The sequence below is a fragment of the Anopheles arabiensis genome, chromosome 2 (genome assembly GCF_016920715.1).
Source record: "Anopheles arabiensis isolate DONGOLA chromosome 2, AaraD3, whole genome shotgun sequence".
Lineage (NCBI taxonomy): Eukaryota > Metazoa > Arthropoda > Insecta > Diptera > Culicidae > Anopheles > Anopheles arabiensis.
In genome coordinates, this window is record NC_053517.1 from 43,973,965 (window position 1) to 44,028,124 (window position 54,160).

Sequence of the window (54,160 nt, forward strand, 5' to 3'; positions counted from 1 at the left end):
TTCAATTTACTCAACATCACAAAACTGCCCAAACCTGACGCTACCAAAGTCAACTCCGATCCAAGCTGATGCAATGGTAAGAACTCGATTCTATTACCCCAGCACACCAAAATAGCGGCTACCCGAAAGTGTCTGCTGAAAGTGACATCTAACACATAGGGCTGGTGTGCCGGAAGACACGGTTGCTGGTAAGTTTGAGCATTTGTACGTTAAACAAATGACTTTGTTCGTCTGGATCGATTACTACCTGGTTGGAAAATATGGAAGAACAAATTGTGCACCGAAAGGCTTTTAGACTGTCTCCAATTGATACGACCATTGAACAGGACACTGTTAGGACCAGGAAAGGTTTTTTTATACAGTTTGATATAGTATATTTATGCAGTTTGATATTGCAGTTTGCAGCAAATGAAAGGATTGTTGTTATCACCGAAAAAAATTTAATAAGCAATATTCTTTTACATCGTACAATAAAAGTAATGTGTTAGATAATTCTCAACCACCTGATGACCTGTTGAAATAATTATCTAAGCTTAATTTCTACTTCTTAAACCATGTATTGATTCAAGTAAAAAATTGCATTCAATTTATAGCTTCCCATTACGTTCAGTCGAATAAAGTTTCGTCAAACTGAATATTATCTTTCATGTCCTATTTTCACTAACAATTATGCAAAAACGCAATCAAATAATGTTTAGTTAACTATATTAAACCACTTTACTGCTTCAATTGCATTTGTCCTGTTGCGTTCGTTAAATCTTAATCCTGTGTCGAGTGACCATAACATCATCACCCACTCCTTACTCCTTACACCTGCTGATCATCCAAATATGTGACAACCATGACACCAGTAAACTTAACCAATTTTCGCGGAGCTTATATTTTTTTATTCCGAACTACATTGTAAACACAATGTAATTTGATAATGATGAAGTGTGGATGTCTTTCAGCAACTGTGTAAACAAACCTCTGGTTGTGCATCGGGCATGGGAGAGACAAACTTCATTTGCAGTGATCCTGGTGTGCGGTTCCGTAAATAATTGTACAGCTTTACGTAAGCCAGAATGAATGAGCGAACAGCATGTGCCGCAGCTTTCGTCTGCGTAAACGTAAAACAGCCACAAAAACAGAGGATGCTGCACGATAAATGTTCGCAAATAGGCCAGCTGCAGACCACCTCATGCAACAGTGCAACCAGAGTAAAGTTTTATTGCAGTGCATTTGGTGATTAAGCCGCGTAGAATTGTATTTATCCTGCACGGTTTGTGCCGCCTTTTGTCTCACCCATCTCATCTAACAGATGCAGTGAATTGCTGTCGAAATCAACGTCCCGTGCGGTTGGTACACCAAAAACAGAAAAACATGCCTAAATAGTTTACTCTTCCACCATACATTCAGTCTTAGTTTTGATGCTGTGCTGACGATAATGTTGAATGGGGATGAGACTAATACCTACTGCTTCGTTCAGCAGTGGTGTTTACCACAAAAAAGGACATACCAGCAAATCTACAAAGCAAAAGGGATGAAACTTTTGTTTTGTTTTAAAATAAATGATCTAGCAAAATCGCAGTCACTTCAAAAACTACTACGTGCTATTTCAGACAGAGATGTTGTTAAATAATAAGCATGTAGGGCTTTTTGGGCATGTGATAGTTGTTATATCTACTCTAATCAGAGGTAGCATTTTTTTAAAGTAGAAGCTTCTCATTTAGTTGAACATTGTTGTAAATGATTCGTTAATTTGAATATTAAAAAAAACTAGTATAAATTTAACGTTATTGGGATAATGCTTGTAAAGTTCGGAACGGAACGAACGGTACAGCACAAAAGCCATTGAAGTCTATTATTGCCTCAAATACTAGGACTTACGTTATATTCTTAAAGCACTGTGTAATTAAAGCTGCATCCAATACCTTGAGATTTCTCTGCAGAAGGATTTATCTTGTCAAGACATACGCATTTATTAAAGCAGTTATATTCGAATGCTTTTCGTTCATTAACTCTCTGTAGTTTCATCTTTATCATTGCATACCAACACAAATTCACACAAAAGCAGTATCTTTAGTAGATGCCTAGCTATATGCAATGATAATCAGACTACACAGACAAAAACCGACAGCGGATGTTGAGCAACAAATATTATAGCTTATTCGGATGTAACGGCTGGTTTTAATCCAGATTCGGCAAAACCAAATGATACGATAGGCACTATTTTTTCTACCTTTCATAAGTTTCAAACCGGTTGTCAATAAATAAGACGTAAAAAATGATTATTCAGGCAAAATACTATTCACCAGTATCCTTTTCAAACCACTAGAGAAGTAGAACCATTTGAGACAATGGCCAACCACACATCCATTCCTTCCGGGGACACATGCAATGCCTGTAATCAACCATGCTGCCCGTGTGGTTGTTCTGCTGATTGTGAATTTTACATTTGAAACATGCAAATCGAGCTGTGCCAGCACACGTACTGCCCGGAACCCAAAACTGACTGAACGAAGACGAATGCCAGCTGGTGGATGAAGGAAATTATTTGTAAGCTTTTATTTCATATTAAAACCGTATCTCATATCAGCTAACGGTTTTCTCCTCATAACTTACAAAGTGGTGGATGCCAGCTGGTAGACGAAGGAAATTATTTGTAAGCTTTTATAACATATTAAACCCGTTTCTCATAACAGCTTACGGAATTCTTCTCATAACTTACAAACTTATGTGATATGAAGAAACCAAAACTGTTGTTGCCCTACTTCATTTCTCCCACACACACAAATATACTGGACTGAGGATGACGACTGAAATGATGATGCAACGAACACTTCTATCTATCGATATAGCATCTTTTGCCTGTTGTGGACCGAAGTCCTTATTGAAAACGACAAAACCCGCTCGAATGAAAACTTACATCAGTATCAGCGATGGCATTGTGGCATCATATTGCTGGCAATAAGTTTTGGGGATAGCACTTTTTCTTTCAGTCATCACCAGCAAGCATTTTTATTGTTATTCATAAGTAAAGGCTTCAGTCGTATTGCTAACGAGCAAGTGAATGTGGCATATCAAATCAGATGACAAATTGTACTGTCGATGGCATATGCGTTAGAGCAATTTTACTATTATGCTATCTTTGCAATTTTGTTTCATTTCGCGTTTCTACGAATTTCGTAAGCTTATGAATGAGCTATACAAATATACTAAGAAAATCAATAATCATTAGCAACATAATATGAAGTAAATATGCATGTATTTTTACTTATCAGTACTATTATATTTATTTTTTATATTGTATACCACCTTAAGAGATTTTAATAGAGATCTGCCTATACTCATAAAATTACAAAAGAACTAACAATGACATATCAGAATAAATAAATTACGGGTTGTTCATAATGTTTGTTATGAGAACGCTAGAGAGGTATGGTCGCTACTGATGTTCTCTTCCTGCTCACTGTCACTGGAACGCATATAGGCTGCATGCACCAGCGACCTCTAACTGTTCGGTTAAGCTATAAGGCCTCAGTTTCATAAACAATAGCTAAGTTGCCTCTATCTTTTCAGGTCCAGGACGGCCAACGTAAGTGCTATTATAACGCACCGAGACGCATTTGACCGTACTACATATTAAAACGCCTTTATTGTTTGGGTATTGTATAGCGAACCACATTATCAAGCATTCTAGCATCAAGCGTAGAATCACCATGGCCATAGTCGAAACAGCATTGACTTTGTTAAATCGAGTGGATTGTTTAATTAGATTTTGACTACAGTATTCATATAACGTGTATAGCGCATATAATGTGACCGTGTTACGATAAAATTAGTTAAACTCATGTATATTCTAAATAACCAGCCTAAATGTCTACATCTAACTAATCATAACCCCTTATATTATGTGAAAATGCTAAATTATATGGGGTTACAAATACGCCAGGAGTAACAAAAACAAAACAGAAGAAGTCTATCCTTAACAAATTTACAAGAATATTAAAACCAATAAATAAGAAGAATAAAATAAATAAAAACAATAATGACGAGGTCTTCGATATGTCTAACGACAAGGCAGGGCTTTTGACACTCAATTAGAAATGTCTTTTGATGAAGAAAGAACAAGCATATGGCTCTTATCCTTCTTCAACACAACACGTTAAACAGATTCATCATTTGGATTAAATTTTCTATGTTCTCTGATGTGGAGAGTATGCATTCCTGAACCGATGCCGTTCGTATTTTATAGAATTCCAAACATTCCTACGTCATATTTTCATTCACAAGTAAATTCAATAGCGTCAAACAGCTATTGAACATTAATACAGATCTATTAAAAAAGATCCTTCTATAGAGAGAATAATAACACTGCCGTAACGGTGTGAGTTTCACAATAGATTGATTTATCTTTGGTAATTAGACAAATATTTACAACTGGTTGTGGAATACTGATCAGCAAGAACAAAAGCCGATCTCCTTTTGTGAGCGAGATTCATCGGTAACAATTCGTGAAAAATGAACCCATTTCGTGAAGATCTATCCTCATGGCAACATTGCGATGGTCTTGTGTCTATTGTTCTGCCAAAATGCCTATACCAATATAATCTACCATACATTTTCACAGGATTTGTCGCGTTTGTCGTTCACAGCAGATGGCGGTTACGCAGAATAATGTAAGCAATCAAATGAGCTAGGCAATTGAGAAAATTAAACCAGTGTCTATCGGTGTCTGATACTCGATATGTTTCTTCGTCGTCACTCGTCCGTGCGTCTATCAGTAAATTAATGTCACTTTGCCCCTAGGGAATGTAACACTCGTATAGCATTTAGTGTGAATGAAATTCCAAACACAACATAGACACAATCTGATGCTCATTATCTTACTCCTGATGGCTTTTATGATGGTATACGCACTGAACTTGATACTGCAAGGATCAACATGGTAATGCTGCTTTGTTCTATTCTGTGAGGGATATAAGTTGATTCTTAATCTAGGGAAAACGCCGACCTTCCATGCTTATCATATTTCATAAAACCATGCAACAATTACAACCAAAAAGTTATTATTGTTTTTAAGCATTTAAAAGAGCATCTATTGCACAAAAATCAGACACATACGATAAAGATTGTAACAAGCTATCTCGGAAAATTAATCCATGCGACTGTACCACTCATCAATCAAACGTTTTGCTCAAAGCCCAAATTTAAATTCCGCTCAGTTAAAAATCGATAATATCGAGTCCCTTCGACAGTACAGTTTGCTCACCTGCCGACCAGATGTGTACCGGATGTCAAATTTGTTTTCGCACTTCCGGCACAGCGAATGCGAGACCAACGTGTGTCGAATTAAAATTTAATGACTTTATTTCACGTTTTCAATGCTAATGCCGTTGCGCGTGATGCCGGTTGAATGTGTGAAAACGCTTTTCCTGTGTCCCAAAACCAGTGGCAATGCACCTTTGGGGCACATTTGAACGGGAGCATCGTTGTACAGCCAGCACACCGGTTCCGAACGGCACGAGGTCCGCCTGAATACCTGCAAAAGGTGGAGGGAAATATTTACATTCCTTTTCATTATGTGCCAACAAGGGAGCATATTTATTCCTTGCTCAGTCCAGAATCGCAAATCAGCCATTGGTTACTTACCAGTACTATGGTTGAACTGAATCCGGTGCCATTCGAACGCCGAACACGCATTCTCCAAAGGATAATCAAGTGATAAAAGTGGAATAAAATAATTGGATAAATCAATTATTGATAATTTCATGAAATCACATTTTATAAAATCTGCTGACCCATTTGGTGGGTGTGTGTGTGCGTGTACCGGCAAGCTGCCGTACGAGGCAAATGAGATGGAACTTTGCGGTGAAAATCCTTCCGGTTTCAGGATTATGGACCCGAGAATTGCTTCGCCAAATGTGGAACGTTATTTTTTTATCACTAAAATAAATTTCAGTGCATTACTTTTAGCTTGGCATTCGCGTAAAACCATAAGAATAAAAAAAACCCTTTCCACTCCCAAACACCGTAAATACTGATTACACTGCTGATAGATAATCAATAACGAAACGTGTTGATCATGTATCGCAGGGGTCAGCAAATTATTTGTCTGACCGGCGAAACCATTGTACGCGCTCTTGCACACAAAACGGTTGATGATTAAAAGCATATCTGAATAATTTGTTAAGCTAATGTTAAGCCTTAAATTTCAGGCATTTATTACTAACTACTAGTTTGTTCATTTGAATTTCAGTTCATTTCGGCCATCATTTCATTTTCATTTCATTTCGGCCTTCATTTCGGCCTTATCATTGCTCTTATAAACTATCTTAGGTGTCTAGGGTATCAATAAATAACATAAAACATCATGGTACAACATCAGCACAAAATAAATAACAAAGAGTATCACAGCAAGACATACAGGGTAACATTAAGAGTTCCAATCAAAAGAGTCATAGTGTCATAGTTTCTCATAAAAGTTATTTGCGCCGTTTCGCGACGAGTATTGAGTCAAAAGATTTCGACGAGAGACTCGAGTCGAAAGATTAAACACCGGGTGTGATGACTAGGTCTCACTGCCACGTTACGCCAGGGTGTGAACCGTAAGACTAAACAGGTTAATTTATTCTGCACTGACTCGATCTTACTCGACCATAACGAGGACGATGGGCTAATGCACGCAAAGAGATAGTTAAAAGATCATTCATCACGTTCAATTTTAAATTACACGTTTAATTTCAACACAAATGATACAGGGTTTTATAAGTTAGAATCGAATGTCAGCAAAACGCATAAAGTTGTTCATTATTTAGATAGAATAATTACTGCTTCGAATTGGTTGAACATTTTTGTTTGATGATCAATATTGTACCACTGACAGGCTGAAAAAAGGGTCATTTGACACTTTAACTGATGAGTGAACGTTAAAATCTCGTTTTTATAACAAAATACTAACGATACATGTACAGCTTCGTGTTACAAAAGCTTGATTTTTATCTAAGAAAAGTAAAAAATACAATTTTATTTGTAAAAGTCAAAATAACGTAATATTTATTAAAGTCATCGTGGGCCGCATTATAAGCTCTTGAGGGCCGCATACGGCCAGCGGGCCATAGTTTGGAGACCCCTGATCTAGAGAATTGTCCAGAACGCCACAAAGTCAGATAATAGGTTAAAATTAAAGGTATCCGGCTTTAGACAGCCGTCACTATATGGAGCAAAAAATATAATCCATCACGAGCTAACCTGATAGAGCCTGCCACGAATCGTCGTTTTTTTACATACTTTACACGTATTTTATTGAAGTTGCTTTTGTGTTGGTCCGTTTAGTGTTGGTTAAATTTGCGTTCGTGAGATTTGCATCAGAGATAATTATGTCCGTGAGATTTTGCGTCCAAACTACAGGGTTTTACAAATCAAACAGTAATACACCCTTGTGTACCCCGAAAAAAGGGAATACTTTTTGTCGAAAAACTGGAGCGCAGGATTGTACAAATTCTTCAAGCCAGCCCTTTAAACAAAAAGTTTGCCAACCCCTGGTGTATAGTATTAAATCCTGTCGTTCTATCATGATAGACCTATCGGCATTACTTTACTGTTCAAAGCTCAACATTCCATAAAGTGAAAATTCTTTTCAAGATTTTTCAGTCCGTTAGTCTGGAACTACATATTGTATTTGCAATTGATACATTTCTTTCTCCAACATCAACCGACAGGCAAACAATGCATCGCGTTAAATGATTAATGAATCGACACGAAATCGATAAAACAGTCGGAAACAACTGGCAGTTTGTTTTTCTTTCACCATGATTGTTCATGGTGCCCGTGAGTCGAATGCAACGGATCATGAATCAATCGCAGTGGTAAAATGTTTTTTATTCAAATCCCAAAAGTAACACATTTGCATCACACTCGTACTCCAAATACAATACAAAGCTTAATGATGTTCGTTCTGTATTTTTGTTATTTTGGATTTGTGCGTTCCTGCTTGCTGTAGTTTTATTCCCCAATTTCACTTCCGTAAGGGGCTGAAAGCCCATCTCTGGCAATTGTTTACACTGAATCAGTCATAAATGGAATAAAAGTATGCAGTATAAATGGATGCTTAATCGCTGCCGGGATGTTGTTTATACATATAATTCATTTCCTCTCTGCTTCCGCTGATATAATTTTGCCCAACTCGAACAGGTGATTGACGTCGTATGTTCTGTAAAGCAGTTACTGTTTTGTTGAAATGATGAAAAATGAATACCTCCCTAGTTCGATATTTTATAACAGAAAAAAAATTGCAATAATTTACAACATGACTGATTTATACAACCACAATTTCAAGAAATGCCAATTGCCGCACCAAATATTAGGAATAAAAATTAGTCTGCAGCCTTTTTTAATCGAGCTTTGAAGTTTTTTTTTGTAAACAATTGGTTACTGATCAACAAATTAAAATATTTTCTAACGTTTTACCAGACTTTTACAGAATTTGCGGGTAAAATTTCTAGTCTCTGTACAAATGCAAACTCATTGGTCAATTGCTCAAGGCTTGATCAATTGCTTGACCTAATCTATACCTAAAATTGTTTTTAGTATACTCATTGTATTGCTTTTACGTTTGTCCAGGAGTTTCATCTAGTATTTTTCCAGTACATCTTTATTTTTTTGTTTATATTTCTCGTATTGTTTCCTGATGAATCACACATGCAACACGGCGAGTGACGACACCAGTTGTCAAAACACCACGAACTTATTAGAGTTAACGTAAAACATATTACAGAATACATTTGACATAGGATAAATGTACCTATAGTGGTGGTAGTACCAATAGTGGTGCTATTGCTCTAAAATGCGGTTAATAGGCCAAATTAAAAGTAATCAAGTTATTTATGTTAGTGTGAAATGTTCTCTGGCCTTTAACAAAGGGTTTAAAAGTTAAATGGGGCCATTCCTTTTCTTAGTGTCCGAAAAATCCATTAGTTTGTGAAATGTGTCAACATTTTTCCAAAATCCTTAGGATTTCATAACGAAACTCATATTTCTGTTAACGTTCTAAACGACCACATAACCACGCAATTACTAGTTTTTCAACATAACTGTTATGAAATGTTATTGTTTTACTAAAATTATTTTCCTTTTGACCATATTTATGCATTTTTAAGTGTTTTTTGCCATATTGCCATTACAGGTACACAAAACAGGCATGTTCCTATAGCGGTTATAGTTATAAAGTCAATGAAAACAGGTCGTTTTAGATTTTTTCGAGGATATTTTTGACATGTCGTACTGTTTTCACTAAAATAAGCAATAGAAATGAGTTTTATATAGGTAATTTACCAAAAACAGGTCAAAATTCGCTTATATAGCTGAATGAAAAATTGACTTCAAATCAAGCACACTCCTCCGGGTGTTGGTTGACGACAGGTGGGATGCAGTACTTTAGTCAATAGTTTCATCAATCAAATTTATACATTTTTTACGAACAAATTACGAAGGAAACCAATATTATGGCAGTAATCCTTGCTATTCATACGAAAACAGCTTCTAAACTAAGTTTCATTGATATTATACACCATTTTTGATGCATCTTTGTTTACCACCACTATAGGAACACAATACGACGACTATAGGAACCATACCACCATTATAGGTACAACGAAACAGTCACAAAAATATGTATTTTTTAGTAAATTTGATATATTTCAGGGTAAAAATGGTTGTGATTGCGAAGATAAAATATTTTCCGAAGCATATGTCTTAAAATATTCAGAAATTGTCCTTCCTGACACTTTAAATCCATTAAAACACATCGGTACCACTACAAATTGCACCACTATTGGTACATTTACCCTACACCAAATGCTTTCTTCTGTGTCACGTTCAGCTACTACACATTTAACGAAAATTTGGTAAAATAACAATTTGGCTAGTGTAATCTAGAATATTATAGAATAATGAAAAAACCCTAAATTGTCATCATGTTAGCTTCTTTATGCATACTCTGCTGCAGCATTATCTAGAAATACTACTAGCTAACAGTACCGCCTTTAACCCTTTTCATTCGTCGTCACAATTTACGGCATAATTGCTTAACTAATGAACAGACTCCAACATCCCCGGTAAGAAATGTATTGTACGAATATAGACTATTCGCTACACGTATCATATTCCACAATATCCGCTGATCGCCGTTGCAAAGAACGAGCGTACAGCTTTTCCTTGTCATTTATCTTCAGACCCAATTTAACACCTAGTCCGAACATTCCGAAAGCTACAACGGTTTGCCGTATTCCGTGCTGTATAAGGTATCACATGATTCTCTATCACCATCGCATATGCAATTCTCGAAACTGAACGGGTCGTGCTTGAATGCATATATCCGGAAAGCAAGTCGTTTCGGTAGGTGGCTAATTTGAGACCGTTCGACCGTAGCCGTGTCGGACGATGGAAAACCGAATCACGGATTTCTGAGGCGAAAATGCGTCATTGTTTAAAACTGAAGCAGCTGTTTGAATAAGGCTACCGCTAATTTCACATGCTTCGCCTTTGGTGAATCCTTGAAGCCGTGATACAGTATCATTGTTTGCAGAACATGTTGGACCAAACATATCATGCAAGCGAATACAAAGCACAAAACATGCAGCTATGAAATAGACAAGTTTCAATTACAACTACGATGTGGTCACAAGAATCAACAGTATCACATGCAGCTCCATGGAGAGGATTTGCTTTATCTTAAAATAAAACAATATACTCACCGTGGTAGAAAAAGGCAATGTTTGTTCCCTTTTTAATCCCATTTTGATTCCATGTGGACTTATGTTGCCATGCTTCTGCATGAATAGATGAGCTTTCTGAGCTTTGTTCTACCGATATCATTATATGAGAGCAAGTTGTACTCAACAAATTGGAATATGTTCTTTATAAAAAAGGTTTTAAAACAAGAAAGTAAACCCTTGTACCATTTTTCAATGCGACAATTGTGGTGAACTGAATTGTTTGAATGTGCCTTCATCATTTTTATACACGAAGGAAAGTACCTCCAAAATTCACCAGACATATTTTCCATCTGAATTCTCCTCATGGTACATCACAAATGTTCATGATATGTGAAATGTATTTAATGTAAAAGCACTGCGCTGACAGGACTTGATGCGTAACTCGCACAACAGGGTTTCAATCTTCTTATCAGTCTCCCGCCAGTACGTCTAACCATTTCCCGAGCAAATTCCTTGTGATACCGGCAGCAACCTGTTTTTGCTACGTATATGGCTATGCAAACGCTGCTATGGCAGATGACGTGTAGTCTTAATATTCAACCGGCAAAGCCCTCTGGCAAAAGATGTCCTGTGAACTGATCGTACCGTTTGATGATAGCATGTGTTTAACGTCGTAGCGGATTTGATTCCTTGGAAGTTTGGCCCTTTGCTAAGGCATTGTCGATGGCAGATGGTGGGAACTTTGTTAAATTCTAATGCCGAGGAAAAAAAAACAATAAACAATCTGTTCTGATGTCGTTGTACGGTTTGCGACAATGCTGTCGATGGTAGTAAGAGTTTCATAATGTAAATCAAATCTGGAGGTTCACAGCAAATTAAGGTGGATTTATAGCGTTCTTCTTGTTCTTGTTCTCAATGCCATATCGAAGAACAGTTTTGCCGGTCGAGATACGGTTTCGCTCAATACTTTTTCATTAATACATCGACACAGAATCTGTGAGCGGCAACCGATCAAACGATCGTATATTGAAGTGCCCAAACGATTCTTTTGTTTTTTTTTTTGACTATTTGTAAAATCGTTCGCGTCAAGCCCTCCTATTCATCCTCTCACCATTGCTCTACAGAACCAAACACATTATACGGACGTCACACGATGCGTAAACTTTGGCGTAAACTGGATTTCAGCCATACAACCCTATAATCTTTTGACAGGAAGTTTACGCTCTCCCATACAAATCAAGCGTAAACTTTTTGAGTTTACGCCTCGTATGACGTCCGTATTAGAAACATCGTTTTCATACCCTATTGTATATACCGTAATCACTACTGGACTTGTTTAAAAACATATCAACAATTGGTACTGGTCCAGTATAACAAATACCTATAACTCTATCAAACGCCTATAAGTATGCAAATAGTGATGCATAGGTTTGGATACTCTAAATCAGAGATGTCAAACTGATGGCTCGCGAAGTCTTTCGGTTTGGCCCGCGACCGCTTGAGCCAATTTTTTTTTTTGTAGAAGCATTTTTGCTTCTTTAGTACATGTCACTCAATTCCGGACTCCTGAAATATGAAGAGATTTTCAACTTCGCAGGTTTCTCTATGAATTGTCAGGCCATGCCTCATAAAACCTTGTCATTTTTTTCTATCTTCTCTCTATGCATGTATGCATAAAAAAGATAAGAATTGCAAAAACTGTTGTAGTCAAAAACTGTTCAACTCCGCACAATTTTAGTAAAACGGTAAAAAAATAGATGAAAATTATGTTGTACGCTTTCCGCTGATTAAATTTGTTACCAACAAATATTTGATGAACAATTAATAAAAGAAACAACTCGCGGTTTAGTTTCAACCTCATACATAATCTGAAATGTCCTACTCATATGTATGTAGTTTAGGAACATTACTTTTTTTATTGTTAAGCCATCAATCAAGACACTTGGCAATCAATTAAGCATTTTCTATAAAAAAAAGACTTGTACAAATTAACAAAATCACTCAGCCAACAGGAATTAAAAACGCAAGCTCTTATACTTATTTGGCACATTGTTTTGGAAAAGCTCGAACCTCTCTTTAGGTATACTAAAGACAGAACATTATATTTCTGCAAAACTTTTAGAAATCAGATAAAATCAGATTTTAGCACAAACACGTGTTAGTTTTGATATAATGTTACAAACGATCTTAAGCTTTCCATCAGGCATCCTACCAAGACCAATGTGATTAGATAAACTACAGGTAGGGTTATGACTCTGATTTTGGTGGCCCTAATGAATGAAGATTTCTATGAAGATTGGCAGGAAGGGAATAGCGGATACTAAGGACTCGTATGACACCTTGCACTCCTCTGTAAATTGAATATCTGAAGTGAACTGAACGGTCTGTTGTAATTTATGAACTTTACACAGCATCAAAAGTAAGAATTCCCTACTTTAATTCCAGCTCCAAAATATTTACTGCTCTATATTGTAACCGACGCGTTAGTCATGGCCAGTTTTTGCACATTATTTTTGCGTACTGAATCTTGTTAGTTGCCATAAAAGTATACAAATGTTGGAAATATCAGAGGCATATGACCAATTGAAAATAATCTGCTACAGCTATTTTTTACTTTTTTTACATCAAAGTTTTAACTTTTGTGAGATAACTATCATCACAAAATTAAATAAAAAGAACTATTAATGATCTGATTTTTGTATCATATAATATCATGTAAAAATTAGGCTTCGGCCCGTGCTACTAGGGGAAGGTAGGTAAAGACGGACACTGCGGGTAAGATGGACACTTCTCATAAATGCATGAAAAAGGTAATTTTCGAGTAATTGAACAATGTAGAATCCAAACTGAAGGTAAAACAACACATTTGAGAACATTTTTGGTATAATATATATAAAATTGGTTAAATCCACGAACAAAATAAATTTTCAATCCTGTGCACCCTCGTGGATCTAATTTGACTACTGCCGATCTTAAGCTCTACAACTTGTATTGTTTATATTTCCGGAAGTTTTATTTCATGAATGGGTTGTCGTGATCATTAATGAAAAAACTGGCGAAAGAACGAGGATAAAAGCAATACAAAATATTGTTTTCTGGTGGTTTAAACATTCTGACACCAAAGCGGGAAAGACGGACACCTTGTTGTTGTAGGGAAAGATGGACACCGAATTTATTGATTTTTTACATATTATATCAATTGGTGATGAATATATTTCTTCAAATACGTTAAATAAGGGTATTCCGATGCTATAAATCAATCAGTAACTAGAGAAATTATTGAAATAAGCGAGAAATTAAACACCGGTCAAAATAGTAGCCATTCGTTATGCTATTACAGGCTCGACGCTGATGAGGCGCTTCACGAAATCCAATATCTTCTCACGACTTGGACAACTTTAAGCAATAAAAAGATGAGGTATTTATACAACATTGTTCAGGAATATATGAGAAATTCTATGGGATTACAAAAATCAAATGTTGAATTTTGACATGGTGGAAAATGGATTAAACTATTAACAAGTCCCTCATAAATACTGGGGTCATGGACTTTTTGCGAAGTAATTTCCTAAAAGGAAGTTCTAGACTGTTGTTCTGTAAGCTGGAGCAACGTCAGCTGTAAGTGCGCGATATGTCAATAATGCTTTAGATGCTGCATTCTACGATATATTACAAGCGCCGTTTACAGTTCTTAAATTCATGGCTGAATGAATCGCCGTTGCAATAGATCAAGAATTGGTTTATAAACGTACCAGGACGTGGAAAGCGATAGAATTTGTTAAAATACTGTAAAACTCTTCACTTTCTAACCTTTTCTACAGGTGTCCATCTTACCCTTCGTGGTGTCTATCTTTCCCATATAAGGTGTCCGTCTTACCCGAACATTTTAAAACTGCACGAAAAAAATCATGTTTTTCATTCATGAAAAAAACGCAAAAATCGATGGAAACTTGAAAGTTTTAACACATTTTCTGATAAAACATGAGTGTAACATAATGTATGCACATTTTCATGGTCGTTGCACTTATATATCCCTAGATTTTTACCATTTCCCTTAACGTGTCCGTCTTTACCTACCTTCCCCTATTTACAGTGGCATTTTGGCTCGTGAGGTCAAATGAGTTTGACATCGCTGCTCTAAACTTTTCGGTGTATAATTGATTATTAAGAAATTTCTACAATTTTCATTTACCCTAGTAAAGCATTTATCAGACTTATGACTATTATATAAATAATAAGTCTCGTTCGTTTTAAATTACCGGTTTAATACCGACTTTCTTCAACTATACTTACAACAATCCTGTACTGCCACGAGCTATTGAATGGAATATTTCAAATAGTATTATTAATATTATTATTTAATACCATACATCAACATGTCCTTCAAATAATTAATTATCGATATTTTCTTTTCTGAATTTTAAATATGCATCCAATACAATACATAAAAAATGAACATACAAGCTTTCCTATTCTACATTTCTCGGGTCAAATGTTACTCTTAGTAATCAGCCATATTCAAAATTAAATAAACAAACGTATAACATGTTATGTACAGTTTTATGTGCATACAACTTACTGATATTGTAAAAAAAAACTGTCAATTGCTTATTATGTTAAACACACAGCAAACATCGTTGTTAGAAAACGAAGCGGAAAATAATTTAATGTCGAAAACTTCGATAGTTTTAGTTTTAATAGTAACATGTTGCCAAAAAATTGGTTATTTGGTAATAATCCCGCGGTTTGTTTTTCTAGCCCTTTATGCTATTTTGTTGCATATTCTCTCTCTTTTTCTCCTCCGTTTTCCTCTTTTCTCTCTTCCTAACGATAATATTGACAGGTCGTTGGAACCATCCTAATCCGCTGTTATAAGGTTCCAACAATCGTAATTCATCAACTGAGCAACGACAAGATACGTAACCTTTTGACGCTTTCGCCGTTCTCAGCAAATACATCTTGCTTGACATGAAACTTACAAAGTAACAGCAGATGCTTGATACCTGCAAGATTTCATGCATCATCACCCTTAATGTATCCTTTCGAAAACAGCAGTCGAAGAATCATTAATGAAAAACAGTTGGAATAACAAAACAAGAAAAACAAAAATAAACTCTCCAAAAATCCGCATAAGCCCACACAAACCAACACTAAGTGACAGGATACGTACGGTTTGGCACGACAAGGACAAAAAATTCACAAAAACAAAACAAAACACAACCTCAATCCGTATCCATTTAAGTTCGTTACAGCCGTCCAAAGCGCCCAGAGACTCTTTCGCCTTCTGTCAGGGTTCAATGAAAATATGTACATTCGGGGCATGTTACAAGGTACATCCATGTATAATTTTATCAGATTCCCATTTCCATCCGAATCCTTGACATCACGTCAACCGGAACGTTATGGCTCGTTCCTTTACTTGTGCCATACCGTGAGTCTTTCCCATTCACTCGTTCATTTTGTATTTGATTTTACAAACCAAACTTCCGTTCAATCGTATACATTCGGCGAGTTCATGTGACGTTCATGTACAACAGGTCCAGGTGATGGCGTCCAATACAATACGTCCTATTCACTTTGTGTAGGAGAAGGATTTTGCTGTCTGTTTTTTTAAACTTCCGGGAAGATTTTGTTTTCTTTCCACGGAATTACAAATATGCGGGAGGAAGTTTTTGTGTCCCCTTCTATCATCCAACCTAGTATTCTTTTCTTTTTTAACTAAGCCGCATTATCGGATATAACGATCTAACCTGTACTCCAGATATCACAGACAATCACAGTGTGAGTATACAAACTAAAATATTTATAACCCAACAAAGCCTTGTGGGAGATTTTGGTTGAATTGGGATATTTTACAGCAAACACAAGCTGCGAAAACTGCCAAGTTGGACGTAAAACGAATCACCTCATTCCATCGCAAGCCTGCCCGGGAGCGTCATGCTGAAAAGATGTTCCCAAGCCCTACACTTGCAGTGCTCGATTGCAATCTGTTGCAATCCTTTTTTTTACTTCCTTTTTGTATTGTTTTCCACTTAAAAGCTTACGCAAGGTTTGGTGCTAGATGCAATTTTTATAACCATCCTGTGTGCACTCATATGGCTGCAAAAGTACAACTTCTGTCACTTTGGCATCGGTTGCCATTTTTATTTGCCTATCAAACGTTTCCATAATATCACTCAGTGTTCCATTAAAAGTGCCAGATAGATCTCGTTCCTAGATTCGCTCACTTGTTCGTTCATTCCGGAGGCTAGGAGAGAAATTGAAAGGAAAGGGATCGAGTTTTAAATAAAGCTGACTTAGCCTTTCGCTTTGCCACGTTCATCGCCCCGATACGTCCGCCGAGATAGATAAACTTTCTCAATAAAACTGCACTTAAACTGTGTGATCCGGTCGACCGATACTACACAATTCCCAGCGGTCTGGGGTAGGTCATCGTTCTCGTTCACTGAGTATACATAGGAAGTCTGTTTTTTTTTTTCATTTCAAGGATTAATAAATGTATTGCATCAGTCAGAATGTTTGAGCATGGTTTAAACTTGCTTTCAGAATTTTAATATATATATTTTGTTTTAATATCCAATAGTGCAAATTTTACAGTGCGTTTGAGATTTACCTATACAAAGATATTATTGAATTGTTTTTTGAAAAATAATTATTTTAAAATAAAATAATCTAGTATGTAAACATTCCATCGAAACCTCATTTTATCATATCATAAAGCTACCACGAAGTATAGAGTTTTTAACAACCGAAAAGCCAATTAACAAAGAAAAAAAATAGGGTCGGGAATAAAATATACTCTTCCGTTTTTGCCTTGGCTGCAAACTACAGGTCAACGAATACCATCCACCAAAAGGGACACTTATACAGACCAACCAAGCCAATAGTTTGTCACACTACCGGTGATGAATTTTAATTATTTCTCCCTTGAATAATAGTATTTCCTTTTACCGTCCCATCCATACCAGTGGTCGCTTTACAGGCTTCTGCTGCTAGTTGCATAAACGATCCACTGCACTACGAATTCAATTAACGAGATGCAACAAACACACCCGCATTTGAGTGAAGCCTTTTCCGCCAAAGAACTGGACGGAACCAGCGATAACAACAAAAACTACTGCAACTAATACATACATACCGGTACACACAGACAGTCACATGCTAAACACTCCTGCTTCGGAGACCACAAACTGCCTGGGTCGAGATGGATGCACGTAAAGCGAAAAGTTTTACTATCAAAACTTGTCCATTGACGATTGTTTCGATTTAGTTATTATGCAACGGTGCATTCTCTTGGTGTGGCCTTTAAATGGATCCCGCTCTTATATCATCTACCCACCGGTTGGATTGAAAACGCTAAACTTATGCATCACCGAAACATGGACAAGGGTAAGACAAGCACATTCTGAATCTGGATACAGGTCGGTGATGGCAAAATGGCTGTATCGTTCACCACAGAAATTACTAAGGTCAACTTTTTAACGAATACTCACTTAAAACCACACATACTTTTAAATATCTATCCTCCATAATTTTTCCTCGCTACTTTCATAGATATTGCAATAAATGAAAATGATAAAACTATTTGGAGTATTTGGCGGCTCTGGTGTACTTTATTCTGCTAAGCGTTTGCTTAGCAGAAAAGCGTCTGCTAAGGGTACTTCGATTGTCACAATGTCAGCACACAAAATTAGCAGTCATCATCATTCCTTTTAGTAAAAACCTAATCATAGACCACCGAACTACATTAGAATTTGCTATATGTGTTTGTGTTGGCGCTAAACAAATAAATGGTGAACGTTGAATCACTATTAATTGAAATTGGCTAGCAACAATTCTTTATTTAATCAAAACTGATTCGATGAATCAAACTAAACAACAGCAACTAAACAAGCGTAAACCATCAACCCTATGACATGTACCGTTCATCAACTCACGCACTTTACACTCACAGTACATATTGTTAATTAATGCTGCCATTTGTAGAAGTTGATAATATCCCTTAGAAATTGGTGGTCTAAAAAGGAGCTCGTCCGTTTATCATGCACTGGGCACAGTAATGTGCAAACTGTGCCCCCTTCAGAAGAATATCAGACACGCCCTATGAGGAAAACAATTTGTTACGTTATGTGGCGTTATCCTTTTTGTGCTGGTTACATAAACGATTTACTTACCGATAACTTCGGAATGCACACCGTTATCGGATAGATAACAGCATAAAAGAAGGCACAAACGCATGACACCTCGAAGCCAAATAAACACAGCACGATTAACCAAAAGATGCACCAAATTGGATTTCCCATTCTAGCTGGGGTGTTGTTAGAAAGATATTACGTGAATAGACAGAAAAATCAACTGAAAGAAATTAAAACGTACAGAGCCAAATACAGCGATTTATTATTTCAAACCGAATAGCTCTTACAATTGGTTTTTGTAAATAGCAAGAAATTAATCTTAATTGAACCTTTTGACTTTTGGATTGAAGTGACTTGAAACTGTACGGCGATGTTGATACTTTCGCGACAGACGCTAGGTTTGGATGGTTTAGAAATTGAACCGATATATATATACCGCACATGTGTACATACTCTTGTATATCAATACGGCTTGAACGTCGCTACTCAATCATACATTTAAAAAATAAACGTTAAGTTGTCGTTTTTTTACTGCACATACTTAACTTTCCAGACAAGCAGAGTGAAAAGGATAGACATATTTTGGTGGAGTATACACAAGAATTAACGGGTGCCGATTATGCTACAACCGATTCATCAGCGATTGATCTAGCGGTACGCGGAAGAGGCAGCTATCACGGCGCCCGTTGCAAAAGGTATACATATTACGAATAATTGGTAAGTGAGCGTTAGCACGCATATTTGTATAAGAGAGTGGACTACAATTCCGATGAAAATCATTCTAGTTCGACCTTGTACAGTGAAAACAAACAGATGGAATTTAATATGTTCCAGTGACTCACTCGTTATACGAAAAACGTTATTCGTTTTGTGCGAGGCTCTTTTATGTGTAATTTGTATGCAAAGTGAAATAATTCGTATCTTAAATGGCTGGTATAACGAGTATATACGCAGCTAAAAAAATGAACAATGTGTTGATAAAAGGGTAAATGTACCAATAGTGGTGCAGTGGTTGTAGTTTTGTAGTGGTACAGATTTATTTAAATGAATTTACAGTGTCACAAAGGTTAAGATATACATATTTTAACACATAGCCATTTAAAAAAGTTTTATCTTCTCTATTGCTACAATTTTTACCATCAAACAATACAAAATCAACGAAAACTACATGTTTTTGTGTCGGCTTTGTTGTACCTATAATGGTGATAACATGCACAACGAACGAGCACAACCTGGAGCTAACGCAGTAATTTTCTTTTGCAATAGCTCTCAAGCCGCAAAAACTCTTCTGCAACATGAAAAATTACGCTCCAGGGTTTCCACGAACGGACAGGACAAAACAAACAAGAGTTAGTAACAATTCTCCCCATTCAGAAATGGAGATCGCATGTTGGAATTTTTCCATTGACCAGCAGGAAAAGTGTCGAACGTTGAAGAGATGATAAATAAGGCTGGACAATTGACGTTTCTCCAGATCCTTCTCCAGCTGTGTTGTCGTGTCTCACGCTCTATCTTAGCGTCTGGTAATCTGTTCGTTACGCTCTATTCGGGAAGATGAAGATGAACCCATGACGGGCATGTTGTTACGTCGTACGAGTTGACGGCTGTACCACCAGACCGGCCTAATCACTCACCACTCACTTGTAAATCATACAATTATATGATGATCAAACGGTTGTTAGTATCGAAACTAGTATTTATCTGAGTGATCATACAAATTATAAAAATGCTCAATTTTTACCGATTGTGATTTAAGATCACACATCAGGAACACAAATTATATTGCTTGTAATGTGAGATTTTACTCCTTAGCGTGATTTTACTCCTTGTTGAGCATTAAGATTTGCTCGTTATACGAATAGGTCATGCTATATGCCGTCTTTCACCATGCTGTATTTTCCTATTTAAATCATTGTGAAAGATAATAAATTCGAGATATGATCCATATGTACTCTTTGGTTTTATCGTTTAAGAATTACCAACACAAGTGAATATCATGAATGCGCTTAGTAAGATTCAACTTAGTTGCGTTACGTGTTTGTGTAGGTGCTACTCAAATTGATCATTAATCAATTGGGTATAATCGATTATTTGGCGGAGTTTTACATTATTATGTCAAACCTTTTGAGAACCTTTAAATAAAATTAAATAATAGCAACTAAAGAAGCATTTACCGTGAACATTATTACATTATGAACATTATTCAAAACATAATGTTCATTAATAGTGTTATTGTGTAGTTTGAAAAAAATATTATTAACATAAACCTTGGTAATCCTTAGAACCAAGATAGACCTTTCTTCAGGCCCTTGGCTTTATCAAATTGGTATGATCATTAAGTTCTTCGTAACAAATTTAAATTGCTAAAGCGTTTGATATCATGCGGATAAAAAAGTATACATCTTCCTTCGGTTGGTCTGATTTGACACATGGCGATCATATGAACACTCATATGAACATATCATTTGATGCTTCAAAACACTCAATATATCCCAACCGTTGAATCGCACCGATCCAACCATTTATTAGTCACTCTTTGCTCCGCCATAGTCTGAATGTCTCCAATCAACGGCAAACATTGTATCGTCTCCAGGGGCAGGAAACCTATCTTGTCGCATACAGCAATAATGTTTTCAACAAATGTTTTGTGTTATTATATTAGCATAGCAATAACATGTCAATTTTTAACGGTTTTTTAAATATAAGTAAAAAAATCTAATTCATAATTTATTGTTCAATACCAAGGGACATGAATTTAGTCAAAATAAAATTGTTTAAAAAATATATATTTTTTCTTTCTGTCGCACCCTGTATTGTCGTATTACATACTTGAAAGGGTTGATAAATACAGCCAGATTTGCGTCGTCGCGATAATAGTCATAGTTATGCAGTGAGCTCGAGTGAAGCAGATCCGCGTTTTATATCAGGCCGCTAAGTATAGTTTTATAATGTTAATATGAGGTTCTTAGTGACTTGTTTGTGTGTTATGGCTGCAACATAGGTGACTTATATCATACATATATTGCATACATCAAATGCTTTAAAAAGTTTTTAAGATAATTAAACATACAGTCGAACGGCAAGTGATATGGAAAATTTAACGAAGATTCGACCAAGAAGAATTGATTTTTTACATTTCTATTCGTGTTGGACAGTTAAAAATCTTCAAAGAGTCAATCAAACGTTCGAATTGGTTGGCATGATTCCAATATTTGGCCGTTCGATTTGAAGTCCGCTGTTCCAATCGACTGCCGTTCGAGACTCGAGATCAGGCTGATAGTATTACAATTTTTACAACTCCAGCGTAGATTGTTACGATCAAATGTTTTATTTCATAAATAACAACGAGAGCTTTGGTATATGTTATATTCTCAACTTCATACTTAACGAGCTCGGAATCCTTGAGTCGTAGGATTGGGAAATAATTCGTGGTCGATCCACGCCTAGTCGATGGAATGTTCATTTATTTTATTTTAAAAGTTACTGTAACGTATGCAAAAATTGGCCAAAATAATTCTTAACATGGCAATATTCGCGACTGCCAATATAACGTTACCCGATCACGTCCCCCTCCGTCGACAATCAACGTAATGGATTTGTCTGTTTATGTAGGCGCTAATCAAATAGATTGCTAACGATATGTGTGTAGGCAATAATAATCAACGAACCCATAGTGACCTGTGGCAAACAAATACCTCAAACAACGATGAGTCAAATTAAAAAAAAAACAGCAACAATAGACGCGTTAACCGTCAACACAATTATATTTATTGCTCATCGACGCATAGACTTTACACTTACAAAACATAATGTTAATTAATGCTGCTATTGTAAAATTTAAAACATAACACCATGCGGTCTTCTGGTCGATTCCTCCCTGTTTAACCTCCCCTGTCTGTATGTTGCGTTTTACTTCAATACACACTTACACACAATTTGCGTGCACGTATGCATCGATGCGTTGATCATATGAACATAAACATCGGCGACCTTAGAACAGAGATTTTCCCTCCATCATACACTTGGCACAGTAATGCGCGAACTGTGCTCCCATCAGAAGGAAATCGGACACGACCTGGAAACGGAAGAATTTGTTACATTTTGTAAAACATGGTTTTTATTGATTCTTTTTCGTTACCGAACTACTTACCGATATATCCGGCACGCACACCGTTAGCGGGTAGATGAGAACATACCAACCCGCACAGAAGAACGCAACCCAGAAGCCGACCACGATTAGCACGATCAGCCAAATGATGGACCACAGCAAATTTGCCATACTGGTAAGAGTTTCTGTGGAAATAAAATTGAAAAATTAAATGGAATAAATGGAATATTGTTTTATAAAAGTTTAAACAAAAATATCCAAAATTATAGTTTGATTTTTGAAAAACGTTAAACACCAAGAAATTTTTTATTGGTTTAAATAAAAATAGAAATGGCCGCATCACAGATGAACAAAATTAAGTGGAGATATGCCCGATTTAAAGAAAATGATCAAACTTTTCATCCTTCCTACTTGTGATCTATTAGTACTTTGCAAATACAATAAGCGACGAACAAATTCTTACATTTTCAATTACACTTACTTCAACATTTCAGCACCTTTATATAATTAACATCTAGCTTTGAAAGAGCTGTGTAATCACTTTATTAAGTTACTTTTAACATACGCACAACATCTTCTAGCTTCGTTTCACCACCCAACTCGAACGGAAGCCACAAAACCATCGAAACAAAAACAAAAACAACAACACCGAAGCGGACATTTTAAAAATACTCGCCGCAAGATCGACGGCCAGACGCGCACAAACCAGTGAATGAAGAGTGTCCGTTAGTGGGAGAGAAGAAATCGACATAATATTCTCGTAAAATTCAAATCGCGCCCAAAACAACGGCCGAAACATCAAAACCACGCTTACACACGATTTACCCTGGAGCGCTGGGTGTGCTCAGCTCACGCAGCTACGAGAGCAAACCATAAAAAAATAAATCCGACTAACTATTTTTGTGCTGCCAAGAGAAGAGTGCAACGTGTTTTCGACCATGCGGTTTTTGTTTATACATTAAACAATTTTTCGTTAGATTTAGAGGAGAAAAAGATGGTGGATAGGGAAGAAAACACAATCCAACAGATGCAGCTAAATATACAGCCCTAGATGCGAAGACATAGGGAGAAGGGTGGTTGGGTTTAAGGGTCTTAAGAGAAACTATTTTAGAAACAATAAAGTGAAGACACTTTTTCCAATTCGGAGGGCCGCCGTCGAAGGGTTGGTTTGGTGCAGTGCAGCTTGCTTCAAATAGACAACACATGCCGTTCTTCAGCATGTGGAACTACATTTCCAATCGCCTGCGTGACGTGTTGCCTCTGCGATCTAATGCACTTGTACGTATGCATTGCTTAAAACCCTTCCATCAACAAACTTAACGAAATTGAGCCTAACGCTTTAATTTCCACTTGATGGTCAAGTAAATATATGACAACTCTCAAACATTGAAATGTATCACTATCAAAACTATTTAATAACGTTCTTAAATCATGTGCTGGATGTACACTAATGTATTGTTATAAGTACTTTGATCTGTTCAAATTATTCATGTATATTTCCCTTTATCGTTGCAGGTATCGTAACCAGTGCTGCAAAATATCATGAACATCAAGAGATATTCACCAACGAAAACAATTAATATATCCGAGGTAGCTTGATACCAGCAATGAGCATTTTCAATGAATGTGCATCACGACATGCGAGTGCTTGAATCCAACGAGTCAATCCAACGAAAATGTCGCGACCAAGTGATTGACCAAGAGTTGGTTGCACACAATGTCACCAAGCAGGTTATAAAAACTGTTTGAGTCTCACCTCTGATCATCACAGTAGAGCTGTCATGACTTTGTCAGTGACATTTTGCAGAACTGATCACAGTAAAAAAAGAACATGACATAGTGACTGACCAAGCGATGGTTGCAAAAATGTCACGAAGCATGCATTGATCACACCAATCGTTTAACCTTCGTTTCTATGACCAAAAATACACCCTCATCTTTATGACCACCTACCCGGGTAGGTAGTACATTTTATTAAGGGATTTGTATTTTTATTGGTCAAAAAAATGTCTTATTTAACTTATAATAACAATACTTGTTTTCATGTAAATTTATGAAGTATGGCTTTTAGTTACATAAATTGAATGCATAGCAATTAGTTCAACTGACACTAATACACCGCCATGTCTTCCCGACTGTCGGGGCAATAATTTATTCTATGTGACTTTAGAAGAATGTTAAGAGCTAGAAAACTTTTGGAATAGATTATATTAATATAACTACATGCATTGCTATACATATCATTACAAAATTAGCGACTAATTCAAACCAAAATCCTTTATTGTATGTATTACCTACCCGGGTAGGTGGTTATAGAAGTAAGGGGTAAAAGTTGATTTTATTTCTTAAAGCACATTTAAAATCATTGAAAAATTCTGAATTTTTTACCAATTTTTTAAAACATGTTTCTCTAGGCATTCTAATTTTTTTTGGATCAATTCGATAATCCAGTAAAACGTTATAATAAAAAGAATAAGTAAAACATACCCGGGTAGGTGGTTATAGAAATGAAGGTTAAAGTAGCTTCGATACTTGTTTCAAAAATTGAATTTTTTAATACTACTACATAAACTGTTTACTTCCTTATAACAGGTTGGGTGATAAGTCCCCGGTCTAACAAAGAAAAACACATTTTTTTGTCAAAATTCGTTTTTATTATTCAACATAGTTCCCTTCAAGAGCGATACAACGATTATAACGACCTTCCAATTTTTTGATACCATTTTGGTAGTACTCCTTCGGTTTTGCCTCAAAATGGGAATCAGTTTCGGCGGCCACCTCTTCATTGCAGCCAAATGTTTTCCCTGCGATCATCTTTTTGAGGTCTGAGAACGAGAAAAAGTCGCTGGAGGCCAGATCTGAAGAATACGGTGGGTGGGGAAGCAATTCGAAGCCCAATTCATGAATTTTTGCCATCGTTCTCAATGACTTGTGGCACGGTGCGTTGTCTTGGTGGAACAACACAATACAAAAGTTGCTTGACAAAAGACGCTCTGTCTCACAAACTAATTGACCTACAGACGTCAAATTTTGACACGAATCATTTGAAGGTTGGTACTATATAAAAAATATGCATTTAATACTAGCGGCACCATCTATGTGTCAGACCGGGGACTTATCAGCCAACCTGTTACACGCCCTCATCTTCGTGCAATTAAAAATGTATCTTTCCAAATTCACCCCTTTCGATTCGATGATCACCGAAGGGTTTATTCCAAGATGGTTTCATTCATCTTCACCTCTCCCATCAATCCCTCCCGCTTACAATCCCTTCTCACCAACTATCACGAACACACGGCACGAACCGAACGATCAAAACAAAACCAACACCTACCACAACCTGTACGTCGATCCAACACTTATGTATTTGTTTTTCTTTTTTCCTTTTTTCTTGACAGTCACTTACCCCGCCCATGCACCGCCTAAATGCACCACTATAGTACGGAAAGAATATGAATAAGAATTGTGGGTGGAAGGGTTTCGCTCATTGTTCGTTCGAGCTAGAGGGGTTGGTTGGTTCAATTTTCCCCGCGACTGCAGACAATGCTTGTACGGCACTTTTCCAAATTGCGCTTAAAACGCGTACACATTCCGATGGCACACATACAACTATGTCAACACCCGCCTTTACCACTCCAAGGTGCGAGGGAGAAGAATTGTGTGTTAAACGAAATGCAACGAGCGGAGCAGCTTAGTATTACAGCCTACTTCACCCTGTTGCAATGTTGTTTCTTTCTGTTTATTTAAAATCACCTAGCAGTCAGGTGGGTGGATTCAACAGTTGAGTGTACGCTAAATACAGCCCAGTAATAATATTTCAAACGTAGGGAGTGTTACACACACACATACGCGCAGCCCTTTTAAAGAGGTGAAACGCATCGTATCGTTTGCGCACGTCGCCTCCATTGCGTAGGCTAATTGGTGACCCACATGAGCCAAACCACATACTTCCAGGTATCGTCAAGTAAACCAGTCAATTAGGGACTGCCCTTTAAGTATGTAAACTATTGAAGCACGTTCGAGTGGTGTTCCGAATTCATAAAACGGCGACAACTGTTTGCGGCTCGCTGCACCAAAACGTGCTGGAATGACTTTCATCAAAAACAGTTCCAACTCTGTAAGCAATCGGTTCGTTAGGGTGATTTGCGATAATACTGAATTATTGCTGAACAAAGGTTGCAAATTCTTTGACTTCTAACGTTCTGAAATATTTCTAATTTTCAGAACAGATCAATCAATTTCTTCTATAGGCGTAGATAGAGCTCGTTTGATTTTTTTGTAAAATAGGGTCTTAAATCACTTAAATCGTGTTGCGATTTTTTCCCTGTTTGTTTGTTAAACTCAAACTCAAACTCCAATTAAGATCCCGCTGCTTCGGCACAAAGACAGCCCAAGGTGATTAGAACACCGCCAATGGTCGATCGATCGAATCCAAAGTAAAGGCGTGCCATCATCACCATCATCATCATCAACATGATCATGAGCATAAGCGTGGTCGTGAAGCAGGCATGGATGTCGTCATCCGCGAGCGATTCCAGCGTTTGTTTATGATCTCAACCTGCACAAGCGCCCTGACCTCTGCTCCATGCCGTTCGTGCCACGCTGCACCAAATCGAGCGTCGAATAGGTTGAAGTTTTGCTTCACCGCGACTTGACTAATGGCAATTAAATAAATTCAAAACGCTCCGTATGGGTGTGGTGTGGACAAAAGTGCCACTTACAAATTTCTAACACACACAAACACATACACATGATCACATTCGAATGGAAGAAGATTGCTGTCCCCATCTGGGATTTATTTGCGTCTAAATTAAATTTTTACCCATATTACAGTTCACAATAATCATCCGAAAAGAAAGACTTTCAATTTTAGCGCCATCATCATCTTAGTTGCAGGGTGAAGGAAGGGTAGAGGAGCGTTTTTTCATTTCTTTTCCCAACCCGTTCAAAACAAACCTTCCCAAACACACGCACACACACACACACACACTGAAGATCGTACACCCTCGGCTCACCCGTACACGGTACGATCGCCACGATTGCGAGGGAGCGAAAGAGAGGCAAAAACACGATCGAGCAAGATCTTAAGCGCCACACACGAAAGGGAAAACTAAAAACAATCTTCCAACCAGCAAAGCGTTCGAAGGAGGGGTGAAAAAAAACGCACCAAAGCACCAAATCGCCTTCAGCTTGGCGTGACCACCACTGTTTGCTTCTCTCGGAACCAATCCCTCCCCCCCCACCACCAAACTCCCCATAACACCCTCTGCCAACTATTTTGTGGTGACTATTTTTTTCAAAATGATGTCACCCGCGAAGCACGCTAGCAGCACTAAATAACAACGAATATTAACATGACATCACACACACACACACCTTCCCACCTCTTGTGTGACCCCTACAACACCGCAAGCGAAGCGAATATGAATCGAAGTTGGGGCCCGTATGGGGCCGATGAAAATGCCCCCCAAAAACCGATGTTGATCAGCAGTGGTCCGCAAGGTGATGGTTAGAGTCGCAATCGAAACATCTCCGCCCCTACCACGTACGATGCTTGGCAATGCAGTGAAGGGGTGGGTGGTTGGTGGGATGATGCAAAGCAATCAAAAACATAACCGGTTGGATTACGGGCTACGGCCAAACTGTCCCGTCACCGGAAACTGGGTAGATTAGAACGCGCGAGCCTGAATGAAAAGCAGTCGCCACAGCACACGGCAGACCCACTCTGCTAGGACAATCACAGCCCGGTGTCAACCCGTTTTATCGTTATCAAAATCTGGAAATCGATGTTTACGAAATACTTTGGCATTTCTGACGCTAAACACCATTGCACACCAAACCGGGTTGCGCGATCCATCTCTTCGACCCGCGGCCGTGCTGATAAGAGCACGGTCTTTTCACCGGCGCATGTGACCGGGCTGCAGCGTATCTTTCTGCTGTACCTGCCGTTACTTATTTGCCTATTTATCACCCTCGCAGCCAGCAAGCGGGGCCAGTGACACAAAGTCACCATCGACTAAATCCTTCCGACGAGCTTGTGCAAGGTGCTGCTGATGGTGGACCCCCATTTTTATCTGCCACGGTTTCGTCTGGTTGGTTTGGGCGTTTTTATTCTGATAGCGCCACGAGCGATGGAGACACGGGAGCAGCGGGTGCGCTAACCACAAATCACTCGACAGCGATGTTCTCATCATCTCGACACGATTTGAAACGTACACGCACACACACACAATCACAATCCTCTATGCTTTCTCTCCCTTATTTTCGGGCCCTGTAGGGCCCCTTTACTGTCCGCCCTTCAATGCCCTTCTTGCCGCGTTTCGGCACACAAGCTGGTGAAAGTTACCTTGAAACTTTGGTGGTTGTTTTCGGTTTAGATTTTCCTTCCCACAAACGGGTTCTCGTCGCTGGTACACGCTGGTAAACAACCGAACAATGCGGGCTGCCGACCGTCCCTTAAGCCGTTCAAATACACACTGCAAGCGAGAATGAATGAGATGCGCGCGCGGGTTCCATTTACGGTTCGCGCAAAGCGGAATGTGCTGCCCCTCGGCCACACGCACACAAACGAATCACAGAGTGACTCGAAAGAGCGAGAGAGAGAGAGAGAGTGAGAGTGCGCTTGGAGTACGGCGGCAGAGAAGAACCGGTCCCGATAGGTGTGTAAACAGCAACCCTTCATCCCCATCCCTAGACCTCCGGCTATAGCCCCCCATCATCCCCTTCCAACCCATCTCAGCCGTTCGCGCAAGCGTAGGCCGTGACGAACGCACTCGGATCGAACCGCTTTGATGGTGTGGGTTGTTTTATGTTCCCCCACAACATGCACAGGGTTGGTGGTCGTTCTTGGCGCTGGTTGAGCGGCTTATCAACCTCAAGAGCCTACAATCGATGCATATATTAACACACGCTAGCATAAAGTTCTTTGGGGCCTAAAGGAAAAACCGATTCGCTTCAACATCTTACCTCAGCATGGTTTTAGAAGTGGGCATACATACGGACAAACTGCTGTGTACAGCTTTGGCTTAAAAAACTAATACCGGAGGAAAGATATGGCCACGCTTTACACTTTACAGAAGAGCAGCTATTACATGATGGGCGTTTTTGTATGCAATTTCAAATTTAAAAATACTTTTACAATCAAGTATGGTTATGTCAGATATTTCTAGAGAACTTTCATATTTTTAAAGAATAAAAATTACTTAAAATCATTTAGCTGTAAAATTACTAGAACGCCACCATTCTACACATGGAAACAACGCCACCCTGTACCTTTCCAAAAAGATAGCACTATAATGCGCCATCGCTGACCAACAGCTTTAATCCATCGAGTTAAGATAAGCTTAAAGATAGGGCTTAGATCATGCCCCCACTGCCCCTACTTTGTAAAGCAAAGATGCCATGTTATGCAATAAACAGAATGCAGTGTACCAGTAAAGCGAGAATGATTAATAATCAAATTATTTTTGCTGTTTTCTCCAGTAAATAAGGACCTTTTTAACATTTGCTAATGCTGCTTAGGGCCGATCTGGTGGTACAGTCAACAACTCGTTCGATTCAACAACATGCCCGTGATGAGTTCAAACCCCGAATGAACCGTGTGCTCCCATACCCATACGTTGGACTGATTACCCTGATATGTGTAATCAATAAGTCACTGAAAGCCGAGCCCCCCCCCCACTAGTGGCACACAGACAGGCCTTGACCGACAACGGTTGTTGTGTCAAAGAAGAAGAAGAAGAATGTTGCTTAACTTTTAAATTTCAACAAGAAACTCATGATACAATATTCGAAATCTGCTTGTTGCTTGATAAAATACTGAGACAGTGAAAGGGACGCATGAATACTTTCTCTTCTTTTGATCCTTTCACATCCGATTTAGGATCTTGATCACTTTCTCGCACGTGTACTAAGCGCATAGAGGACATATACTAATTGATCGATCTTCTTCTATGGCACAACAACCGTTGTCGGTCAAGACCTGCCTGTGTACCCACTAGTGGGCTCGGCTTTCAATGACTTACAGCATTTATGAGAGCCTATGTACGATCAAAGATAACTTATAGTTCAAAAATATATAGAACAAATTTCAAATCAAAATCGAGCACTACCGAGCAAAAGAAAGCTCTAACTTGAAGTATATTCTTATAGTATAATTAGTTGTAAAAAAGCAATGAACTATGTTTCAGATGCATTAATATTTCTTTTTAAAGCGATGATTTGTACCAGAGTATTAACATGCTTACTTGTTTCTAAGCACGGATTCCGTACCATGCACAAAACAGACCCATGATATCAACCAGAGATTGATTCCTTTTAGTACCGTCCTTCTGCAGCCCGAAGTGACCGCACAGCTATTCATTCGCGTCTTCATAACCAAATTTGTTATCGATTCTTTGAAGAGTATAATGCAGTGATGGGACGAGCTGCCAGCACATAATACATCGCAAAACAATCAATTCAGGAGCAATTTTCTAGACAAGTCAAAATGTAATTGATATTTTTTCGGCAAAAAATTAACTGTTCATTTCAATAATGTGCTAGTCTGCGTCCATTTTCGATGTATCGTCACTTACTGCTAAGACACGCATTGAAACTTAGTCTATTATTAAAAAAAAAATCAGAACAAACTACAATAGACTCTCCCACGAATTCAAATGCCCACTAGAGGCAGCTAAGTTGGACCAGATGTGTTCTCTCAATTCTGCAACATTTGTGGTGTCGTTCAAACAAAACTCGTAATATTGATTGTCGGCTAACGATAGGACACGAATTCCACTGCCGCAAGCGTTGAACTGCACGTATAAATTGCAATATTTACGCAAAAATCGGTTAAGCAACCTAAAAAGGGACAACAATGTGACATTAAATATATTCATACCACTATACTATGGTTCAACTCACATTTCATTCATTTGGTGTGATGGATCAGTCGATCCTTGCGGTTTATTCTGTTCTGTCGATTCTTTCAGCGGCAGCTGTGCGCCATCAATCGACAGCTGCTCTAGCGCAAGAAGGTTGCATTTCTTTTCTATACCTTCCAACACTTCGACTGCTTTCGCGTGCTGCTGTTGCAAACCTTTAATATCCTCCGAGTACACCAGTTCCAGTTCTTTCTTCTTATGCAGTTGTGCAAGGCAGGCATCTACACCAATACAAGCGGTACATTAGTTATCAACAACAACCATGGAGTGTAGAACGTAACACGTACCTCTCTGTTCGACCAGTTTTTTAAAGCGCGAAATAATGTCTTTCTCTTGCGCATCGCAATGAACACTGTTTGAAATATATTTTAGAAGTTTTTGGTTAAATTCTGCAAACGATAACTTTCCGTTTTGGTCCATGTTTGGGTACGAGTTGGTAAAGCACTTTCGCTCCTGCAGCGTCGTCGTTTGTTGCCGTTGCGTTGATGGCCAATGTAAACAAATGCTCGGTTTACGTTCAAATTTGACAATTGGCGTTGGTGCTGCCTGGCAACACTGTACCACATTTACAGCCTGTTTCCGAGATACGCGGTTCACCGTTCAAAAAGACGTTCGCTCAAAATTATCAAAGCACATTGTCATAACAAAAAACGCTATAATTCAGTTAAATTATCCAGTTTGTTTACAGGATTTATTATTATTACCAGATTATTTCCGAAGTTGAAAAAATAAATTTAAACTTATTGTATTTTTTTGCTTATGTTTATTAACAAAAAAGGCATATTGACTGAGTTACACGAGCCACTTAAATCGACTGAAGTGAAATGTATCAGCATAATTAATCGAAAACTCATTATATTTCACCGAACATTAGTGCGACTAGACAACTTTAGCGCTAGACAGCTGGCGCTTTACGTTCATAGCAAGGACTGTGTAGGAAGGAGGTAAAATATTAGCCAACATCGGATTGCCATTATACAACAGAAAGCCCTTGAAAATACCCTCTAACATTTATAATTACTAAAAGCATACATATTCTTCCTGTAAAATTTACGATCCAATTAACAATTTTCATGCCATGACCCGACTGAATTTTCATTTTAATCACAGTTAAAATTTGAATCGAAAAGGGCTCTCAGATGTGCAACTGTGTTTAACGAACTTTTGAGTACTTGTCACTAGCAAAAATGAAATTTATACTAAAGTTGTTGAAGCAAATTGGACTGATTTGACAGTTGTTCAGCCAAATTTAGAAAACCACGTACATATCTCCAAATCCGACAAAAATCGAGAACCGCGTATTTCGGGAACATACTGTATTTGTACGGTTTCCGATCATTATACCTCACCAAGATGTATAGAGCATGCTGTGATACCTAAATGACATGACAACGTGAAAACAACCGAACTTCGGACACTTTCCCGAAGTTTGACAAGTGTTGTATGTAGTTGTGAAAATCTTCTCACTCAAAACAAGCCCGCTCGCCGCAACTCTGCATCGCGGCTAGATATTTTTACAAAAATTAAAGTGAAACTCTAAGCTCGAAACGTTGCAAATAAGTTTATTCTTTAGAATAAACGTTGCAGCAGCGAGCGCAATAGAATTGAAGCACAAAAGTGAGCAAACGAATCCAGCATAGTGAATCCCAGTTTGTTGTTTTGCACACCGCCTGCATTGTTGTGCATATGATGCCCCTCCGCGACCGGGATTACGCACGCCAGACAACATTTCTATTAACACAATAATTTTCTTGCAAGCAAATTATCCAAACGACTGCAAAACCATGAGTAACAGTAACAGCGACAACGAAAATGAGGGAGGTCTCAATTTGGCTGGCTTCCTGTTCGGGAACGTCGACGAAAATGGGCACCTGGATGGGGATTTTCTTGACGAGGAAGCAAAGCAGCAGCTGTCTTCGCTCTCCCGCATGGGTCTGTCGTCCTTTCTCGCGGACGTTCTGCAAGATGACGATGCCGATAAGCCCACTCGACGCCCGTACAGCGATAGTGACGATTCTTCCTCGAGCGATGACGATCGGCGACGCTACGACGATGACAGTGACGGAGCGAACTACAAAATCAAAGCCGACTGTGCGGTGGATTATTCGGACATTACCGAGCTGGCGGAAGAGTCAGCAGTTCCTCCGCCGGCGGTAAAGCAAGACGGAGGAAACCGATGAAGCGAAGGAGGAGGACAAAAAGAATATCAAAGTAGAAGATGATATCGATGATATTGAAGCGGCGATACCGTGCACACGCGTCGATGCTCGAGGAACTTCTGATACGACCGCCGTGAAGGAAGAAAATGCCAGTGGGGCGGACGGTGTGGACGATAAGGATCTTATGCCCCCTCCGACGGCCCCGGTTAGTGCTGACGGTACTACCGGCACTACCGGCACCTCTACCACTGCCGCAACCACGGACGACGCTTCGAAGGATAAACCGAAAAAGCTAGAAACCCCGCTAGCCGCAATGTTACCGTCCAAGTATCAAAACGTAGACGTGCGCGAGTTCTTCCCCGACTTTCGACCGGACAAGGTGTTGCGCTTCTCGCGCCTTTTCGGGCCGGGCAAAATTTCCAGCCTACCGCAGATTTGGCGCAGCGTAAGGCGACGACGGAACAAAAAGTCTCAATCGTCCTCCAGGAAACCGCGCGACGGTTCCGATTCGACGTCGGACTCGGACGAACCGAGACGTCGGCAGTACTTCACGCCGACCTACGCATCGCTCCCGCCGAAGGACATGTGGGCGTCGGATGAAGAGTTGCGCTTCACGAGCCGCGAAGCGGACGAGGAGAAGGAAATCAAGGATAAAGAGTCGGACAGCAAGGGCGACTCGAAGCCTAAGGTGGCCGACTGGCGCTACGGACCGGCGCAAAAGTGGTACGACATGTTGGATGTACCGGATACGGGTGAAGATTTTAACTATGGCTTTAAGCAAGCGGATCCGGCAAAGCTCGAAGCGCTGCCTTCGGTAACGTCCGTCACCGACAACAAAGCGTTCCCGGACGACGCGTTTCTGATGGTGTCGCAGCTGCACTGGGAGGACGACGTGGTGTGGGACGGGAACGACATCAAGCACAAGGTGCTGCAGAAGCTGAACTCGAAGGTGAATGCGGCCGGCTGGTTGCCGTCGAGCGGTTCACGCACCGCCGGAGCATTCAGTCAGCCGGGAAAGACGCTGCCAGCATCACCCGCCAGCACGGGCTCGAAAGGGTCGAGCGGTAGCAAGATGAGCAAAACGCAAATGATCATCAATGCGGCCCAGAAGGCACAGGAAGAAAACGAGGACGCCTGGTACAGCATCTTCCCGGTGGAGAACGACGAGCTCGTGTACGACAAGTGGGAGGATGACGTGATTTGGGACGCGGAAGCAGTGACCAAGATCCCGAAACCGAAGGTCCTGACGCTGGATGCAAACGACGAGAACATTATTCTCTGCATTCCGGACGATATCGATCCGTCGAAGATCGTGCGCAACACCGGGCCACAGCCGAAGGTGAAGATCCCCCATCCGCACGTGAAGAAATCAAAGATCCTGCTCGGCAAAGCGGGCGTCATTAACGTGCTGGCGGAGGACACGCCGCCACCGCCGCCCAAGAGCCCCGATCGCGATCCGTACAACATTTCCAACGACGTGTTCTACATGGCCAAATCGACGGAGGCGACGCTCAAGATCAAGGTCGGCGGTGGCAACCTGCTGCAGCACTCGACACCGACCGTAGAGCTGCGGGCACCGTTCGTACCGACGCACATGGGACCGATGAAGCTGCGCATGTTCCACCGGCCGCCAATGAAAAAGTACTCGTACGGTTCGCTCGCCTCCAGCAATCCGCAACCGGTGCTGCCGCTGCAGAAGCACATCAAGAAGAAGGCCAAGCAGCGAGAGCTGGAGCGTATTGCGTCGGGCGGTGGCGATGTGTTCTTCATGCGCACCCCGGAAGATCTTACCGGCCGGGATGGCGAGCTGATCTTGATCGAGTTTTGCGAGGAACATCCGCCGCTGATGAATCAGGTCGGCATGGCATCGAAGATAAAGAACTTTTACAAGCGCAAAATGGGCAAGGATCCCGGACCGCCCGAGTTCCGCTTCGGCGAGACGCACTACGCCCACACGTCACCCTTCCTGGGCATTCTTCACCACGGGCAGTGCATTCAGGCGATCGAGAACAACATGTACCGGGCGCCAATCTATCCGCACACGATACAGGAAACAGACTTTCTCGTGATTCGTACCCGCAACAATTACTTCGTGCGCGAGATGGACGCCCTGTTCACGGCCGGCCAGGAGTGCCCGCTGTACGAGGTGCCCGGACCGAACTCGAAGCGTGCGAACAATTTCGTGCGTGACTTTCTGCAGGTGTTCATTTACCGGCTGTTCTGGAAGAGCAGGGACAACCCGCGCAAGATCCGGATGGACGACATCAAGAAAGCGTTCCCGGCGCACTCGGAGAGCAGCATTCGCAAGCGGCTGAAGCTGTGTGCGGATTTCAAGCGCACCGGCATGGATTCGAACTTTTGGGTCATTAAGCCCGAGTTCCGGCTGCCGTCGGAGGAGGAGATACGTGCGATGGTTTCGCCGGAACAGTGCTGCGCGTACTTTAGCATGATCGCAGCCGAGCAGCGGCTGAAGGATGCGGGCTACGGCGAGAAGTTTATCTTCGCCCAGCAGGAGGACGATGACGAGGAGATGCAGCTGAAGATGGACGATGAGGTGAAGGTAGCTCCGTGGAATACGACCCGCGCCTACATACAGGCAATGCGGGGGAAGTGTATCCTGCAGCTGAACGGACCGGCCGACCCGACCGGCTGCGGGGAAGGGTTTTCCTACGTGCGAATGCCCAACAAACCAACCGTGAGTGTACTGTTTGCTTGTGGCCGGTGGGATCTTTGCGCCATGCTTATTTAACAATCTCATTCTATTGCAGCAACAAAACAAAGAGGAAACGGAAAGCCAACCAAAGCGTACCGTCACCGGTACGGATGCCGATTTGCGGCGATTGTCGCTAAACAACGCTAAAGCACTGCTGCGCAAGTTCCAGGTGCCGGAGGAGGAAATCAAGAAGCTGTCCCGCTGGGAAGTTATCGACGTCGTGCGCACGCTTTCGACCGAGAAGGCCAAGGCGGGCGAGGAAGGCATGGACAAGTTCTCGCGTGGCAACCGGTTCTCGATCGCCGAGCACCAGGAGCGCTACAAGGAGGAATGCCAGCGCATCTTCGATCTGCAGAACCGTGTGCTAGCCTCGTCCGAGGTGCTGTCCACGGACGAGGGCGAATCGACCGCGTCGGAGGAGTCCGATCTGGAGGAGCTGGGCAAGAATCTGGAGAACATGCTGGCGAACAAGAAAACGTCCACCCAGCTGTCGCTCGAGCGCGAGGAACAGGAGCGGCAAGAGCTGCTGCGAAAGATCATGGAAGAGCAGGGTGGTTCGGGGCAGAAGAAGAAAAAGGACGACGAAGGCATGAAGGACGAGCAGCAGTCGAGCACGGCGAAGATTTTGAAAATCACGCGCACCTTCAAGAATGCCGAGGGGCGCGAGTACACCCGCGTGGAGCTGGTGCGGCGCAGTCCCGTGATTGATGCGTACGTGAAAATACGCACCACCAAGGATGAAGCGTTTATTCGCCAGTTTGCCACACTCGACGAAGCCCTGAAGGAGGAGATGAAGCGCGAGAAACGACGAATCCAGGAGCAGCTGCGGCGTATCAAGCGGAACCAGCAAAAGATCGGCATGCAAATGCAGAATCCGCACAGTTCGGTCGGTACGCCCATCAGCCTGGGGGATCGGGAAACGAACACGCCGAAACCGTTTGCCAACCGCATGCTCGACATATCCGGGCGCAGTCTGGACGGTTCCGGGGCGGGGCCTTCCGGTGCGGGCGCAGCAGGCACCCCGGGAGCGGGCAAGGAGCACAGCCCTTCGTCGTCGTCGCGCCGAAAGGCAAAGATCAAGCCGGACCTGAAGCTCAAGTGTGGCGCCTGCGGTCAGGTCGGCCACATGCGTACCAACAAAGCGTGTCCACAGTATTCGGGCATTTTGGCAACGCCTTCGCTGAACGTTGCCATGACGGAGGAGCAGGAGGAGGAGATCGAGAAGGAGCTGAACGCTGACGACGAGGGCGACCTGGTGAACGTCGACGGCACGAAGGTGAAGCTCAGCAGTAAGCTGCTGAAACGCCACGAAGACGTGAAGCGCCGAACGCTGCTACTGAAGGTTCCGAAGGAGGCGGTCGGTAAGAAGCGCCGCCGGGTCGGGGGCGATTCACACTGCGACTATCTGCAGCGGCACAACAAAACCACGAATCGCCAGCGCACCGATCCGGTGGTGGTGTTTTCGTCCGTGCTGGAGCAGGTGCTGAACGAATTGCGCGATATGCAGGACGTGCAACCGTTCCTGTTTCCGGTCAATGCGAAGCAGGTGGTCGACTATCACAAGATCGTGCAGCGACCGATGGATCTGCAGACGATACGCGACAACGTGCGGCAGAAGAAGTACCAAACGCGCGACGAGTTCCTCATGGACATCAACCAGATCGTCGAGAATTCGGCTCTGTACAATGGGGCGAAAAGTTCGCTCACGGTCGCGGCCCAGCGCCTGCTCGAGCGGTGTAAGGAGAGCATACAGGAGCGGGAAGAGCGGCTGACGCGGCTCGAGAAAAGCATCAATCCACTGCTGGACGATGACGACCAGGTCGCACTGTCCTACATTCTGGGCGAGTACGTCAATGGACAGCTGAAATCGATGCCGGAAAGCTGGCCGTTCCTGAAACCGGTCAACAAGCGGCTGGTGAAGGATTACTACACCATCATCCGCCGACCGATGGATCTGGAGAAGGTGTCGAAGAAGGTCGCTTCGCACAAATACCACTCGAGGATCGATTTTCTCGCCGACCTGCATCTGATTGCGGACAACAGCGAGCAGTACAATGGTGCCGAGGCAAACTTTACTAAGCAGGCCCGCCAGATGGTGGAAGCCGCCCGGCAGGCGCTGGACGCGATGGAGCACAGCGTGGCCCATTTGGAGAGGAACATTGCCCTGGTGCAGGAACGGGCGCGCAATGAGGACGATGACATGGACTGGGAGGATGATGAGCAGGAGTCGAAGGGCGATGCAGCCGGTGGTTCTCGCGACACTACGCCCGACCTGGAAGACGGCGGTAACGATAGCAACCCCGACAGACCACCCTCTTCAACCGATGCATCGAAGGCAGCGCGGGCAGAGGCGAAGCGTGCTCGAGCTCGTCAACGCAAAGCCGCCAAGGACGATGGTAAGTACGGTGCACATGTGCGTGTGTGTGTATGTTTTTCTTTCACATTATTTCATCGCTACCTTTATGTATATATGTGTCAGTGTGTGAATGTTTTGTGTGTCGATCGTGTACTATTACATCATTACTAATAATAACAAGTGCATCTTTGAAGATCTGTAATCGTCCCCGGCTTCGGCTGGAAGTGTTCGTGTACATAAAACATAACCGTTTGCTGCTTCGTTTGAAATTAACCGATATTTCATCCACTAATATATTTATCAAAGAATCTATTCATCGATGTCGACCTTCTTCTGTACATTCATACCAGAAGGACTACTGATCATAAATCATATTATTAAATCGAACCGTTGCTATCCGATTGAAGAAAAAAAAACAATGGAAACTGTTCATTTCGTCTTGCAGTTGTGCGATGGCAAGACCCCTCAAATTGTTTTTCATTATTGTTATTAATATTTCAATGTGCATTTGTGAAATGAAACACCTTGTATGCGCCTAACTATCGTTCGCTTCTGCTTGCTGTGTTTCATCGTCCTTGCCTTTCGGCCCATAATCCCAGCGTAACTAAATGCAACCAAACTCACGTTTTTGTGTCTATCGAGTTTTAAAATGTAATCTCTTCATTCACGAGCCCCAACGCGGCCATTTGCTGAGGTGTACAACCACTTAAAGGCATCACTTTTTCCCCCTTTCTGTAAATGTGATAGATTTTGCCCGCCGACCATACGGTACGGCCTATTCCGAGTCGGCAATGCCTTTCCCAATCGTTCGACCGAATGCCATTCCTTCATATAACCGCCCTGGGCCGAAGCTCGGTTCGAATGTGGCCGGAATGGCAGGTTTTGTGGGCAACACGGAGGCACCGCGTGCAATTTCCCGTAGCAGCAGTAGCACAGTGCCCGAGAGCTCGCAGATGATGCATCCTAACGTAGCTGCTTCGGCATACGAAATGAACTGGATGAATCTGGGTGCGGACAACTATGACGAAATGCCAGGACCTTCTTCCGGGTACGGTAGTTTCCCGAACCAGTACGGAAATGAGTACGGCGGTGGCGATGCCATTTCGGCCGGGTTTAACGAATCGCAGTCTTCGCTACTTCCGGATAGCTTTGGCTATGACGCACGAAACCAATCCACCTTCCAACCCATTCGGTTGGCCACTGCACAAAAACGAGGTAAGTTGTCAAAGTTGCTATACTTTGGCGCGAGAGGCAATGAAAGCAATGATGTTATAGACACGGTTTACACAGACACGGAAGGGAAATTGTTCGTAGCGTTTGGTTGTGAGTTTGAATTTGATCATAACGGCGGGTTTCTAACCATTTCCATTTCGTTCCCACACCACGCAGCAGGTCATCAATATTCAACGGATGATGAAGAGTTTGAGGAAGTGGGCACAAGCGATAATGAAGGCGTCTCTGTAACGCTGGAGCAGTCGAACACGACCTCCAGTATGATGCCTCCGCAAAGCGAGGACGACAGCCAGCAAGCAGCAGAGGCGATGGTTCAGCTCAGCAGTGCACAGTACTACAACTCGGCCCAGGATGAATCCATGGAGATCGACCCCAACTACGATCCGAGTGATTTCTTAGGCATGTCCAGCCGGCAGCAGACAGGTGACTCAGGACGCAACGACGCAGGCATTCAACAATCTTCGGAAGCAAGCTATTCCGTGGATCAGAACGCTCCTAGCAGCGAATACTCTCAAGAAGCTGGCAGACAGGAAGCCAACGACCAGCAGCAGCAGCAGCAATTTCAGTATCAACCCGACCCGACTGTTCAGTCGATGGACAATCCATCCCAGCCACCTGCTGCCCTTCCGACGCTGCAAACGCTACACTCGGATCTGGCCATTTCCGACAGCGATGATGAGAAGACCAACTTGCAGATGGATGAGGTGCGAGACGATAACGATGATAACGATGAGGGTGGTGATCTTTGGTTCTAAATGCGGATATGTTATGTTTAGGTGGATATATAGTGAAGTACAGAAATAAAACCTGCAAACAAAATGCAAAATCGACAATCATTGGGTTTCGGATATTGCTTGCGCGATCGAAACGATGACTCCATCCGTTTGTGTTTGGGTGGCTTCTTAAAAGCAAACTGTATTGAGGGAACGACAGCTCTTACAGCAACTTTAAATGACCGGTCACACTGTCCACGGCCACGTTTGGGGCTGGTCCAACGGCTAGCACGGTTTTAGTGTTCGGTTCAATCTGCGTACGCCCAGCGTCGCGTATTAGGCAGCAATTGAGCTTGTTCGCTTTCGCCGTACGGTAAATTTCCATCATGGCCTCTTCGGTTTCCACCTTCAGTGCGATTTTGGCCTGCCCACCGTTCTGCCACTTTCGGATCGCTGCCGGCGTGTTCCGCACTCCACTCTCGTACGCTCCAACGGCTGCATGGCCACACTGTGCCGCTATCTTGCCTTTGCCCATCTTCAGGTCATTCCGCACGACGAGAACCATTTTGTACTCTCCACCCATGTCGGCGAAAATCTACAATCGCAACATGATTTCACAATTTACGTACTATTTTACCTATTCCCCGGGGCTACCCGGCGTTCATAGTTTACCTTGTCGGTTCCCTCGTTTTTGGTATCTTGCTTTTCCGCCGAAGCTGACCTGCTATCATCCAGAGGAGACCGTCTTGCGACGACATATCCCACCGCAAACGATACAATAGTAGCGGATATGCCTACAATCACACTTGTGTCTATCATTCTGCGAAGAAAATTTACCGGCTTCACACAGAAAGTGCACGCGGAATGTGAAATTCGTTTGTTTTGCTCGATGACATTTAATCCGTTGGCCGGTGTGAAGCAGAGTGACCAGAAATACCGATTTATCTGTATTCCTACCGATTTTTGATATGCCGACCGATTCACAGATGAGCTTAAAACTACCCTTAAAACTACCGATTTTTCATTTATCCTACCGAAAATCACAGATATTTTCGTAATACTAAACAAAAAGTCATATAACCATTTCCCAAATCACTTAATGAATAAAACTCAATATGGTAATCACTAGCAACCAGAACCAGAAGTTCAACAGAGACAACTAAGGTCCGTGTCTGCACCTCATGAAGTCGAACGCGCTGATAAAATTTTATATGCAATTTGACAGATATGTGACCCGGCGCTCTAGCAGCAATAGAACCCGACATCGAACTTGAAAAATGTATAGGACTTCACATGTTCGATTTATGGGTTATCACATCGAACATGTAAAATCCCATATATTTTTCATGTTCGATGTCGCGTTCGAGCGTCCCAATCATTTGTTGGGTTAAATTCCCTGGTACAATTTTCAGATCGACACTTCAGAAAGGCCTCATGTGACCGATATGAACCAAATCTAAACTATCTCTTTAAATAAATGAAAGATGTTATTTTCTCGTGCTGCTCTTCATGGGACAGATTAGCTTCCATCTCCGACACCCCCCCCCCCCGCTCAACACTTCAAAGCCTACCGAAAACTACCCATGTGCCACAAATCCATTAAACGACCACTAAACGGCTTCTAAACGACTCAAGCTCTCTACCTAAACGGAATATAGAAAGACTTCGTTTAGCAGACGGCAAACGACTCATGCATTCTAAAAATAGCAAAAAAGCTGGTAGCGCTATCTGTTGGTGGGATACCCCAACCAGTTGAGCTTCATCGCTTGGAGGAGAGCTTTCTCATTTCCTCTGTACTGTTGTATGGTTCCGCACTGAAGTTATGCATCGCTAGAACTAGAACGGCGATACGCTTGTTTTAATACTAAACTCCAACGGAAACCACCAGCACTGAAGCAAGTGAGATTTGAGTAATGGTCGTTGGTGTTGATACCCACGTATCTGACCACATGACCATTCATATAGATTTTTGCTCAGAAAGTTAGAAGGCTATATAGGTCATGATAAGATGAAACTTGTCGAAACACATTGCAAGAAAAGGATAGCAATATAATGATGAGTTGTAATACGCCATCTATTGATCAAACCAATGAAGCTGTGGAGTTTTCATTTTTTTTTCTATGGATATTCAATTTTCCAGTCGTTTAAGCTTAATCTGTGGCGCTTGGGATCAATCTAAACAATCCAGCGAAAATCAAATGACAGCACGTACGATAAAATCATATACAATGGAGCACTGCTGCGGCCCTAAGCGGTCGCGTGGAGCCTCGAGAAAAAGAACTTGCCACCACTGAGAAAAAAAAATGTCTTAGTCATTCTTTGGCTTAGAATTTCAATTTTCAGATCAATATTTCAGAAAAATCTTCATTTGTGTAACTGCTGAACCAAATCTAATCCATATCCTAAATAAAGGATGCATATTCTCGTGAGATGGAACATTCATTTTGCGCATAAGCACCCCCCCCCCCCCCATTCCATCCCGCTTAACACTTCTTTCGCATTTAGTTCTTTTAAGTTTCGAGTTTTAATCTACCGAAAACTACCGATAAAATTTTGGAGAGCCTACCGAAAACCGCCAAAATAATCTGGCCACACTGCATCAAACATCAAACAAAACGTCATCAATCTGTATTTGTTGACGTTTTTCATCAGCAGCCACCGCAGTGGATATAAATAACATTTACTCGATTTGGTTTAATTGGTAATGAAAAGAAAAACCCATCGTCGAATTTAATGTAGCGTCCGTGCTGCGGTCTGTTCCCTTGACCAGCAACCCACCAACCGGCTGCGGTTGAGCGGTTGTAGTTCCGGCGTGATAAAAGTAGTGCTCCCCCCGCGAATCCCTTGCATCTGTCCCATTCCTCCGATTGCAGGCCCCATTGTTCGTTGTGGAAGAAAATCACGATGAGCTGGTTTGCGCCACGATAGATAAAACGAGTGTTTGCTGCATCGACTGAAACTTTACCATCGCCAGCACAGCAAATCGGGAGCACGGCTCTTTTCGCTCGCATTTGCCCCTTTCCCCCCGATAGAAGTACAGCGGGAACGATGGACGCCAAAATAGAACATGTATCGGTCATTCTTCCCGTCAGCAACGATCCATTGATAGTTGGCAATGTTAGCTCTAGGAAAAGCTTAAAACGGGTGAGTAGTCAACATGCAACATGCTCGATAGGGAGAGCACATGGTCACTGAACAAAATGTCCTTTTTTGTTTTCGCTTTTCCGCGTTGCAGCACTGGAATCAGCTGTCCAGGTTCCAGAAGAATTTAGCGTGCATTTTATTAGCCGGCATGTGCATTTTTTACGTCATATTTTTCGTGCTACCGTTCAACGATCCGTCCCGCAGCTCCGAGGTGATCGATCCGATGGAGCACATACAGATAGCACCATTCAAGGAACGGGTAATATACATGCTTTGATGTTGACACTATCCCTGTGATACCAAATGTCTTAAAATGTCCTTTTTCGTTTGTCACATTGTCTCTCCCTGCTTTGAATTTCCGCGTGTTTGCAACTGTGCTACTTATGCCGCTTTTGTTTCTTGTGCAACTGCCCGGTTATGGTGTCGGTACGAATTGTAGCATGAGCGATTAGCTTCCCCCGTCGTGAAAGAGATCAAGCTCACCGACAGTCTGGCAAATCCTCCGACGGAAGAGGCACTTGCAAAGCCGGTAGCCCAACAGGCAGAAGCAAACCTTATGCAGCTAGAGGTTGTCCACCAGGAACCGAAAGAGATTGTTGACAACGAGGAAAACGTATTAGAGGAAAATCGACGTGCGCCGCTCGCTGGTGCTAAAGACTTTAAGGTATGTGATGTGCTTACGGTAGTGCGGGTGTTGTGTACAGTCTGGCATGCTCTTGTGATACCATTGCTGTCGTCAGTTCCTTGATGTTGTTTGTATTGTGTGTAGAAATTATACTCAGAAGGTTGCTACATTACTTCACACTTCACATTTTAGGGCCCAACAAACGACAGACAGCGGGCCGTGGTTGATGCCGTACTGCATTCCTGGAAAGGGTACAAGGAGTACGCCTGGGGGCACGATAATTTAAAGCCCATCTCGATGGGGTACTCCGACTGGTTTGGGCTCGGCCTTACTCTGGTCGATTCCCTCGATACGCTCTACATTATGGATTTGCAGGACGAGTACGATGAGGCGCGGGCGTGGGTCGAGAAGTACTTAAAGTTTGACATTAACCGTGAAGTCAATTTGTTTGAAGTAACCATCCGTGTCGTTGGTGGGCTGTTAAGTGCGTACCATCTGAGCGGTGATCGTATGTTTCTCGACAAGGCCATCGATCTCGGCAATCGGTTGTTGCCGTGCTTCGATTCGCCGTCGGGCATTCCGTTTTCGGACGTGAACATTGGATCGCTTGCCGCACATGCGCCTAAATGGTCGCCAGACAGTTCCACGAGCGAGGTAACGACCATCCAGCTGGAATTCCGCGACTTGTCCCGTGCCTCCCAGAATCCCGTCTTCGAAAAGGTTTGTAAAGTTTGGAGTAATGTTCAAAATGAAGAAATGTATTATCACGCCGGAATATGTTTACAGGTGGCATCGAGAGTGAATCTTAAAATACACGAGCTAGATAAAAACGAAGGTTTGGTGCCTATCTTCATCAACGCTAACACAGGACAGTTTCGCAATTTTGCAACGGTTTCGTTGGGAGCGCGCGCCGACTCGTACTACGAGTATCTGCTGAAACAGTGGCTTCAGACGGGCAAAAAGGCCGATGACTAGTGAGTGTCCAACGGATGAGATACAGTGTCGTGCACTGCTTTAACCTTTTTCGTATAAACATTTCTAATTTCAGTCTTATCGAAGACTATCAAAAGTCGATGCGAGGCGTTCTGAATCAGCTCGTGCGAACAACTCCGAACGAAAAGCACGTCTACATCGGCGAATTGCTCAATGGGAAGGACTTCAAGCCCAAGATGGACCATCTAACGTGTTACCTTCCCGGCACGCTGCTGCTCGGCTACAAGAACGGAATGCCAAAGACGCATCTGCGACTGGCAACCGATCTGCTGGAAACGTGCTATCAAACGTACATGAAGCAACCGACCCAGCTAGCACCGGAAATATCGTACTTCAACGTGAACGGCGAATCCGAGACGGACATCTATGTGAAGACGAACGATGCGCACAATCTGCTGCGACCGGAGTTTGTCGAAAGTCTGTACTATTTCTACGCCATCACTGGTAACCGAACGTATCAGGACATGGGTTGGACGATCTTTGAAGCGTTCAATCGCTACACGAAGGTAAAGAACGGCTACACTTCTATCGGTAACGTGAAAAACCCGCTCAACACGCGGCCCCGTGATATGATGGAAAGCTTCTGGCTGGGCGAAACGCTCAAGTACTTCTACCTGCTGTTCAGCGACGATCGGAACGAGATCGATCTCGACAAGTACGTGTTCAATTCCGAGGCTCATTTGCTTCCGATAAGGGACGATTAATGGGCACGAAGCGACCGCTTACCGGTACAGTGGTAAACACGAGGTCGAGTTTTATCTATTTTTAACTAAGTTTACAAAAATGTCGCTGACAGACGGCGTTGTACGGCGATCAGTAAAGGGACAGCCTTCGCGAAAGAGTAAAACAGACTTCCCGAAGCAAACGATATTTATTAGTTAGTGAAAGATCTACATTGCGATCCCTTTCGATACGTACTAGCAAAATGGGCGGGATTAAGTGTAAGTTTTGATTCTGTGTGTTGATATCCCCAGGCAAAGGATAGCACCTAACGAACTGCGGACGATTGAGAAGATCGATTGAGCGCTGTTGCTGACAGCTATTTCTGTGTAAATAAGTGTACGAGGATTTTAGATATCGAAACTAGCGTTTCCTACGGCTGTAGTAGCCAAAGGGTCCTTGATCCTTGATTGAATGTTACCAAAAATGCAGCCGGCGGCGATTAGAGCTACGCCGATTTGTACGCCTTGCACATACGAGAACACATTCCCGAGCACGTTTCTTTTTTCTTTCTGTTTCTCCAATTATTTCAAAACGTTTCCTCTCAACACCCGCACGCCCTTCTGTCTCCACTATTAGTCGTCCCGGTTTTTCCTCTTTCCTAGGGTTTCCAATAAGGGGGAAAAGTAATGATAATATACTAGCGAATGGAAGTGGCGTACCAGCGCCAATTTCACGTCGTAAAATAATCGAAGGATTTAAAAACAAAAACAAAATACTAGAGCTAGTGATAGGAATGATTCGGTTGATGATTCCTTACTCTCTTTCGTGTACACTGTTTTCTAGTCCCTCGGTGGTAATGTAGCAAAAGAAAGTTAAACTCAATGAAGAACCGAAAGCGGGAAGAGATAGAATGGATTCGGTCGAGACTTAGACACACAAATACAAACTCTTATAGATGGTTAAATGATACAATCATGATTTTTTCCTTAAGATTAGCGGTTAAATATTATCTACTGTCTTAAATTAATGGTCTTGATCAGAATTTTAGAAAATGCGAATGAGTAAGAAAATGGATCGGAATAAACAATCGATATGACCTGAGAATAAACACATGAAGGAAGCATTATTATACGAATGTGGAATGAGAAATCTCTGTCCCTTTTTCTTCTTCTGTTTTCGAGGTCGATTGACGGTTCGGTACTGAAGTCCAGCTTCCTGGGCCCTTCGGTACTAGTCCGCTATTGTGTTGGTGAGAACACAACCTCTGTTATTTTTGGACGGCATTAAAAGCCATAGATCGTATTTCTCTATGTTGTGAATGTTCTACATTCTCTGTTCTATATTCTATGTTCTGTATGTTCCCTGAAGTTTTGTTTATGTTGTCTATTTATGTTGTTAGATTAAGTTGTCTGTGTATTTAGGTCACGTAGTTCGAGTGGGACGTTTCAGAAGAATATTCGATTGGTTTTTATAAATTGTATCACATTTTTCATTTTCATTTTGTTTTTCGTCTTCCAGGCGTTGATAAAATTTTTTTGTTGATTTCTAATTGTTCTTTTCGTTCCATTCTTTCTTTGTAAATTTGTGGCATGTGAAGACTCTGTGGCTCGCTGTGTCATCTACGTTACCAATTTCATAGGTCACTCCATCTGTGAGCTTCATTTTGTGTAGCCTGAAATTTCCATAGTCGTGTCCCGCTATTAATCTATTTAGTCTTTTTTATATTTTTTGCTGGAATTTTTAGCTTGTGGTGCCACATTTTTTTTTATAGAGCTTTGGTATCTGGCAAACTTTTTCACTTTACTTTGGCATAATTCCGCGTACCACGTATTGGTTTCGTGGTTAGCGCTCTGTTGGAATACATTAATAACATCTTTTAATATTATTTTGTTATTTATCACAGTTTGTTTACTAAGACTATCCTTGGCTAATTTATCGGCAATTTCATTTCCAGCTATTCCGACATGGCTTGGGATCCACTGGATTATTGCTCGAGTGCATTTACAGTTATGTAATATTCTCCCAAGGAGTTCGTCTATATGGTTTTCTTCTTTGGTCGTACATCGTGGGTCACCTGTAAATGGCAATATTGTTCCAGCTGTTTTTAGTCGATATCTACCGTTGGGTGTTGGAGTTTCTTGGATATTTTAAGTTCTTCAATGGGAGTTTTTATCTAAATCTCTATGCCACTTTTTTTATATTTGGTTAATACCAGGAGCAGAATTATTTTTTGAGTTGTGGATATTGTTAGAGTCAATCAGATTGTTATCGCTTATGAATCGGGGTCTTAGTTATCTTTGTTTTTGGTTCGATGAACCAAAATGAATATGAAGAAATTCTTTAGCTACGGACTTATCTGTGGATATCTTGTTTGTTCTGGCAGGTTTGTCTTTGAACATTCCCATGAGGGCCCATAGGTCCTCCATAGTGGTTTGAGAATCGATCAGATCTATTCAGTTTTTCCTCAATTCGTTTTGTTTTAGACATTTCTCTTGACAATCGAAATTTGGTTGTTTCTTTTCTGTATTTTATTTGGTTTTTCGATCATTTTTCGATAAAAGAGCTCTTGATTTAATTCCTTAAAATAATTTTATAAATGTCCTTGGTAATTGAGTTGATATCAGAATTATTGTTGTGTGGTAGACTGGATATTTCTTCGTCTATTTTTTCTTATCATAAACTGTGATTTTTTGAGGAAGTAATTTGAATAAGTTAAAGTTGGTGAAGATAACCCGATGTCCACTATTGCCGATGTGAATGTTTGAAACGTTTCTTTGAATATTTGGGGATATAGATAGCGAGGTAATTGTCAAGTCTATTGCTGAGTTATTTTTATTTGGATCTGAGTTAATGGAAGTTTTTTCAATGTTATTTATCACAGTAAGGTTATTTTCGTTGACTTCATGCAAAAGGAATTTTCCTTTTCCGTCACACATCTGATCTCTCTTTTCGGAGTGATGAGAGTTGAAATCACCCATTATTATTAATTTATTAAATTTAGCCAGGCTTATATGATAATATGATCTGATAAGGGTTAGTAAACCGCGGATTGTTTCAATTGGTCAGTTAGGTTTTACGTACACCGATACGATTACTAAGCCCGCATGGTACACCGCATGGGTCTCAGAATGTACTTTAAGTGGATACAGTCCGAAATCGAACGTACGTGGGATTCTCCCTGTTTGAAAGGTTGTTTGATGATTGCTGAACGAGTATTGGTCAACACATTATTTACCTTTCTTTTTAAGATAATCACCTCCGTTGCCTTTTGTGTTTGTAGTCCATCCAATATTTCCCTTCCGAAAGGAATTCGATATCGGGGTATTGATTCACTCCTTTGCTACAGTTTAAGATGGGATGCTCTAGTTTTTGAAGCTGAATCTCTCCTTTGTGATCGGGGATCGATTTTATAAATGTTTTCTCTTTGATTCTGGTTGGTTTCCTTAATCAGTAGCTTCCAGACGGCTAACCAGCATTGGTTTTCCGGAGATCGCAGTTTCAATCACTTTAGAGATTAAGAACGAGTTAACCCGGCTTAGATCTCTAACTCAGGTTGTGGACTCCATCACCATGAATACCTCTTCCTCAATGGTTTCTTTGTCAAGCCCTAGGATTTTATTGTTTTTCCCCATTTTCCTTTTAGGTTCGCTTTGGAACTCTAATAATTTTCCACTAATCACTCATGCACTCTACTTCCACTCCCCCTTTCTTATCTTTTTTTAACACACCCTTGTCTTGATAAAGAACTTTATAATAGGTTTGTTCCTTCTTCACTCCCTTCTCGCTAAGCTTGTTGCAGGTCAACCACTGCTTCGAAAAATCGTTACTCTTCAGTGTCACACTGTCGAATGAAATCTCTGTCTCTTATCTTGAAAGTATGCACACAGAGAACACAGCGAAGAAAACGAAACATTTGTGAGTACGCAATAAGCAGTGCGCTATTTGTTCAACTGTTTTTTTTTGTCCGAGTGTTTCTAGGGCTTCAAAATGTGTGGTATTCTCTACACATCATTTTGTGTTTCGAGGCACAGCCTTAATTTGAAGGCGTATAAGAATGTAGAATATTTTCTTTTTTCTTGCCCCGCGGTTCTGCTTTTCGGGGTTTTCATTTGGCTCGCGCTTTACCGTGCGCTGTGCTGTCGTACGATCGCGCACACATGGTAGACAGGATTCGCAACACGATGCCACACAGTTGTTTATTTAAATTCGTGTGCCACACGCCACCACCGCAGCACATGTGCCCGGGCCGGTTGATGGGCGGCAGGCTAAATCAAGGGAGCAAAAAAAAAACGAATGAAAACCAACCACTCGCACGTGTTTCGCGCACTCTTATCGCAAGAAACGTACGCCCATCCCTGCCGCAGATCGTTTGCACACTTCTTTATGCGCTTCATCTCATAATGATTAGCGCGACACGATACACGATAAAACTAAACATAAATACATCGAAAGGATTCCCCCCATCGTTGTGTGGTTTGCCATGTAAAAGCAAAAAAAAAAACAAACAAACAGAAAATGTAATAGAAACGTGTGGCAAAGCACGGAGGGGGGAAAACAAGATACGAAGAAGCTTGCAAAACGATATGTTTGAGGGTTTATTTTCGGGTGTTACTCGTGGATACTTTTTTGTGATTCTATCTACTGCATGGAACTGAGGCGCTGAAGCGCAACCGGCCATGATATTGTCAACTGGCAATAATTTACGAATGTGTTTTATCGTTCCGTGCGCCAAACTGGCTTGCGCAAATTTTGTGACGGTAAATTAATAGCAGTCATCCACGTTCAGTAAGCGCATTAAGCCGATGATGAAGACGCAACTCAAACCATTTGACAGTTTTCATGGGCAAGGCCATGGCAATATAAGGAGTTTTCCGCAAAAAAAGACGATAAGAACAGAACCTGACGATGCGAGAAGAGGATTGGGTAAGGGAATAGAAAAATATCATTTACAGGAGTGTGTTGAGTGCATTTTAAAATGTATGCTGGTGTATTTTTGAAGTTATATTAAACATAAAACTTTGCAAAAGTTTTCAACAAAAGTTGGTTTATAATTGTTTACTTAATGCTTGTATTGTGTGCATGGATGGTCGATTTAGTGAATCAATATATAATTTGTGACGTACAAATCTTCTGTAGAAAGCAAATGTCGTATTGATCTCGATTGGTGGTCCTCCTCTTTGGAAATCTTTGGAAATTGGATAAGTGACTTGAATCACTTACGACAGAACTTTCAAAAAAATATTTTTTCACGAATGATGATGACCGCGATCAAGACTCTTAAACAGATACCCAAGTTTGGAGGGTTTAATCTCTCTTGGACAGATCCACTCCTGCTAATAAAAGTAATTTGGAAGTAAAGTAAAAATCAATCTAGCACCTTGCGGAAGCTTTCCGGAATTTTTGCCATGGCGGACTAAGACATGCGTGTTTATGTAGGCATGTTTTAAGATCTGACTGTGATTTTTATCAATTCCTCCTCAGATTTTGCGTCAAAATTGCTGGAGTAGAGCTTTTGCATCATTTTGATCTAGAAAAATTAGATGAGACGCAGCTGGGGACGAGATTTATGTTTCCTAGTATCATGGACGAGCTTTATGTTTCCTAATATGTTTGTTGTTATTTCCTAGGTACTATTTCGACGTTTCGCCGGTTGCAATAACCTCCCGGCCAAGCACTCGATCATCATTTTCAGCTTTCTTTGGAACTACTTGTCGCTCAGTGTCGTCGGCCATTCAGAAGAGGGCTTTATTTCGAGGCTCTGATTGTTATCTAATAATGACCAAATGATGTAGATGCCGGAGCAGGCATATACGACGTCCACAAACTGCCACACGGTGTCCATATTAGACGCTACAGGCAGCCGTTCTATGATCGCACACGCTCCTCAACGAAATTGCTTTATTTTTTTACCATCACGGTTAGAGTCTGACTGACAGAGGTGTCAAAGTTTGTTTGCTGACTCATGGGAAACTATTATTGAAATTTACGTTAGTGTGGGTTATCATAATAAACCCATGGAAAATCGATTATGTTTTATGTTTTTTATGCAAACGCTACGACGGAAGAAACAAATTTCCTTTAAAAAACCTGAAAGATCTAGCTCTGACAACCAGTTATGTATAACATAAATTATCAACCATGGATCTCTTCTTCTTATTTTCAGTAACAATCATTGTCGGTCAAGACCTGCCTCTGCTACTAATGGGCTTGGCTATCCAAAAAATATTAATTACCCATAGCAGAATAGTCTGTCTTAATAATGGGGGGGGGGTTGGGCATGGTTCATACGAAGCTTGAACCCATACCCATGACGGGCATGTTGTACCACGAAACCGTGGCCAAGTACAGATCGACTTCTTCTTCTATGGCACAACAACCGCTGTCGGTCAAGGCCTGCCTGTACCCACTAGTGAAGTGAGCTTGGCTTTCAGTGATGGGGGCACGATCTATTAGGGGCTTGAACCCATGACGGGCATGTTGTTAAATCGTACAAGTTGATGACTGTACCCCCAGACCAGCCACAGATAGACTACATGAAGACAAATATCAAATAGTCTCATGGCCAGGCAGAGGGTCTTCATTTGTAGATGATTGACTTAAAAAATGTAAAAATTAAGTGAAATATTTCATATTTATCAAATGACGGTTGCCTATCTAGACTACTCTAGTGGTAATTTCTCTTGGCAAAAATGAGCCTGCGCAATAAAATTGCCATTGAATACACTTCCCCACACACAAAATCCATTAAAGTGAAAGATTTATCATCAGCGCGCCAACATTTCACTCGCCGAGCGACAGAGTCAATAAAATATTCCGAAAGTATTCCAAAAGTAAAACTCCTGAAAACTCCCGTTTTTGACCACACCACTTATGTGTTTATTATCGTGTATTTGATTTAAAATTTTATTATAAATCGTGTATTTTATTTAAAATAATGTACGATAATGTATTAATTTTCCTCCAAAAGCCGTTTACACGATATAGATATTCAAGACCGGGGAGTTGTGGAATCTGTGGAAATGTGTTTGTAATGATTATCAACACAGTAATTCAAAAAAATACATCAATTTCGTCTCAATGACACCTTCTAACTGTCAAAACCGTCGTATCTGCAAATCGTCGTAATTCGAGGGGGTCGTAACTCGGGGGACGCCTGTACAATGGAGGCGCTTGGTCACTGACAGCACCGATCAAGGTGCGTGGAGCAGGTTTTACTTAATTCTATTACTTTCAGCTGTTGAAGAGCCGTTGATGAGCTACAGCAAGGATCTAGGTACTTTATGGCACGCCACTAAATAAACCGTTTCCCACGACAATCTGCAGTTCAGATTCTTTATTTCCTGTCTAATGTAGTTCCTTTGCTTACTTTTGCTTTGTCTATATTACTAGAACATTGAAAGTGCGGCAGCATGTTGCGCAGTAATTATGTTTAGAGACACATTGTGATATTTTCCCATCCATGATCTTCGACAGGTCTGCGCCTCGTTCCGAACTGGGGTTCGCTATCGAATACCTTCCTGGTGAGACATGAATCCGGCATCCTCTTAATATTTCCCAGCCATCGTGTTCTACCGGCCTTTTTTTCAACGACAATATGCTTGGTTTGCCGTACAGTTTGTTAATAGTACAGCTAGTACAGCTCGCACACACCGCCAAAGGTGGTATTGGAGGATCCGTTGCTCAAGTTTAGCCTAGCT

The 54,160-nt window shown here is 41.3% G+C and overlaps 5 protein-coding genes and 2 long non-coding RNA genes across 9 annotated transcripts; 3 read left to right on the forward strand and 4 right to left on the reverse strand.

Moving 5' to 3' along the window:
• Positions 1–16,487: 16,487 nt before the first annotated feature.
• Positions 16,488–18,511, reverse strand: LOC120895153. 2 transcript variants are annotated; one of them, XR_005738291.1, is made up of 3 exons: positions 18,207–18,511; positions 17,836–18,137; positions 16,488–16,944 (listed from the first exon to the last, which is right to left on the reverse strand). It is a non-coding gene; the product is annotated as an uncharacterized LOC120895153 (long non-coding RNA). The 2 variants fall into 2 exon arrangements; XR_005738290.1 differs by having other exon boundaries at positions 17,836–18,108; positions 18,191–18,509.
• Positions 18,512–22,577: 4,066 nt separating this feature from the next.
• Positions 22,578–29,429, reverse strand: LOC120895661. Its single transcript, XM_040299197.1, has 3 exons — positions 29,287–29,429; positions 22,983–23,125; positions 22,578–22,907 (listed from the first exon to the last, which is right to left on the reverse strand). The coding sequence occupies exons 2-3, from the start codon at positions 23,109–23,111 to the stop codon at positions 22,824–22,826; spliced, it is 213 nt and encodes a 70-aa protein (XP_040155131.1). The 5' UTR covers positions 23,112–23,125; positions 29,287–29,429; the 3' UTR covers positions 22,578–22,823.
• On the forward strand, positions 24,461–27,630 carry LOC120895662. Its single transcript, XR_005738369.1, has 2 exons — positions 24,461–24,671; positions 26,339–27,630. It is a non-coding gene; the product is annotated as an uncharacterized LOC120895662 (long non-coding RNA).
• Positions 29,430–31,058: 1,629 nt separating the features above from the next.
• Positions 31,059–32,340, reverse strand: LOC120894546. The gene is made up of 3 exons (XM_040297198.1): positions 32,152–32,340; positions 31,845–32,085; positions 31,059–31,781 (listed from the first exon to the last, which is right to left on the reverse strand). The coding sequence occupies exons 1-3, from the start codon at positions 32,282–32,284 to the stop codon at positions 31,571–31,573; spliced, it is 585 nt and encodes a 194-aa protein (XP_040153132.1). The 5' UTR covers positions 32,285–32,340; the 3' UTR covers positions 31,059–31,570.
• A 983-nt stretch (positions 32,341–33,323) lies between these two features.
• LOC120893683 (transcription initiation factor TFIID subunit 1) lies at positions 33,324–41,158 on the forward strand. Its single transcript, XM_040295704.1, is given in 5 exon segments — positions 33,324–34,019; positions 34,021–36,718; positions 36,792–39,132; positions 39,840–40,307; positions 40,482–41,158. Coding segments are annotated over 5 exon segments (6,477 nt in total). The 5' UTR covers positions 33,324–33,648; the 3' UTR covers positions 41,081–41,158.
• Positions 41,159–41,208: 50 nt separating this feature from the next.
• On the reverse strand, positions 41,209–41,938 carry LOC120893684 (probable peptidyl-tRNA hydrolase 2). The gene is made up of 2 exons (XM_040295705.1): positions 41,711–41,938; positions 41,209–41,633 (listed from the first exon to the last, which is right to left on the reverse strand). Exons 1-2 carry the CDS (start codon positions 41,855–41,857, stop codon positions 41,262–41,264), a joined length of 519 nt encoding a protein of 172 aa, XP_040151639.1. The 5' UTR covers positions 41,858–41,938; the 3' UTR covers positions 41,209–41,261.
• A 1,725-nt stretch (positions 41,939–43,663) lies between these two features.
• Positions 43,664–47,573, forward strand: LOC120895336 (endoplasmic reticulum mannosyl-oligosaccharide 1,2-alpha-mannosidase). 2 transcript variants are annotated; one of them, XM_040298611.1, is made up of 6 exons: positions 43,665–44,182; positions 44,274–44,441; positions 44,622–44,846; positions 45,000–45,527; positions 45,594–45,781; positions 45,856–47,573. In XM_040298611.1, the coding sequence occupies exons 1-6, from the start codon at positions 44,087–44,089 to the stop codon at positions 46,502–46,504; spliced, it is 1,854 nt and encodes a 617-aa protein (XP_040154545.1). In that variant the 5' UTR covers positions 43,665–44,086; the 3' UTR covers positions 46,505–47,573. The 2 variants fall into 2 exon arrangements, with proteins under 2 accessions (XP_040154546.1, XP_040154545.1); XM_040298612.1 differs by lacking the exon at positions 44,622–44,846 and having other exon boundaries at positions 43,664–44,182.
• Positions 47,574–54,160: the final 6,587 nt, after the last annotated feature.

Coding starts and splice junctions, on each gene's coding strand:
- LOC120895661 (XM_040299197.1), bottom strand. CDS start 23,111: ATGGCAAATTTGCTGTGGTCCATCATTTGGCTGATCGTGCTAATCGTG. Junction 22,908..22,982: donor TGTGCGTGCCGGATATATCG/GTAAGTAGTTCG, acceptor TTCCGTTTCCAG/GTCGTGTCCGATTTCCTTCT.
- LOC120894546 (XM_040297198.1), bottom strand. CDS start 32,284: ATGGACCAAAACGGAAAGTTATCGTTTGCAGAATTTAACCAAAAACTT. Junction 32,086..32,151: donor AAAACTGGTCGAACAGAGAG/GTACGTGTTACG, acceptor GTATTGGTGTAG/ATGCCTGCCTTGCACAACTG. Junction 31,782..31,844: donor TCACACCAAATGAATGAAAT/GTGAGTTGAACC, acceptor GTCCCTTTTTAG/GTTGCTTAACCGATTTTTGC.
- LOC120893684 (XM_040295705.1), bottom strand. CDS start 41,857: ATGATAGACACAAGTGTGATTGTAGGCATATCCGCTACTATTGTATCG. Junction 41,634..41,710: donor AAAACGAGGGAACCGACAAG/GTAAACTATGAA, acceptor TTGCGATTGTAG/ATTTTCGCCGACATGGGTGG.
- LOC120895336 (XM_040298611.1), top strand. CDS start 44,087: ATGGACGCCAAAATAGAACATGTATCGGTCATTCTTCCCGTCAGCAAC. Junction 44,183..44,273: donor CTAGGAAAAGCTTAAAACGG/GTGAGTAGTCAA, acceptor TCCGCGTTGCAG/CACTGGAATCAGCTGTCCAG. Junction 44,847..44,999: donor CTGGTGCTAAAGACTTTAAG/GTATGTGATGTG, acceptor TTCACATTTTAG/GGCCCAACAAACGACAGACA.